The 72,089-nt window shown below is 47.0% G+C and overlaps 1 protein-coding gene across 1 annotated transcript; it reads left to right on the top strand.

Moving 5' to 3' along the window:
* The first annotated feature begins 22,160 nt into the window (after positions 1-22,160).
* On the top strand, positions 22,161-49,171 carry LOC8043396 (2-acylglycerol O-acyltransferase 2-A-like). Its single transcript, XM_029973088.3, has 4 exons — positions 22,161-22,717; positions 38,304-38,478; positions 48,120-48,298; positions 49,002-49,171. Exons 1-4 carry the CDS (start codon positions 22,201-22,203, stop codon positions 49,151-49,153), a joined length of 1,023 nt encoding a protein of 340 aa, XP_029828948.3. The 5' UTR covers positions 22,161-22,200; the 3' UTR covers positions 49,154-49,171.
* Positions 49,172-72,089: the final 22,918 nt, after the last annotated feature.

Here is a 72,089-nt window from a genome sequence, read left to right as displayed (position 1 = left end):
GTTGTGTCATAGTACTATAACCGCGTCGAAAACCATGTTGGAAATCGCATAAAATATTGTTAGTATCGAGAAACTCTATTACATGCCTGTAGACTATATGTTCCAATAATTTGCATGAATGTGACGTTATAGAAATTGGTCTATAGTTTGACAGTGATTGTGAGTTGCCAGATTTGTATACGGGAATAATTTTTGCGAGTTTCCATGATGAAGGAACTGTGGCCGTTGACAGTGATTTCTGAAAAATAACCGTGAGATACCGACTGCACCATTGGGAGTACCTGACAATAAATGAATTAGGAATGTCATCAGGACCAGGACTTTTTTTAGTGTCTAACTTCAAAATCAGGTTTAGTACGCCCCGAACGTTCACATCTATGTCGTCAACCGCAGACTGCGAAACATGAGTAAAAGGAGGAACTTCGAAATTATCAACTGTAAATACTGACTGAAAGTACGTATTAAACGCTGTAGCGATTGTCAGCGCGTCCATAGTAGTTACGTCGTTAATTATAAACGAGTTTGAAATTGTGCTGCCTGGTAAAATGTTCGCGCGTTGCGATCACCTAAATAGACCCTTTTCAAAAGTCAGAGTCCTCTTGTGGCAGTCCGAAAAGCTCCACTATTGCCGCTCTAATGGCGGTGATAGGAGATCATGCGCGGCTAAGTCAAGCACCCTCGATTTCGTGCATCGAAGGTGACGTGAAACGACCAACATCTTTTCCTTCTTCTGCTCTATGCTTTCGAAGACGTTCGATTTTTCTGGTGTGGAGAAACAGTGTAGTTCCGCCATTAGAGCGTCGGGTCTGGCTCTGCACAAGGTGGGTAGACTGACTTTCGGAAAGGGTCTATTGTGTCACACAAGTAGAAATACGTAATTATGCGACTTAAACTTAGCACCGGTGATTTTATTTAAATTGTACGGAATTCGAGATTTGGGAACCTAAAAATGTTCTTTTCTTATGACGCTCCTATGTGGCGTTTCGCATTTCCCTCTATGGGACATTTTTGGGAACAAAATCCGACGAAGCTTAAACTCTATCGCCACTTTTCGTCGACGTCATCAAAGCGCCTTGATGGAGTTCTCTGCCAGTTGAGTTTGCCGGCTACTGAAATTGGGCTCCTCCCACCGGTGACGTCACGGCGTAGTTTATCGATTTTTCCCGTATAGACAGTCTGCACAGTATTCTTCCACCCAAGACATTCCAACCTCGGGGGAAAATAATTTATATAATGGTATATTTCTAGAAAACGATTGCCAATGTTTGCGAAACATAAATGGGGTAGATTATTCTTCCACTACGCGGGTAATTTGTTTGGTGTCGGTGTCAGGTTGTTGTCAATTTTCGCGCAGGCGGATAATAGTCGAACTTCAGTCAATCTATTATCGAACTCTGAACCGGACCAAACTTGAACCTTTACTGAATCACGGCCTTCTAACTTCAAGGGCTAACAGAATAGTGTCATGCGTGGAATGGTCCAGTGGCGATGATTCCCTTGAGGAAAACCATGGGAGGGGTTGATAAAATCAGGTGCGGAACAGAAATGCCAATATCAACCGCCCCCCCCCCCTTCCCTCCCGCGTGCCCCCCTGTCTATAAATAAATTGCTTATTTCGCAAGGAAAGCACAGAGAGAAAAAACTGAAGCATTAGAGAGAAAGGTGCAATGACTGATCCTCTGAAAGAACCTACCTCATAATTTATGTGCTGTCATTGCGGGTCAGCATCGCGAACAGAAATAAACATAGGGACACACGCCAGAAACAGCGAACATAGAAAAAAGGTTGTACGGATTTCAGCGTCACTTTTTATTTTCCTCCCATGAACCGCGGGGACGATCTATTTGAGGCGCCCCTCCTCAGTTGCCAGACAACAAAAAGGCGCGCAAAAATAGATAACAACAAACAAACAAACAACGTGCCGTGTGCGTGTGCAGCCGTTTGGTGAACGGAAGCTCGTCGTACGCCTTGCCTTTTTCCACGAAGGTGTAAATCAATTCGGGGCTTCCGCGCTGGATAACCGGAAAGAAAGTGGACCCCCCTTTCATCACCCCCAGGTGAGTCAAGCCCAATCCCATGCTTGATGGCACGTTATTTGCCGAGTCGATTCCACGGGTCGCTAGGCTATGACTGCGTTTACATAGATGCGACCGTAACGGATCGAATCGAGGTTTGACTATTTCGATTGGTAGTAGATGGGTTGAAAAGGGAGAAGCAGAGAGACATCGTGCGTGTGATTGGTCCCCGCTCGATTCGATGTGCTACGATCGTATCCATGTAAAGCCAAGCAATGATTCGACCTTGGCACTACATGCCGGTGACGTTTGCGCAACCTTAGTCGGTGAGATCTGGGTACTTTATTCGTGCTGCTCCACCTAGAGACTTCAATGGCTCCGGCAGAGCGTTAAGGAGGATTCACCCGCGATTTATTTGTAGCCTTTTCCTCATAGACGGCTGACAATCTTTCCGGAACAAACAAGTTACACTCTTCGGAATGAAAAATAGCGCGGAAAGACGAGGACCAGACAAAGAAGTGACACGGACGTAGCGCTGTTTCAGCGCTACGTCCGTGTCACTTCTTTGTCTGGTCCTCGTCTTTTCGCGCTGTTTTTAATTCCGAAGTATGTACGAACTCGCCCAAGCCTCAACTTAAGTTACACTCTGCTGCGCATGAAGGTCGGGCGCTGGAGGTTGGCTCGGGCCACTGGCATTTCGCCGCAGAGCACTTGCGAGTGACCACCGCAGGAGGTGTCCGCCATTAAATTACAAACGCTCCCCATGGTTCCTTCCTTCATTCGTCTCTTTTTTTTTTTTTTTTTTTTTATAGCCTCCGAACGTTGGCATTGCCGTCTCAAGACGCACGCGGGCGTTAGAAGAAGTGGAATTAATAAACACTACGGCCTTGGGGTGCGCTTCCGACAGGCATAGAGTTTCTGTATACACCAACTCAACTCTCCTACGTCACGCCGCGGTGGTGGCGCGCCGGACGCACTTCCGGTCTGGGGCGGTGGGCAGAAGTCGCCGTGCCAGACATGCATTCCTGTGTTCCTTTGGAAGAAACGAGACAAAAAATCTGCCTTCTCGTCAAAATGCTGCGATGGGGGCTTTACAAAGAGAGTCTGGGAAGGTTTGAAGATCAGTTTTCATGTGTTTTTGCACCCTCCGTTCGTCCGAGAACGTCGATAGCAGCCGTGAAAAGGGCAAACCTGACGCTGTCGAACTACGATTGCGTGTGCGGGCCACAATTTGTAGTCGCCAGATGTATTTGCTTTGTTCCAACATGACCGAGAGAAAACCCCCAAGTTGTCCGGACCACCCACGGATTCAGTGCGTCTTCAAATTCACACGGCCGCCTGATCGTTCGAACTTTCGTCTGCTCTTTCAAAGTTGTCTGCTTTTTGTCGTCTGCTCGTTCAAACAAAAGCGGCCCGTAGACCAAACTTTGACCCGGTGATTGCAATAAGAAGTAATTGCAGGCCTCAAAAGACTTAAGTAGGCTCGGTGTAAGCAGTAGATACAAGGTGTTGATCATTGGTACCGATGGCCATCACCTACTTGTTACGCTTTGTCTGTTCCCGCTTCCGATTTTCAGTATCGACGTCGATCATCGCCGCTACCTTCTACACTTTTGCAGCACGAGGGTCGTCGCGACCGAAAATAGCTAGAAGAGTCTCATCATGGTTTTGTACGTCCATTCTGCGGCGGTCATGCAAATACATCGCCGCACGTCAAATTATTTATGCAAAGTTTAGCAGCGTAACGAGCCTTGATGATTTCGCTCAGGCGATTAAACTGGTAAGACATTGCGATGAGGACGTAGAATCGACAACTCCAACGCGAAAAAGAGCATGCAGACTCACACAGACGCCGACAACGTGACATTCGAATGGTTTGTTGACGCGGGACGTGGTGTTTCTTGCCCGTACTCCATTGCGCGTGCGTTCCAACTGTCGTCTGCTCTTTCAAACTTGGCTGCTTTTTGTCGTCAGTTCGTTCAAACGACAGCGGCTCGTAAACCAAACATTGACCCGGTAATTGCGATAAGAACTAAGTGCAGGCCTCAAAACACTTTTGAAGGTTGGTTGGGGTAAGTCGGCTAAGTGTAAACAGATACAAGAAGTTGATCATTGTTACCAGTGGCCATCACCGACTTGTAATGCCCGATTCTACTTGAGGTTTTCAGTATCGATGTCCACCATCTCAGCTACGGTCCACGCTTTTGCAGTCCGAGCGACGTCGCGACTGAAGATAGCGAGCAGAATCTCGACGTGGGAGTCAGGCTTTAGCGCCCATTCTGCGGCGTCCACGTGAAATGAATCGCCGCAAGTCACATTATTCACGCAAAGTTTTGCCTCGATAGTTTTGCTGAAGCCGCTCAAGTAGTCAGACATTGTTAGGAGGACGTAGAATCAACAATTCCAACGCGAAAAAGAGCATGGGGACTCCCACCGACGCCGACAACAACGCAGTTCAATGGTTTGTTTATGGGCGACGGCGGGCTTCTTGCCCACCATCCACGGCGCATGCGCGGCACCGGTGACGTCCGCTAGGGGCGCTCCGGTTTGTTTGTAAACATGAGTTGGTGTATAGGCTCCCTACGGGAGCCAGAGTTGCGCGTTCATCTCCGTATATATACCGCCGGCTTTCCTGCACGGCATGTTGATCCCGCTCGTCACGTGACTGAATTTGGCGAATAGCGGCGCCGCGCTCAAAAGCAGGGGAACGTACGCCGGGGCGCGTGCAACGTCTACTTTCCTGCACGGCACTTGATCCGGCTCTGCACGTGATCGGATCTCAGTGAATAGCGGCGCGGCGGCACGTGGTAAACAGACGCGCCACTCTGGCTCCCGTAGAGAGCATATACTGGCACTCTAGCGTATACAGTGTACTAGAATACGGGGTAGTGTTGTGACCGCGGCGGCTCGAGTGAGGCGTGTGGTGTAGTTCGCAATAAATGTCGACACCGGCGCATAGGCGGTAGGGCTAGTTAAAGCCCCTCGATGTGTTTACGTGTCTTGCAAGTAGCGTCAAATGCGCGAGTGCACGAGGCCTATGTCTCGAGCGGCCCTTGGAAGCAAATGGCGGCGGAGCACGCGCTCCCGGCACGTGTCTCGCGCGTTTCCACAACAATGGTTGGCGGTACTTGTAAAAAAGGCCTTCATCAAGGGGCTTTAGGGCTAGTATGATGGTGGTTGTGCGCGTGCACCGCGTTCACGCGCACGTGTGGCGGCACGTGCGGTCTGCAGCGGCTGTCTGCTGCCCTGTCGACTGCAGCGCCGCTATTGTTGTCTACACGCGCAGCCTCACAAGCTCCCAGTGCCGAGCCGCGTCGGTCCAAACACTACCCCATATTCTAGTACACTGTAACAGCACCAACAGTGCTCCTGTATTTTTTTTTAAATTTTCCTTCTGTTCAAATATGCAACAGGGTGTATCAAAGCACGGTTCTGGATGGTCAATGCGCTTTAAGCGTTCTTGGAAAGCTCACCATCCAGAACCGCGCTTTGATACAGCCTGTTGTATCCGTATCGTTCGCTTCCAATGATACGGATACTTAACAGTGTAATGAGCTGTACCGGAACTTCTATAATGCTGTCATGTGGGATATATATCTCGAAATGTTTTCGGGTAGATCCATATAAATTCGGCGAACAGCTACTAAAGAAATATAAAAATGTTATGATATTTAAATGGGGGCCTGGACACCAAATGTTTACCTAAAGAAATTCCGCACATACCCTGGTTCGATACCAGGACCAGGCGGATTTTTTCGGTCGCGCACAGCTTGGCGGACCGCTCGCGTTCACCTAGCTGTGCTTGGGAATTTTTGTTTGTCCTTTGTCCCCCTTGTTCCCCTTCTGCAGGAATTATTTTCGGCATACCCCGTCGCCGTTCTATTGCAATTTGCCGTATTTTATAGAGACTATTTTAATATCTCGGCGATAAAGTGACCATTAAGCGGGCCTTCTAGACATTTTTTTAACACAAGAGGCTTCAGTTATACCGAGTAGGCAAGGGAGAACATGGGATATGTAAAGGCTCCTAATTAAAAGACGTGATGATAATTTTCTACCAGCGAGGGTGTACTGTACTAGGATACGGGGTAGTGTTGGGACCTGAGCGTCTCGCATGAGGCGCGTGGTGTAGATCGCAACAGGTGTCGTCGACACCGGCGCATCGTATTCGTTAGCAAGGTGCAACGTTACTTAAACACTCAGTTGGTAAACGCACCCTTCAACCCCGGACCGCTCGCGTCCACCGACACCAAATTGGATACGATAACAGCGCCGCCCTTTAGCGACGAGCCAAAACATGAAAGTTGCTTTATATAGGTACTGCAAAATGGCACTGCAGTGTGGCGCCGCTGGCCCTTGCGCGATAAATCTCCTCAATACAATAAAGGTGTTGTTTTACAAGTACCGCCAACCTTATTGTTAGGGAAACGCGCAGGATACATGCCACTAGCGGCTCCTTCGCGGCCATTCGCTTCCTCTTTTTGAAAAACATAAAATCATTGATATATATAATATGTATTCTTCCAAATTGATTTTAAATTACCAACAATGTGTAAGAAAAAATATTAACATCATCTTAGACCTTGCTAAACTAGAAAAAAAACGAGTCCATTTACGCATCGCGTCATAGGCCCCGTGGCGTCTTCCTGTATCTAGAACAAATTTCGGCACTCAGAGATACCGCTACCAATTACCGCTATTGTTAAACCTTCTTTTTTCTCATGGAATTGATATATACTCTGTAAACAGTCGTACAATACAAGACATTTTGTAATATAAAATCACTATTTACGTTTCAGATACCTCTAAATATATGTACTTAGGTAGATGTTTGTTTGCTGTTTTTCTTTTTGTGATTGTTATATACTGTGTTCTTTTTTTGTATTCGTGTCAGTTCCGCTGCTGCTTTGTATTGGGGCGCTGGGACTCGTCAAGCTGCTACGTGCAGCTTTTTTTCCAGCGCCCTTGTCACGAATGTATTTTTGTGGCAGAAAATAAACTGATTTGATTTGAAAGGCTGCTGATCTCAGTGCTGCGTCGCCATTTGCCTCCAAGGGCCGCTCGAGAAACGGGCCTCGTGCACTCGCGTATTCAGCGGTACTTGCAAGCAAGCGCAGCACATCGAGGGCTTTATTGCTCGACTCGACCTGATCTAGCGTCACTAAAACACTCAGTTGGGAAACTCACACCTGAAACCCGAACCGCTCGCGTCCACCGAGGCCCAACTGGATACGATAACAGCGCCGCCCTTTAGCAACGAGTAAAAACAAGAAAGTTGCCTTTAATAGCTACTGCGAAATAGCATTAAAAGATGGCGCCACAGGCCCTTGAGCAATAAATCCCCTTGATAAAGGCGTTTTTCACAAGACCCGCCAACCATTGTTTTGGTAACGCGCAAGACACGTGCCACGAGCGGCTCCTCCGTCGCCATTCGCTTCCAAGGACCGCTAATCTATGTGCTGTGCCGCCATTTGCTTCGAAAGGCCGCTCGAGAAACGGACCTCGTGCACTGGCGTATTCAACGGTACTTGCAAGACGAAGAAACCGCTGTGGCGGTTTCTTTGTAGCGGAGGGCTAGCGATGGGGGAAACACGGTGTACTAAAACTCCCTATTACACGTCCCATTACGCGAAAAGGCGGCGCCTGTGTCTGCTCGAAAGATGGCAGTGAAAATACGTCATTAAGCACGCGCCCCTCAAGGTCAAAGTGGACGCGGCCTCATAAATAAAATAAAAAAGAAAACCACAACAACGCAGATGCCTCGTCATGGAACCCGTGGAGCCGGTGGGGGCGTCGCGCCTGCGCAGTGGGGAGCGGGATGTCACCGCCGGATCGCCTTGTGAAAAAGAAAGACGGGGCGCGCTGCATGTAGGAATGCTTTTACATTCCTACACGTAAGCAGTCGTAAATGTCGTTTGGCGTTTTTTTTTTTAAATCAGGCTGCTGGGGCACTTTCCCAATTGAGTTGTTCTAGTAACGTTACAGGGTGATTGGGTTGTGCACGTGCGCTGCGTTATGCGCGTTACGAACGGTTGCGAACACCGGATGCAATATTCGCCAAACTTGGGGGCGCCAGCGACTTTTTACAATCGTGATGACTAAAGCGCCGCGTGATTGCGGAGCCGTGCCGGTCCCAACACTATCCGCATTCCAGTTTATCTGTTCCCCTCTTTCGTTTAAAGCAACATTTTTTATTATAGCATAAAATAAAAAAAAATAAAAAATAAACACGAGGATACTGAGTTTGTTTTCTTCTACATGCTTTATTTTTGCGGTCGAATGGCTAATGTGTTTAAACATTTTTGCATTTATATAAAAGGCACAATAACGTCTGCAACAGTTAATAGCACCGGGCATATTCCTCGATAAAAAAGGAGCACCCTGCTAGCAGGCCTTATTTATTCATTTACAGTATTTAACAAAAAGTACAAATGACCTTTTACCATTCAAGCAGATAGTTATACCCCTTTCCGACTGGCTAGATAAGTGTCACTTTAAGCGAGTGCACTAGTATCCCAGTGACATTCGTGGCCTGCCACACGGTTACTTTAGTGTCACTTACCGAAGAACGCACTCGACATCGACTGAGTTCCCTGTACGCACTACACTCTATACGGGAAAGCGAGTGTGTAGCCTCGACGACGGTATTTCAGAAGTCGTGAGAAAATACAGTAGAAAACAATACACCTGCATATAATGAATGCATTTTTATAGAAGTACTAGAAGATTAACACTTGTTTTATGTCAATACAAAGAAATGTATCCCGGAAAAACGAATGGTTAATCTAGCTCCTGGCCATTTCATTCGGCTCGGATGGCTCGGCTGGTTGACTCGGCGTTCATTTTCGTTCGAGCCGAAGAGCTACCGCGCGTGCGCGAAACCGCGAACTTGGGATGAAGTCGGCCGTAGCACCGCAAGCCCCAAATTGCCCATGGTCTGAGCAGGAGACGTTTGCTGTCATAAGACTGTGGGAGGGCCACCCGGAAGACCTCCGTCGCGCGATGCGAAATGCCTAAAACCACGCCGCGATTAGTGAAAAGCTGCGCGCAGCACGATTCATTCGGACGACAAAAGAAATAAAAAAAAAATGAAGGTCGAGAATTTTGGCGATAGGTACATGTGAGCACTGCTCTTCGAGCTATAGCGATTACACGTTTCACGTGCTCATTTGATACTGTTTAACGCCTGTAATATTATTATTTAGCTCCCGTCAACTGCGTTTTTTTCGATTTTGTGCCACAGTAGAAGAAATATACATCTCGACTACCTTTCAATTCCAGAAAGAACGAAAAAAAAAAAAAAAAACGGCGCTTGCGTTTAACAACTGCTAATTGGCGCATACGTAGTGAATACTAATTTCGTTGACTAGAAATCTAAAGAGACCTCTCTCTAATTGTTTTAACCTTTGCCGTACCTAACCTGCAACTGGCTACCGAATCAAAGTGGAACGTCGTGACTCTTGTTTACTTTCCATAGGGCCGGTTGCACCAACGTCGCTTACCTTAACCCAAAGCGGCTATTTCTTAAGTCGGCTTAGCGTGCTAAACCGAGCTCGGATAAGCACGGGTTTAAATTCCGGTTGCACCAACGTTAACCCGGCTTTACAGACGCGCCCCTAGCTAAACGCTGGATTTGCCTAGGGAATGTAGGGACAAACAGAGCGAACTAGGGAACGCTCAGCGGGACGAATACGATTGGCGGTGAGGAATCTCGTGATGTAAACAAAAAACCTGCTGTAGTCGGCGTCTAGTTTTCGCTGTATTTCTTCGGTGAGTAAGGAAATAAAGGTCTCCCAATTCAATCATCTTTTCGCTTAACTTTCAAAAACAGCGGTCAACGCTTTAGATAAACACAAATCCTCTTCACATCTGTGATTGTGTGTTTAATATCGGTCAATAACAGAATATTTTAACAGTGACAGTAGTTTTCGTGCTCACATTTTGAAATAAAGGAGCCATCGGGGGCCTCAAATCTCACCGAACGCGAGAAGGACGCTCTACTGGTTACATCGCTGAAGACAAAACATCATCAAGAATAAGTAGGCAGGCAAGGTGACTACAAAGATCAAGTCATGCCTGAGACCGATGAAGTTCAAAAGAGGGACGAACTTGCCACGGCAGCTGCGAAAATGCCCGGAAATCGTCGAATAGAAGTCGTCGAGTTGTCGTCGCCACGAATAGAAGTTGTTGTCGCCACGAATGAGAGCTATAAAGCAAAATATTCCTAAAAAACGCGATCACCAGAAAAGCTACGGTTATAGAACGATACAGTATTTTGAAGCCAAGAAATTCACCGAAGATTGTCCCGATACTCAGAAAACGAAAGAAATTAACTTTTCGCTGTTTTATAATTTAAGAGCGCCGCAGTCTGATGCAAACGGCAGAAGTGTCGACAATCAGCTGATTGCCGAGATCATGTACCGCCACTATTCAAAGCGCTGATCGGATTAAAGGATATGCGTTGCAAGTAGAAATAAACAAGGTGGTAAATGACAATACGTTACAGTTATGCGAAAATCAGTAGTGTAAGTACATACGAATAAGCTCGTTCACAGAATAACCAACGGGAAGACAGACGTGAGCCCCACAGCTCCGTACGTATCTCGGTTAGGGCTAACGCGCACTGAAAGTGGAGAGCCAACTTGAAAACAGGAGTCGATAAACACTTCACGCGACAATATTTTGCACCTTGTCACAATCGAAGGTCATTCTGTCGAGACTGTCACGCTGTTGTAGCCTAAAACACTTTGTACAACCAATTTCGTCCACCGCGCCGACCGCAACAAACCAGCCGCCATGTTTTAAATCCAGGAATAAGAAACAACCAAAAGCAAAGCGCCCAATGCTGAGCTCTTACGATAAGCGTAGTTTAGTGCTAGATTTAGCAATAAGCGATTTTGGTGCAACCGAACGAAACCGAAACTTAGCTTAGGTTCCCGGCTGAGCTCCGCTTTGCGCTAAGCGGCGTTGGTGCAACCGGCCCTTAGAGGTCGCTGAGCCGCCAGGAAACGACGGGCGCAGGTGGCATTAACTGGCAATTTCATTGAAATTCGCACCTGTTTCTGCGCTCCCTGCCAGAAATGACAAGAGCCCCATAGAGGGGTCGGGCTACTGCAGATATGCCTCTGCTTAGCGGGTCAGTATGTATACGTTCCTGGGCCCAGCAATTTATACTTATTCCCCTTATTTCCTTCTGCATTTAGCCCGACACCACCCGTATTTTTTTTACACGGATTATACAAACCTGACGTAACACTTTTTTTCCTTCTTCCTTTCCAAGAATGTACAACGTCTGGGTAAACCCTTGCCTGTGGCTACCAATTTTCACAGGGACCGACGACAAGATCAATTTATTATGGAGGAATTTATTATGTAAATTGACGTCTGGAAGCGGCGTGCAAAACTTGCAAAGATAGGTAATTCCTAGAGTTTTGCATTTTCGCGTAAAACCAGTAAGGCCTCGAACATTTGCTATACTTCGTTTCAGCTTCCGTCCGAGCGCAGCTACGTGTGGCCGGAGCCAAGCACACGCCGGCAATAGGTCACGCGATCTCGCCTACACTTTTGTATCACTCCGCTGCGCCGCTGGTCGTCCCATAGAGGGTCGTCCGCGCCGCCCGCGCTTACCGAGTATTTCGTCTGCTACGGGTGTATCAACGGTATCGTCTGCTACTGGTTTAAAAAGTTCCCTTTCACGATCTGAAATTTAGTCACTGGGGATGTCAGTACGTAGGCTGGCCGCTTTCGTCTGTGTCCGACCTTTCCATCTGTTCGGCATTTCGGCATAGTTTCGAGATGTAAGTACACATTGCAAGGTTCCCGATGACCCGGCCGTTGATGTATTGTCTGGATGTACCAGGGCTCGAGACGCAGTCCTTTCCACCAGCTTCTCGGCGTTCAATGTGAACGGCAGGTACAGGGGTGCCCTAATGTCGCCGCGAATCAGTGAATTGTAGTGGCTCAGACGCTTTGCTTGTTTACATGGATTTTGCGGTACGACGCGGCCGAAGTCTTCTGCCGAATTTTCAAGTATACGTTTATCACCTTCCGCGCCTAACGCCCAAACCTGCTTTTGCGAAAGAACGTTTTGAAGGGACTCGGTGAGGAAAGCAGCAAAGCACATGATTCGGCCACTACGGGAACGAAATCACACAGAAAAGCCGAACACTGCCGCCATGTTGCCAGCGGATGTACTTGTTTTCACCAAAACAGATGCACATGCAATAAAAACAAACTTCAGATCATTCATTCCTTTAGTTGCAGATCATTCTCAGTAGTACATATCTGGAATATTGTGCAATGTGTACGCACAAACCAGTTATTTGAAAAAAAAAACTTTTTTGGTCTACTTTGTGGTGCGTAGGAATGCTCTTCTCAAAGTTGCGAACCGTCCCTCAGCCTTTGGCTGCGCTCGGACGGAAGCTGAAACGAAGTATAGTAGAATTTCATACAATTCCGTCATAGAGCAGACGATTTATCTATACATATTCAAGCAAGTGGCAGAACTCCGGCAGCTTTCCTAGGGTTGTAGTCATGGTTGGCGTCTTGAGTTTATCCCATCCTCGTCGCCATTTGTTGTAATTAAGAAGCTCCGTTTGAGTCAACCATTTACTCACTCAGACATCCAACCAGAAGACTGTACATACAAGGCCAAAAGCACCACGTTCCAACCGTCACACACACATCGTCCTCGTCGTTGTTCACGCCAGTCCCAGCGCGCGCAACAAGACAACAGTACAAAGGTGCGGCTTTTAGTGGCAGCACCAAATACAATCAGATGCACGTCACGCACGATCAATACGGGAAAGCAAAAGCGCGTGGCGATACGACACCGCGAATATAAGTCGTGCTCCGATACAACAGAAACGAGAGAACAGGCTCTTGTCAACTGCTCGACTTCTTTTTATGCACAACATGTATGTTCTTTCACCTTTTACTTGAAATGGTGGCAGCACAGCACAAGAAACCTGCACCTCAGGATGAGTCTGCCAGCGACCCCGAACCCTATTCATCTGTGCCACAAGCGCCGGTCGACGTGGGTCAACGCTCCGCATCTTCCAAACCAAGAAAGAAAGCAGCGCAGGGGTACCAGCCACCCAATCCAAAGAAGCGGCAGGCATTGCACTCCGCTCTTTTGACCCAGCTGCTCAAGGAGTAGAAGCACATGCGTTACTCGATGGAAAAATCAAGAAGTAGTTCAGGCTGCGTGAACGGCAGCTGAGGCTACAAGAGCAGGCTGGAGAGAGGAAGGACAGCCTCATCGACGTGCTGAGTAGCTTTATGAAAAAAAAAATAAAGCAGAAATTTCACACATCTCCACAACATTGTAAAACTGTTTGTTTATTCTTTTGATCAGATATGGTTTTAATGGAGTAATACATACTATTTACAAAAGAAGGCTCATCTAAGGCTGCGTTCGTGACCGAAGTACGCGGAGCTCGCTTGCAAAAGTACTTGGCCAGCGCCACTCTCACCTCTTGGCCTTTGCCAACACACACGTCGGTATTATGCGACGGCTGCTCGTAGAGCTCGTCGAGCTTCTTCGCTTCACGGTCCCAATGCTGCGAGGCATTATCTCGGAAATCTTGATAGACACTGCTTAAGACGCACGCAGCCCTAATTGCTAGTTTAGCGTCTCCCAAGGTGCATTTCATTCGCTTCATTACAAAGCGAAACCAAGCTTTAAGCTATATCGAAGGCATTTTCACAACAGTCCTCGTTTGTGACAAATTTAAGTTAAACACAGCTTCCTTTGTGTTGTTCAAGACATTTGGAAAGGACTTCATAAGGTTTGTAGACAAGGAAAATATTTGGTCACCCAAAATTAGGGGCACTATTGCACTATAATAATAATAATAAGAATAATAATTTTATTGCAAATGAACAAAACGTATGTTAAGTCTGACCTGCCTAAGCCACATTGGGCTTGACTGGCAGCGTCTTAAAATCAATGAAACCATGCCGTTTGCAAAAGGAAACGTGTAAAATAAAATCCACACAAAGAAATCAGAATAACAAAAGCAAACTAGTGAGCGCTTTCCGATCTAAAATTTCTCAGGGCTTTCTTGAGCTTCGATTTTGTTCTTAAATTTAGAATAATAGAAGGTAGTTTGTTCATAAATGCTGGTACATATAGTCGGTTGCAAGCTAAGAAAAAACCGAAAATGTCTCTTAGAAGAAAATGTAATCCTACGCCGAGAAACGCCAGCCAATCGTTTTCATGACGTCACGATTCTGTGGACCAATCGCGATCCTTTAAAAAAAAAAAGCTCAACATGGCTGCTGGCCTTAGCAACGCAACGCTAGTTTCTCGTGACAATTATTCTGCTTTTTTGCACCGTGTTTTACGTGCCCCGAGGTTACGCCACGAAATCTTAATGGTATCGGCTTGCGTTTGCAGCAGTTCTTGCGCGACAACGTGAGAATCCAGCGACGCTATCGCCAACGAAAATTTCGAAGCGGGCGCGAGGCTTAGCACTGCTGAGAGGTGAGAAGCTACGCGACCTCGCTTGTGCTTCTTGAAGAACCGCTTTGGTGTCGCCGGTGAGGATGCACCAGGCTGTTTCGTCCAAGAAGAATCAGGGGAATTGCTTTCCGATGTCACCTCAGTGGGATCCATGACGGAAGACAAAGAGAGCGGGGCGCGGTGGTGGTGTCGATGACTTCGGAGGGTGCCGATTTGTCAAAACCCGAAAAGTATAATTATTCTTGTTTTCTATTCATCCAACAAAATAAAGGCACACATTTCGAGCGCAAAGCCCACAAAACTAAGTAAATCACTAAATATTTATTATTTGCAGGAACTATAAGTGCTTCGCTTTCCCTCAATCGAAGGCGCTGGAAGACGGTATTTGGACAGAAAATGAATTGGGAAGACGGTGCATTGGACATGACTTTCTTTCTTTACTAAACAGCTATTTCGTTGACAAAAACGTATTCTAACTTACTTCAATGTCCTGAATGAATTAAATAAATATTGTAATAGTTTAAGACATGTTTCCTGGAGGAAGAAAAAGCAACGTTGCTAGCGAACTACATTCTCGACGGCGGAGGCACATCAGATGGGCGCAATGCGCTTGTGGGTGGAGCTAAAAGATTGTTCTCAGGTTGCATCCGACTATAGTAACTCCGAGCTCTTTTCCAAATGTTGTCGAACATCCAGGTATCTGGTAACGCTCTTTGGGTCTACGAATACGAGAACGTACATATGGAACTTTAAATTGACTATCCCAAAAATGCCTATGAGCAACAGTTTCCATCAATAGCGAGTTAAAATCATGCAGTGCTTTAAACACGTCAATGTCCTTACCAAGGCATGAATCATAGGAAATGTGCTTTAACAAAAAACGCAGAATCGAAATAATTCGCCAACGCAGAGCACAATGACCATACACGGTAACACCGTAACCGAGCACACTGTAAACAAGAGCATGTGCAACAATTTTTCGAACGGATAATGACATAAAATATCTCGTGTTCTATAGCAAACAAGGCACTGCACGAATTGTCTTACACACATGAGCAAGATGAGTGTTCCAGGTTAGGTCACTGTCAAAGAATAGGCCAATATATTTTATAGAAGATTTATGCTCTATACGCTCATGTGCACGTGATAGACATCTAGACGTATGGAATCGTAAAGAGGAGGTCATATTAACTTTTTTCTAAGGGTTGTGGAAACATATTAGCTGCGTTTTGGATGCATTAACTTTAATTAAATTAGCTTCAAACCAGTCCATAGTTTTAATTGCCGCAGTTTGTAAAAACGAAAAGGCATCTGAATAATTGGACGCTCTAGATAAAATAACGGTGTCGTCAGCATGTTGAAATAGTGAAATTGGTACCAACATGAAGAGGCCATTAAAATAAAGAATATATGACAGTGGACTTAAAACAGAGCCCTGGGGGACACCCGCTTTGATTGAAAAGAATTCGCTTTGATACCCTCCAAATGAAACACATTGACGCCTATCTTGTAGAAAGTTTTCCAGTAAATTTAGAAAAGAACCTTGAAAGCCTAACTTTGAAAGCTTTGTTAACAAAATGTGATGGTTAACACTGTCAAACGCCTTGCGGACATCAAGGAACAGTGCGCAGGCAACTTGATTCCGTTCAAAAGATAAATTGAGCATCTCAGAAAAGTCATCCAGGAGCATTTGAGTACCTCGGCCTTGTGTGACTCCGTTCTGATAAGGAAATAATAAACTGTGTTTATCTAAAAAGCTATTCATAGTTATCCACATATGTTTTTCCGGGATTTTAGCAAAGCAAGACAAAATGGAAATAGGTCGATAATGTTCTACGTTATTTCGCGCGCCTCCCTTGAATAATGGAATCACCAAAGCTGTTTTCATTGCTAATGGAATGATACCATTAGAAATAATGTGATTAGAAATCAAAAGTAGAACAGCCCTAATATTTCAACGTTTCTGCGCAAGTCATTAACTGAAATACTGTCGATACCTGGAGATTTATTGGGCTTTAGGCTAAAAAGGATTGACCTAAGCTCTTCTTCAGAGAGAAGAGGAAGATAAGCCGAGTCTAAGACACTTTTGTTTAAGGTACATGAAGCTGGGTGTTTCCTTGCAATACCTGATACTTGAGAAAAAAATTGTTAAATTCATTAGCAATACTCTGTCCATCAGTAGAGACTTGCGAAAGAAGGTAGCTATCATTGCTTTTCGTGCACTTCTTCGTACCATGGAGATTGTTGATGAGCGACCAAGTTTTTTTATATCAGAACGAGCGTCCTTAAATTTATTTCTAAAGTGCATGCGTTTGGCCTGACGAATCATGGCATTAACCTTATTTCTGTATTGCTTAAATTTCAATCGTGGCATGATGTTACCGGGGGAGCGTTTTGACTGCGCCCGTGGGAGATCTTTTTCTTTGATGGCTGCCAATATTTCTGAAGACATCCATTTCTGGTCTATGTTACGATGTTTAATTTTTACAGTGAGTGTAGCCGCCTTTTTAAAAAGGTTAAACTGAGCTACAAACTGTTCATAACCGTCAGCTGGAGATGTAGTTAGAAGAAAAGTATTCCAATCTCGTTGCTCCACATGGTTATCGAAGTGCCTGGGATCAACTATTGACAACTCCCTCACAGCGCCAACATTAGTCAACGGCTTAGATATCTGTGTCAATGAACAACAGACAAAATAATGATCAGCAAGTTTAGTTTCAATAATTGCAGGCTGGATTACTACGTTCTGAGCTCGTACGTTTATATGATCAATGTTAGATACCACCAATTGGCCAGATAAATTCCTCCCGTGTTGCCTTCCGAATTGTTGCTTTTAGGCCCCATTTAGACAAAACATCAAGATAGACTACGACTATGATCACTGTGGGACGAAGTACGTCAATATTAATATCGCCGTTTACACATACAAGCTCTTCAGATGAAAGAGAGGACAAAGCTAAATCAAATTCGGCCAGAAATAACCGTGCATTACAGCACGGGAGACGATAGATTGAGAAAAGGACCAGGGATAACAAAGGAGTGCTTAAGTGCAGCGTAACTACTTCTGTCTGTTGGAATGAAAATTTTAACTCGGTCACCGACCAACTATTTTTTATAAACACAGCCACACCCCCTCCTCTTCTTATTGGACGAGTATAAGAGAACACCTGATAGCCTGGTATTTTATACTTAGTGAAACTCTCCGAAGAAATGTTAAACTTGGTCAGTACAAAAGCATCAAAACAAGAGCAAAAAGGGGAGATTAATGCGAGAAAATGGTCCCAGTATTTCCGGATGCTTCGGATATTAACACGGGTAATACGAAAAGTATTACCTTCGAAACTTGTAAAAAGTTCTGTACTTCTGAAAAGGAAACAAAAGTATGAAAGTCATCACAGCCCATTATCAGACGGTCCTCTCTGGATCCAATATCCTTTTAGTTTATCAGTTCAATATCGTGTTCACAGTTGATGCGCACTGGGGTTGCCTGATCTTGCCGCTTGGCAAATATCTTGCCATTTCGAACCCAAACATACTTGAATCTTTTCTCCTTTCCCCGTGTTCAAGCTTTCCAGAACAGGTTTCGGTTGATTTAGGTGAGATTCTCGATAAAATAAAGCTGGGGTAGAGTTCTCGCTTGTGCGAGTTCGCGCAGACCGCCACGTGCCTTCATCCATATCTCTCGTGCAGCTGATGACGAAAATCGAACCGAACTCGGGGGGATCTTATCTTTTTTGTTTGGGAGCCTGTGGACAGCCACCATGACAGAAGGTTGAAAAGATGTGATTGACAGTTTGTCTGCGAGGTCGAAGACGGATTTTTTGAGGTCTTCATTGGTGGACACCGGCATGCCATGGATTTCTAAATTAGGCAGGCGGTTGTACTGTTGCCACAAGCCCTGCCCGCAATGGCGCTCAGAAGAGTTACGTAGTCGTTTGTATGACGTCACCACTCTCTCGGCAGTGCGTCCTTGTTGGATGCGCCAACGAACTTCAATATATCTTAGTTCTATCAAAATACATTTAATTGCAACAGGGAAGGAACATCACTGTTATCGTGTTGCATCGGTGAAGAGCTATCCCGTCTGAATTGTTTTCACATTTGGACATACGACATATGAAGCCGACGCGCAGCAGGCATTCCCAAACTTGGAAAGCAGACGATGAAGACCTGCACTCGTCGGCAAGGAATTACATGCGCAGTAGAGTGAAATTAAGACGCCAGTGTCATTACGAAAGGTAAAGAGGATACGGATGAGTGGATGCCGGGATAACGTCCACTTCAACTGAATAAAGAGTCGATGACGAAAATAATCCCTGGAGAGGGGGAACAAGAGGGACAAAGGACAAACACAAATCTCCAAACACTGCTAGGTGACTGGTGCGCGACCCAAAAAATCCGCCTGGTGCGGGTATCGACCAGGCGGATTTTTTCGGTTGCGCACCAGTCACCTAGCTGTGTTTGGAGATTTGTGTTTGTCCTTTGTCCCTCTTGTTTCCCCTCTCCAGGGATTATTTTCGTCATCGTTGTCCACCCTTTGCATTTAATTGCATTCTAATAATAGTGAATAAAGAGTGTTTTTAGGAGGGGGTTGAACACCAAGTGGCATCCCCTCACATCGTTGACGCCTCGTTGGCGAACGCCGGCGTGCGTCGCCTACGAAGTGGGCGCCTGGAGGCATGGTCGGAGAGGCTCATGTTTAAGCAATAATTTCTCAGCTAAAACAAAAAGAATTTTTTAAATGTTTTGATGCGTCAAAGATGTAAGGTGGATTGAACGTTTGGGTATTTCGAAAGTGACGGGCACCGATGCCCACATTGCTTTTTCTGGCTCTCAATAATGCCGTTTCAGCATAAACTGAAGAATTTGTAATTTATTAAAAAGGCAACAATACCAGGCTTTAAAAATTTAACACGTGCAGTTCAATCATTAGTTCTGTGAGAACAACCAGAACAGTATTGTAGCTAACACCCAGATACTGGTTGACTAAAAAAAGACATCACGAAACGTTCCTTCCTTTTGGAGCTCCTGTTTGGACTCAAACTGGCGTCTTTCAAAGTGTGTATGTTACTGCAAGATAGGGTATGTTATTAAGGAATTAGGCGTACACCTAAATCTATGTGATACCAAACTCTTTTTTTTTACTACGTTTTTTTTAACTACAAGGGTTTTCTGCAAATTCCAGAAATTTAGAGCATGATATCAGCAAGAATAAAATTTATTCTTTACAAAAAAAAAATCTTTTGTTGGTTTTAAGAGGCTTTTTTATGCAAATTATTATTTCGTACATATCCCTTACATAAAAAAATTGCCGCGTCTCCTTTGGCATGAAATGACTCAGCAGCGTTTTGCTGGGAGTTGCGTTTACACAAATATGGCACGAGTACCAGCTAAACGCTGCCGCACTCTTCGTTCAATGTCTTCCGTCACTGAAGTGCGAAACCGGAAATGATTAGATGCCAGCAATATCCTACATTATTTGTTAAAAATGACAGCATCTAGAGCTGCAGCACCCAGGAGGCAGAGTCCGTATCCTACAGAGCGTAAAGTGAGCCAAGAAAGACAAGGTGTGATCCAACATAGCTCCGAAATTGTGCAATATCAGGACTTATAACGACAGGACATTCCGTTTGAAACCGGCAGCATCTGTGCGGAGGACAAATGAAGACAATCGCGATTTGGGGTCGGAAGACGATGGGACACTGGAAACACCTCGAACGGAATTCTGCAGATGAAGAGGCAGGCAGCTATTAAACGCAGCAAGCTAAAACGCAACAGGAGCACACATTACGCTCATATCAGGCAGAATTAGATGGCTTCTATGGATATCAAGCTACGATTAATCATTCAGCAGAGATCGTAGCTTTATGTTTTGTTTCAATTTCAGCCTGTTTTGTGCAGTTTACCTTTCTGCCTATTTCACTATTAATTTTGACGAACAAAAAAGAGGGAAAGGGAGGTATGAAGAGTAGCCCCTTGCCTCACTAATAAAGAAAATAAGAAAACAGTCATTCTGTTTTTTTGTTAGTGTGTGGTCAAACATTAACTGCCATTCTTAATAGAATGATACAATAAGTTAAGTGGACGAAGCATAAAGATAAACCTACCCCCCTTGTAGTTCTGTAGTCAGATGCGTGGTCTTTTGGCGACGAAACAGGCATGCGGCAGCCTTCCAGGGCGTCGGCAGCGTGCGGGAAGCCGGAAAATGCGTTGAATGCGCACCTACCGACATCTGTTCCGGACGCAACATTCGAAGCCACTCCCCTTTCAGTTTCTCAATCCCAGCGTTGCAGAACTTTTTGTAGATGATGTTGACGGTTAAGCGCCCCATTTCAAGCAGGTGCGCGATGGTGCGGTCTTCGGCGCTCGAGCACAAGCGGTATAAGCCAATGGCAATTCGCTTCTCAAGCGAAATAGGGTTTCTCACGCTGGTGCTCTCGCGTTGCCGGCACCTCAATGATTCCAGAGGTACCTGGGCTAATGGTAGAGACGCAAAAAGTCTGATTAAAGTCAAACTTGGACAAATGGGGTGAAGGCGTCTTCGAACCACCGCTCATTTCGCTAGAAGGCCCACCGTTCATGTCTGATTGCCGGCAGGCTGCCAGCCATGAGAGCGGCTATCACGAACACGTTGTCTTGCATCCACTGCTTGTGGTCACTGGGGATTGCTTGAACATGGTTAAAATTGCTCGATGTGCGCGGAGGTGAGGCTTCTGTTGCCTATCATTGGAGAGGCGCTGAAATCGCACACACAACACTGCTCCCACTACGGATTTTCATTCTTCGAAATCTTTTGTCAACTCCACACGTTCCTCGGTAACGCTGCGTTGGATGCGAAGAGTAGCGCCGGTAGCATGCTTGGCCGCTCACTCCGTTTCATGGCTCCGTCGCTCCGCGTGGTTCCGTGGCCTTCCTCCTGTGGCTGTGGCTTTTGTCGTTCGGATTTTAAATCCGATTCGTACTTTATGCTTGTCTCGGCTAGTCATGGCTCAATATATTTATCAAATGGGCGTAACAATTTCTGATGAACGCAACAATGTCTGGTAACGTGTTTTCAATAAGGAAACAAAAAGATTACTGGGAAATCTGGGCGAATATTTTAAAAATTTGCGTTCTTTCTACTTTACCCATCGAAAATGACATCATTTCGAAGTGACACTAAAATTTTATCGTGTAGCACGAAAGCACTTGCTGTGACATTCGATGCGCTGAAGTGTACTCGCTCAAGTGATACTGAATGAGTCCGTCTGACCGGGATATTTTACCATTTTCTAACAAAACTGAAGAATACTATAGGAGCATGTGCTATCGCGGGCAATATCAGCTGAAACTGTCCTTCATGATTCTTTACTTTACCTGAAGGTTTTTAAGAGGGCTATGATCCGAACTAGAAATGGATCGCCAACTTCGGGTCTAAGACTTCTGATTATTTCCTGAATTGAGAGGTAATGAAGCTTGTAGGGACCGCGGACCCAGCAAAAAAACCGAATCTGGAGTTTCAGCTGATATTGTGCACGGTGGTACACCTTCAGTTTATGTTTACCGATTTTTTGCAAAGGGCTATATCTGCATCAGAACTCTGATTTTCTGACTACACCTTTGAGCCACTTGAATTTGAAGCAGCGGAAAGGAATAAGATTGGGTTCATCTTCCGATCCGAAACCCTTGTTCCAGGTTCTGGTCCAAGCGAGGTGCATCACCGTCGCGGACCTACAGACGATGAAGGCGAGGCACACTTCTCAGGATGCCCCAGGATCAGCTGACGACTTCAAGAAAGAGTCGCTCTTGCAGCGACGACTGCAGACTGCCGCGGCGCTTTACATGACTGTCAGCTTCCTCTTCGGAGGCCTGGCGGGTGTCCTGTTGGCCGGCTACCTCCTGCTGTGCACCCAGCACTCCTGGCTGGCTGCCCTGTACCTGACCTGGCTCTACTGGGTCGACCTGGATGCGTGTGACCGTGGGGGCCGGCGCGTCCACTGGGTCCGTCAGTGGCGGCTCTGGCGCTACCTGGCCGGCTACTTTCCGGCACGGCTCGTCAAGACGGCCGAGCTGGACCCGCGCTGCAACTACATCCTGGGTTCGCACCCCCACGGCGTGCTTTGCGCGGGTGCCTTCATCAACTTTGCCACGGAAGGGACCGGGTTCAGCGACCTCTTTCCGGGCATCGTGCCGCATTTTCTGACGCTGCGTTTCAACTTTTGGCTGCCCTTTTTTAGGGACCTCATCATGTCCTACGGTAAGTTTGCTCTAGGAAGAAAGCGCCACATGGAGTGAAGAAGTTAACAGAAAAGCTACATCAGGCAACATTGGCGGCAGTTATTTCTTGGGCACGAAGCGTGTGATTATACATAGTCAGTGAAAGGTTAAGAGTTCAAGGCAAGTTTCTCCCACACTTTTGCAGAACTAGCGCTGGAAAGGAGGTCGCCTCCTTTCCAGCGTTCTCTCTGCTATACTGGAAATGAGCGCGAGAATCTTGTCCTGAGCTTTCAATCTGTCACCACTAAGAGATCTTAGTCCTCGCCGAACGTTGACGTGTCCTTCCTGTCCAATACATGCTCGGCACACGTGCCCAGAAAATGGCAGGCTTCGATAACTTGCGCTGCAGCTACGAGATTGCGCGCAATTTTGAAAAGGGCTGATTGCTCCGCAAAAACCTGGCACCATTTTAATGTAAACCCAAATGCGTTTACATTGAGATGAATCCCCAGCATCGTCATCCCGCTGCTTAGACTACCTGCCTATTTACGTGTAAGAGTAAAATCAACTAAAAAACACAATTTTGTGGTCAGGATTGATGAGAGAACTCATGAGATTTGTACACCTAATAGTGCAATGCCATGGCAACCGCGTTACCGTGGCATTGCCATGGCAACGCGGTTATATGCCCCATATTTACATAGCAGTGGCCCCTGAATCGGTTTCGAACAGGTGAGATTTTGAGCCCAACACTTGCCTGTCCTGTATGAAGTCGCGGCATGTGGCGGGCGCTCTCGACACCGCTCCGGGAGCGTCTACAGCGAGTCACAGCGCGCGCGGCTTTGGAAAGCGAGCGTGTCATGCGCATACTTCGGTGAAAACTCACTCATGAGTGCACTCAGTCACATCACTCAGCCTCACCGACCAGGCATGAGGCCAGTGAGTTCGATGAGTTCATAAATTCGGTTAGTTCATGAATACGGGGAGGTCATGAGTTCGGTTAGGGGAGTGGGTTCTGTGAGGAGCGTGAGTTCGTGAATTTTGTGAGTTCATGAGTTCGGTAAGCGCGTGAGTTTATGAGGTGGGCGAGTGCTTGAGTTCGATGAGGGACGTGGGTTGCTGAGTTCGCTGAGTGGCCTGAGTTTATGAGCTCGGTGAATGCCTGAGTTCGGTGAGGGACGTGAATTTGTGAGTTCGATGAGTTCATGAGTTCGAGGAGCGGCCTGAGTTTACGAGGTGGGTGAGTGCTTGAGTTTGATAAGGGGCGTGAGTTTTTGAGTTCGGTGAGTTCATGAGTTTAGTGAGGGGCGTGAGTTCATGATTTCGGTGACTGCCTTAGTTCGGTGAGGGACGTGAGCTTGGGAGTTTGGTGACTTCATGAGTTCGGTGAGGGACGTGAATTTGTGAGTTCGGTGAGTGGCCTGAGTTCATGAGTTCCGTGAGTGCCTGAGTTCGGTGAGGACATGAGTTTGTGAGTTTGGTGAGTTCATGAGTTCGGTGAGGGGCGTGAGGTTATGAGGTGGGTGAGTGTTTGAGTTCCGTGGGGGACGTGAGTTTGTGAGTTTGGAGAGTTGATGAGTTTGGTGAGGGGCGTGAATTTATGAGGTGGGCAATTGACTAAGTTTGGTGAGGGACGTGAGTTTGTGAGTTTGGTGAGTTCATGAGTTTGTGAGTTTGGTGAGTTCATGAGTTTGTTGAGGGGAGTAACTTTACGGAGGTGGGTGAGTGCTTTACTTCGGTTAGGGACGTGAGTTTGACAGAAGTTTAAGCTCATGAGTTCGGTGAGTGGCTTGAGTTTATGAGGTGAGTGAGTGCTACAGTTCGCTGACGGACGTGAGTTGGTGAGTTCGTGAGTGCGGTGAGGGACGTGAGTTTTTGAGGCGGGTGATTGCCTCGTTTCAGGGAGGGACATGAATTTGTGAGTTTTGTGAGGGACATGAGTTTATGAGGTGGGTGAGTGCTTGAGTTCGGTGAGGGATGTGAGTTTGTCAGTTCGGTGAGTTTATGAGTTCGGTGAGTGGACTAAGTTGATAAGTTCGGTGACTGCCTTAGTTCGGCGACGGACATGAGTTTGTGAGTTCGGTGAGGAGGTGAGTTTATCAGGTGGGTGAGCGCTTGAGTTCGGTGAGGGACGTGAGTTTCTGATTGAGTTTTTGAGCTCATGAGTTTGATGAGTGGCCTGAGTTCATAAGTTTGGTGAGGGACATACGTTTGTGAGTTCGATGAGTTCATGAGTTTGGTGAGGGGCGCGAGTTTCTAATGTCGGTGAGTGCTTGAGTTCGATGAGGGGCATGAGCTTATGAGGTGGGTGAGTGCTTGAGTGCGGTGATGGATTGAGTTTGTGAGTTCGGTAAGTTTATGAGTTCGGTAAGTAACGGGAGTTCATGAGTTCGGCGAGTGCCTGAGTTCGGTGAGCAACGTGAGTTCGGTAAGGGAAGTGAGTTTATGGAGTGGGTGAGTGCCTGAGTTCGGTGAGGGACGTGAGTTTTTGAGTTCGTTAATTCCCGAGCTCGGTGAGGAGCGTGAGTTTATGAGGCGGGTGAGAGATTGAGTTCTGTGAGGGACGTGAGTTTTTGACTTTGGTGAGTTCGTGAGTTCGGTGAGGGGTGGGAGGTTATGGCATGGGTGACTGCTTCAGTTCGGTGAGGGACGTGAGTTTGTGAGTTCGGTGAGTTGATGAGTTCGGAGAGGGGCGTGAGTTTATGAGGTAGGTAAGTGCCTGAGTTTGGTGGGGGATGTGGGTTTGTGAGTTTAGTGAGTTCTTAAGTTTGGGGAGGGGAGTGAGTTTAGGAGGTGGGTGAGTGCTTGACTTCTGTGAGGGACGTGAGTTTGTGAGTTCATTAAGTTCATGACTTCGGTGAGTGGCGTAAGTTTATGAGGTGAGTGAGAGCTTCAGTTCTCTGAGGGACGTGAGTTCGTGAGTTTCGTTGAGTTTATGAGGTGGGTGAGTGCTTGAGTTCGGTGAGAGACGTGGGTTTGTGAGTTGGGTGAGGGTCAATAGTGACAGATGGGCCTGTTGGTACATGATCTCTTTTGAAAAAAATGTGCGGCAAGACAGGGAAAAAGTAAGGAAGACAACACGAAGCGCTACTTTGAACTAAATGTTTATTGAAACAACACACACTACTTATACACCCAATCGGGATTCTCAAGCAAGATTTCAAATGCCTTGTCTGTTAGATGGACTGACTTGGCACTTATGCATCTGTAATCCTTCTGCAATCTAATATGGAAGGACTCGTACAGCTCTCTCGAAATTTTACTTCCTAGCTTTTCCAGAATTTTTTTTTCCAATTCCGGGGTGCAAGGGCATCTGTCGCAGTTAATAGCTAGATTGTCCGAGGGGGAATTCCTTACTAATAGCGCGCTCTCTCTTGCCCTTTCATTAACGCATCTGCCCTTTCCAATGACATGCAAACAGAGGGACGTGGGACTCTTAGGGCAATGTAGCTATTCACTGCGACAGATGCACTTGCGCCCCGGAATTAGAAAAAAAAAATTCTGGGAAAGCTAAAAAGCAAAATCTCGAGTGAGCTGTACATGTCATCCAAAATTAGATTGCAGGGGGATGACAGATGCATAAGTGCCCCGTCAGTCCATTTAGCAGACAAGGAATTTGAATTCTTTAGAAACCCGATTGAGTGTATAAATAGTGTGTGTTGTTTTAATAAACATTTAGTTGAAATAGCGCTTCATGTTGTCTTTCTTTTTCTGCCCTTGTCCTGCGGCGTATTTTGTCAAGAGTTCCGTGAGAGGCGCGAGTTTATGAGGTGGGTGAGTGCCCGAGTTCGGTGAGGGACGTGAGTTTATGAGTTGGGTGATTTCATGAGTTTAGTAAGGGGCGTGAGTTAATGAAGTGGATGAGTGCTTGAGTTCGGTAAGGGACATGAGTTTGTGAGTTCGGTGAGGGATATGAGTTTGTGAATTCGGTGAGTTCATGAGTTCCGTGAGGGGCGTGAGTTCATATGTTCGGCGAGGCATGAGGTCCCCAAAGGGGCCATGGGTTTCATGAGGGTTTGCGGGGTCACGTCGAGGAAGGCGAGTCATGTGACTTCTCCGTACATTTTCGGGGAAGTTGAGTCGACGCTCGCTTAGCTATTGCGCTGTTAGCTCGTACGGCTGGTTCTCTACGAGTGATGGGAAAGGAGAAAAGTGCCTATTAATTTATCTGCGCTCTTCGGCTCCGGTTCGCTTCGTGACGGCGTGATGTGGTATTTCAGCGCTGGTCGTTGATTCGTGATGGTGTGACAAGACAGGGGGCAGGGCTCTCCCGCTCGCCTCGGCCGCTCTAGTCTAGACTGCGAGGCACCGATACACGCGCGGTGTTTTGTTGTCTCGTGAAGGAGGGAAACAGGCGCCTGAAGGCCGACGTTAATATTTCCAGTACGCTCGTTTTCTGCATGATTGCTAATCCTGAAGCCACTATTAAAATAAAAGCAGGCTGGCAACTGCCACGATTCGACTGTATACTTGTTTGTTTAAGTTGTAGCATGGAGTTCTGTAAGAAAAAAGTGCGGGCACACGTCCCAGAGCTCGATTACGCCCGAAACGGCGCGCTTGTTTGCAATTGGGTTTAAAGGCTGTTACATTTATTTGGTAGCATATAAAAGTTAATTCAATTGTGGATTGTCACAGAACAACTGAAGACGCTACGTTTTTAAATTGCATGCAGAGATATGAAACGATCATTTCAATTTCACTTCATATAGGTGATGACAAATCGACGCTCCTAACCTGCTCTCAAACACCACATTAATCGCTCCAGAGGGAACCATTGAGCATAATTAGACACAAGACGCACCAGAAAACGTCTCGTGTACCGGAGAAGGGGTTTCCCTACTAGCTACAAGAGTATTTAGATATTAATTATGATTCCTATATGTTATTATTTATCAACCGGTACAGCTCGCACTAGTGCACGTCTCATTTTTTTACGAGAAGTGCTAGTTGTATTTTTAGCAATATGATTTATATCTATACGAGTATAAATAGGAGGGCGAAGGTGGTAAGATCTAAACCGAAGTAATTAAAAAAAATATTTGATATGCGTGGATGTGCGTGCGTGTACGAAAGCAACCTTCTCCGCCTGAACAAAAATTAAACGCGCCATTTTTTTGTATCTAACGAAACAAACCTTGAAGGATTGTAAACCGTTTAATTAAATTGCATGAACGCACCGTCCCATCTCATACATAGCGTGAATATTCGAATTACGCAATCATGGTTGCGAGTAAAGTCATCTAAATGTCGATTGTAAAATAACTTGCGCTTACACTAGTAGGCCTTTTATTTATTCAAATTAGTAAAGACAAGTTAAAAATTACTATCTGTCAAAATGTAATGCGTGATTTTATTAAAAAACGCAACTTTCTATTTGTAGTTTGTAAATATTGCCGCGCGCGCAGCTAGCCAAGCAGGCAGCGCGCGCGTGGCCTAACGGTTATCGCGCTTGCTTCCCACGCTGAATGCCAGGGTTCGATTTCTGGCCGCGGAGACTGATTTTTGTTGACACTGTAATGTAAGGTTCTGGTGAATTCGAGAACCGTCTTGCTGATTCGAGGTTGGAATGTTCCACTCGCCGAACCTTCTACGCCGAACGATCCAGAAACCCACGAGGGTACATAAGGGATTCCGCAAGGCGAGCGGAGTCAGTTTCGCCCCAGCGTTCGACTGTGCTGCTCCGCCGACTTCGACGCCCGCGACGCTCTGTTATTATCGTTGTACCCCTTTTATTTTTTTGGCACAAGTTCGCCACATTAAACGTTTATTTCTTCCTGTTTATTTCCTATTTTTTTGGTCACCACCCATGACAATATTTGCACTGAACATATTGACAAGTTTGAATACACGTACACATTGTTTGAGCGACAAGAATACCGAGGGCATTCGATACCGGTGAGAATTCTATGTCAGGATCCATAAAGTTTAGCATTTTACGAGGAAACAATTCTGTAGATTAGAACGTTCTAGTTTTAATTGATATGTGCGGTGCAACAGAAAACAAGAGACGCGATAAAAAAAATTAATATTCAATAATATGATAGGCAAAACGTTCTTCAGTTCTTCCTTCTTCAAGAAAAAATATCCACCAGGCAGCTATTTTAGGTAAATAATATTGCCGCGCCCAGGGCTGAGAAAGCAACGCTCGGTCACGGACCTCCAGAAAGTTCTCGTTTATTCATGTACCGCATGTAACTTCTATCATTTATTCCTGCTTTTGTTTTCTAGAAAGTGCGTGTTCATTCTCGCCCCGATCACGCGACGCTCGAGCCGCTTTCGCCGAATCTTCGAGATAGCGACGCACTCTAGATAAGAGGCCGCCCGCGACCTTGTCGAGTCTGTCTCGCCCCAGCGCTCGATTCTGCTGACACGCCGACTTCGACGCCCGCGACGCTCTGCTTTCTTCTGTTTCCTTCTTTATTTTTGGCACAAGTTCGCCACATTAAACGTTTATTTATTTCTGTTTATTTCTTGTTTATTGGTCACGACTCACCACCCGTGACATTCTATAGAAGTTACATGCGGTACATGAATCAACGAGAACTTTCTGGAGGTCCGTGACCGAGCGTTGCTTTCTCAGCCCTGGGCGCGGCAATATCTGTGAATGACGATAAATATAAAGACAGACCGTTCTGTAATAGCTCTACTTGACGACGAATTGCCGAGCAAACCGTCCCACCATCAACGTGAACTTCGCAATACGATTATCAGAAACAAAATACACACCCACGGCGGTGCATGTTGGACTAATACTAATTCACACCTGAATAAACAGGGTCCAGACGCTCACTTCATACTTGCATCAAGTTTTCGCGAATGCTTGGAACAGACAGTGCACACCGTGAAGAAAACTTAATGAATCTCGCGATGATGCATCCTTGCATCCCAACAAAGCGCGCCTTTCTCGAGCGCTCGGCTTGCGCGCGGCCGTCGCGCGGAAGGAGTCGAAGCGAAATAAACAAAAAGACAAAGCATTTCTTTACTTGGCGACGTGACGGCTGGCACCGGAGCGGCGGAAGGTGGCAGCGGCCGTGGCGGAGTTGTAACCGTGCGCAACACGAGCCCCAGCGCCGCGACCACGATGAGGGTGAGATATATACTTCTGAGTGAGTGAGTGAGGTTAATGGGGGAGTTCGATCAGGGGCGTAGTTTCGTGAGTTTGGTGAGCTCGGTGAGATCGGTGAGGGGCGTGAGTTCGTGAGTTCAGTGAGTTCATGATTTCGGTAAGTTCATGATTTTAGTGAGTTTGGTGAGTTCATGAGTTCGGTGAGGGGCGTGAGTTTGGTGAGTTCATGAGTTCAGTGAGTTCATGAGTTAATAAGATCTTAGTTAGTGAGAGAGGACTTGAAGGTGAATGCGGCCGTGAGGGTGAGGTTGAGTGAGTCTTAACTTTTTATTTTGAGCTAGCTACGAGAGAGTGAATTTCACCAAGAATGTCGACGTCTTATCAGGCGTCGTATACGCACGAACGCTGAGAATGGGATGGGTTGAGAAAGACCGTACAAGTCCTGCTTCCAGTAGGTGCTCATTTACTTCCGCCGTGATGAGAATTTGCGCGTTCGCATTGAAACTTTTTTTGTTGCGCCGATCGTAACGAAAGTTAGCCGCGACAGCGGGCAGACGAAGCAGACCACAGACAGGAAGCAGACGTACTCTAAGCCTAACTTAGCGGACCGAGCGGTGAGCAGACGGTGGGAGCTTGGTGGGATCGCGTCGGTGCGCAAGGCAGTCTGGGATTGAGTTCTTTTTCCGGCATCGCTGGGCATGATGTAATGCCGAATACTGCCCTATTTAAAGGTCCTTGCTTTTATCAAACGTTCTTCCTCGGGGAAGCTCCAGCCCATTTCAGGTTGTCGTCGTGTGCTTTTGGTTCAGAACATTCACTCTTTCCGCCGCCGATGCAAGACGCGCGGTACCTTTTTCTTGAAGTTTGTAAGCACAACTTCGCCTCATTCACTGCTGATTTTAGTTCGAAATTTATCTACAATTTTCCATCCGTGAAAATATGATCAAACGCCAGTAGCCATGTGGTCGTCGATGTGCTTCATTTGGAATTGCTCCACTGAATAGGCTTAGGCGCTTTCGCGGCGTTTCATCTAATACAGTTTGCTTCTGTTTTGGCGAATTCAGGGGTTCAATCGCCGGCGAGCTCTTGCCGGTGGCACCTGTAACTGGAAACGCACCACCGGAGCCCCACACACCCCTCTCCGCCCGCACACAAAGTGCAAGCAACTGGCGTTTTCGTTTGCCTCGATGACGCGTGTTCTCTGTTAACTTCTTTGATTATTTTATGGTACAGTAAGGACGCAACATAAATTCGGACTTTAAGATGTGTGTAGTAAACACAAGTGGCTTTACAATATTTTTTGTGGAAATATTGACATTACCACAGTCCGCACAGCTTACAGGGTCTTATATATAAACTTAATAGAAGGGCACATTAATAAATTTGTGTGGTGCAGCCCGCACACGAGTCAAATTTTAGAATTTTTTTGTTTGGATTTCTGTAGAACTGTTGTCATCAGTACAAGATTCACAAGAAGGCTTACTTAGCGTCGCTGTTCGTATTCTATTTTCTTGTTATTACACTTTTTTCTGGAGCCCTGTCTTTTCATTGCTCCCACGTATTTGAAATTGTAATGCGCGTCCAAGTGTCGAACTGCAGCACTATCCATACATTTTTATTTACGGCGGGCTCCCAGAGCAAACTGACCTAGGGCAAGTTAAACGAATTTTTCCAACATTTCTGACTTTCTTTCAAAACCTTTGATCTTTCTCTTCGTTGTTTTTGCTATCTATTTTTTTTTTAATTACAATGGGGCGTCTCTCTCAATGGCTTCGTTTTCAACTCGAACCCCGATCGGCGAGCGTGGCGAATGCTTTGGCTTTATTTCCGGCTCAAACCAGCCTCGAATTCGCCGTCGGTTCTCTTTCGCGATTCGAATATGACGATACCGAATACAGTGTGGCGGACAAACTGGCCGACCTTTCGGAGCTCGAGCAAAAATTGTGTCGGCATATTGCCGGCTCGCTCCTAAAAAGCGTCGCCCGAACGGCTTGCACTCGCAAGCCTTGGACCACGCGAACACCTTGCTGAAGATATGGCAAAATATTTGCTGGAAAAGGACCACCTGAATTCGCCATTAGTTCGTTGCATGCTAGCGGTGTGATTTTAAAAGTCGATATTTCTATATGGGACGCCGGCCCGCACCTTGACTGCTCGTGTATGTGTTCGTGGTACCGTAGCAACGCCATGGGAGAGGGCTCTAGCAACGGAGTGCAACTGTTGGTTTGACGTCACAGCACGCATGACCAATGGCGTTGCTCTGCGCAGGGAGGGGAAGGGTCGTAAACAGTGGGCTGGCACTTTCCACTCCGCCTCCCTCCGCTTCGTAGGAAACGCGCATTGTTACAATAATCAGTGGGTGTGGAGGCATTCTACGGTAAAGCGCGAAACACATGTACGACGAAACCGTCCGATCCGACGTCCGACCGCGCAATACGACGGTCGGAGGCGAGGGTTTTCAACGCTCTCCGATGCTACGAAAACCCTCTCCCCCAAGGTCATTCCGGCAGTCCGCACGTCGGATCGGAAGGTTTCGTCGTACATGTGTTTCGCGCTTAAGATTGTATGTGCTGCGGCATTTCAGAAAAAATGATGCCAAAAAAAAAAAGGTGCACCGATGAAGGAGTTCTTTATACACTCACAATTATTTCGCCACTTTCACATTGCATATCGTTTTCTACCGCTTCCTATATATACCATCAAGTGCTATCGAACCATTAGTGGCGATTTGTTTTTTGAAATAAAAGCTTTACTGTCCACCTGCTTCAGAAAACTTCGTCTGATAATTATAGTTTAATTAATAATCGTAGGATTCCTGCAGACACGACGCATTCAAAGCAATATTTGCACGTCTGTGAAATGTGGTGCCCAAGCCTCTCGCTCTCTCTCTCTCTCCCCCCCTCCCCCCCCTCCGAACCGTATATGCTCAAGGAACAGATTGTTAATTTGGGCTAGTTGGTTGCTGATGACTGGAAGGAAGCGCCGAAAGACGGGGACAAAAGAAGTAGATAACGACGACACGTGACGCACTCGCAACTGAAGCTTTATTGGAAAATACAAAGACTTAAATACTATGACAAACCACTCCATGTTTTGCCACCCCACTCTCTCTCTAAAAATAGAATCTCCTTATCTAACAATGCCACAGACGGCTCGCTGACGCACTTATCAACGCCCCTTGTTTTCATAATGAATGCTTCGTGTACTTCCCTTGTGGTTTTATCGCTGCGTCGTCCCAGGATGGCTGTGTTAGTAATCAATTGTGTGCACGGGCATCTAGCGCAATGTACTGCCAGATGCCCAGACGGCGTCTGTTTGACACCTGAAGGATGTTCTCTTGCACGTTCATTGACGCAGCGGCCAGTTTGTCTTACGCAGGAACGTCCACATGATAATGGATGTCGTAAACGACACCCAGGATGAACATTCCAAAAACTTATTTCTCTGTTTTTTGTGAATTCTTCCCTCTCTCTGTGTGGGCAATTAATTCGCTTGCGCAAAGATGAAAGATTGCTAGGGGCCGTGAGAACAACCGGAACGTTGATGCGCCCCGCAACTTTTTTCAGTTTGCAATCATACCCTACCTTCATGCCGTCTCCCACAAGCTGAAAAAATTTGCGGGGCGCTTCAACGTTCCGGTTGTTCTCACGGCCCCTAGCAAACGTTCGTCGTTGTGCAAGCGAATTAATTACCTACACAGGGGCAGGGAAGAATGCACAAAAAACACAGAAATAAGTTTTTGGAATTTTCATCCTGGGTGTCGTTTACGACAATCCATTATCATGTGGGCGTTCCTGCGTAGGACAAACTGGCCGCTGCGTCAATGAACGTGCAAGAGAACATGCGTCAGCTGTCAAACAGACGCCGTCTGGGCATCTGGCAGTACATTGCGCTAGATGCCCGTGCACACCATTGGTTACTAACACAGCCATCCTGGGACGACACAGCGATGAAACCACAAGGGAAGTACACGCAGCAATCATTATGAAAACAAGGGGTGCTGATAAGTGCGTCAGCGAGCCGTCTGTGGCATTGTTAGATAAGGATATTCTATTTTTAGAGAGAGAGAGTGGGGTGGCGAAACATGAAGTGGTTTGTCATAGTATCCCTTCCCTGTTTTATAACTTGTTCGTTGTTCTGCTGCCGTCTGTCTTGCCACTGTAGGGGGCCGGAGACTCATCAAGCTGTTCCTTTGCAGCTTTTTTCTCCAGCCTCCCCTTCATCATTGATGAGAAATAAAAAAACGGTTATTATTTAAGTCTTTGTATTTTCCAATAAACCTTCAGTTGCGAGTGCGCCACGATGTTGTCCTTACCTACATCTTTTGTCCCCGTCTTTCGGCGCTTCCTTCCAGTCAAGTATGCTGAAAGAGTTTGGCCAGTGGGCGGAGCTTTGTTGCCTGCTAGAAACAGCAAATTTCGCGATAACACAAAATGGCGTTACTTCTTTGTCTTCTTTGTTCCTGAGAAATCGCATAGAGTTCCTATGAGTCAGAGCCCCGAAATCTCGGACGAAAGTAGTCGTCCCCCGGTGACAGACTACGCTGCCGCGGTTGACAGGCTGTCAAAATCTCCTTAGGAAGGCCAAGCCCTTTCAGTACAAACGACTCTGTACATTCCATTTCCCCAGAGGAAATTTCAAAATTGTACATGAAATTTTCTAAAAAAAATGAGGACTGCTTTGATAATGCGATTGAACATCTCTACGGGTAAAACTGAAAGAGAGGAGGAGACGAGAGCATGGGGGGACGTCAGCACTCAAGCTCTGGCTAAAATGCTCACTTGGTAGACGCCAAGCGTGCCTTTGTTTTTACTCACACTTCGAACGCGTTCGGCGTCCGTCGTCCGGCGTTCAGCGTTCGCTTTCAAACGCGTTCGGACAGGGAGTAGGTACAAAGGCAGCTAGCTTGGCGTCTACCCTCTAATCATTGCAGTCAGAGCTCGGTGCTCTGGCATTCCCGCGCGCTCTCATTTCCTTTTCTCTCTCAGTTTCTAGGGAGGCAGAGTACCCGCACATGTGTTATTTCAGAAATAGACCCTTATAAAATAGGTTTTGCTTCTGGTTTCACCCAAGATGCAAATCTTCCATCTACAATCGGACATTCAACATGGTTAGTCACTGCCCTGATAAGGGGGATCGGTGGCCGAGTGGTCTAGCGCACACCAGCTCGGAGCACGTTAAGCGAAAGCTCGCGCTGCAGAACCCAGGGATCCTGGGTTCGAGCCCCACCCCTGCCCGTTTCGATCGGTTGAGCATCGTACCGGCGTGCGGTCGTGTATAACTACTGCGTGATGCACGTTAAAGACCCTAGGCTAGCGGTTGTACCGCACTGGCTAAATTTCTCATCTACAGCTGGGAGACTCGTCGCCCCTGTGAGGCAGACCAAGTTCTAGGCTGTATAAACACACACACAACCCAATTTTTTTTTTCACTGCCCTGATAGACAGCTGCATTTCTTAGGGCCTTTGCTTTCGGTTTAGAAGCAGTGGAAGTTTTTCTATCGCGTGGGAGCGCGACAATGCCACCCCTACTAAAGCCCCTCTATCTGGGAAAAGTGGCGCCATTTATTGTTATGGAAATGCTAGACACAAGTGCCGCGCGCCACATCTGGAAAGAACATGGCGTCTGAAATCTAGCTCAGTGCAACGCTGTGCCGCCATGATTTTCCCAAGGGCTGCACGTTGCACGTGCCTCGTGCATCGACGCATCTTGCGCTACTTTTGAAACTTTGAAACTGGTTAAAGCCTACGAAGCAGTCTTAACCACTCCGAGTATACTGCAGCCTGAACCACCCTGAACAACTGTTCCGACTAGGATGCCTTGGTGTGCGCTCTGCTTAGGGTGGTGGCATCTCGCCAGTTTGTCCCACGCGTTTATTATTTTGTGTTCTTCAGAAGCGCGTGAAAGAGCGTGTCCCTGCACGTGTTTGTGGCGTTGACTGTGCTATGGCGACATTTCGTTTTCTTCCATTTCCTTGTATCTCCCCCGTGAGCGAGTGCTGTCGGCATCGGGTACTACACAGGGTGGCATCACCCTAAACAGAAGGACATTGAGGCACCCTAGTTCCAACCACTGTGACTCAAACTGTGTGCAGTGTACTCGTATAAAACAACTGTTGTGCGCTGATCAAAAATACTTCTAGCTTACGATACGAAAACGCTTGTTTATTATTATTTTATTTTTTTTTTTTTGCGAAGAGGTAGAAGTATTTTTCGTAAGTCCCCGTGGGCACGCGGCCTCAGGGCCTGTAGTTCTAACTAGTGTAAACATTCCTCCAATTGAACCCTTGAGTTAAGGGGCCGCCAACATGATGATATTAGAGTGTTTTTCTAGAAAGTGTTAAAACCACTGGTTTCTACTCTAAGGGGCTGGATGGCGCATAGCTGCCTCCGAGCCTGGTGGAAGTGAAGGCAGCGGAAGTTCGATGCTTGTCCCGGAAATCGGCCGTCTGCTTGGCTTCCTATAGACCTTTTCCACAAAGGCGTCGCCATCTTGAATTGTCGTCACTTCCAGTATGGGCGAAAACATTACTTTGCCGTCACCACACCAATAGAAGACATTTAGGATCTAAGCCTAACCGTCACACATTGTCGTTTTGGCTCCCCTCTATTTTTTTACTATTTACAGGTTGAAACGTTTTACTATTTTGTCGTCGCCCATACTGGAAGTGACGACAATGGACCTTTTCCATATACCGACGGCACCAGGCGGTGGCTGCGCGAACTAAAAAATCGAGGAAGTGACCTGCGCTACCAATCAATAATGGGAGCTACGTTACCAGTTGCTTCGCTCTCTGAGCAGCGTCGCGTGCCCAATGCAACGAGGTAGGCCTAGCGCGACTTTAAAGAAGGAAATCCGTAGCGTCCACCCAAACGTCGTGTTTTTCTTTCCGTCCACTTTCTTTTTTTGTGTAACACAATTATATATATGCTGCAATTACGTGTTCTACTCGTCGATTTACAGCCTCAGTCCGAATTTCCTCGATTTTTTCGTGCCGACTTCCACCGCTTGGCATCGGGCGCTCGCGCGTGCGCAGAACGCTTCTCGGAAAAGGTCCATTCAAGATGGCGGCGCTCCTGTGGAAAATGTCTATAGTGCATTCAGTCGGTGCTTTGGTCCATGCTTTTTTGTGTCTTCGAGTGGGTTTTAATATCCAGTTTTGAATTAAATTGAGAAAATAGGGCGTTTGAACGTTGGACAAATGCGCACTTCATCAGCTAGAATCTAAACATTTTCACATCAGATGGCTTCCGAGGAGAGTTTTCGGGTCTGCGTGCGTTTTTTCTGTGCAACAACCAGCTCTCTTGTGATGACAATAAAACATCCAGCCCCCTGAACGTTGTTTGAACGTGCAATCAGAAGAGTTGAACACCTGTCAAGCACTCACTTCCGCGGCAAGACAATTACTTCCGGTGGTTTCAATGCGCCTTTCAGCTCACTAGTGGATGTCAGTGGTTAAAGTGCTGTAGGAGGAGTTAGGAGGGGTTAAAGCCGCTTCATGTTTTAAAAGTAGCACAAGGGGCGTCCATGCGACAACAATGAATGGCGCCACTTTTCCCAGAATAGAGGGGCTTTAGTAGGGGTTAAAGCCCCTCTATCCTGGGAAAAGTCCATTCATTGTTGTGGAAATGCTCGAGACACGTGCCGCACGCTACTTCAGGGAAGAACATGGGGTCTGAAATCTAGCTCAGTGCGGCTCTGTGCCGCCATGATCTTCCCAAGGGCTGCACGTTGCACGTGCCTCGTGCGTCGACGCATTTTGCGCTACTTTTGAAACATGAAGGGGCTTAAGGAGGGGTAAGATTGCAACGACCCCACTAAGCCGCGGTGTCAGAGTGAAACTACCCCCTTTTTAAGAGCTGTAAGAAAGCGCGCCTTTTTATTCTAGCCTGGCCGTTGTTTAATAAACTCAAAATGAAATTATAAACAACAATGCTTACTTACAAGTGTACAGTGCAAATATGGGCAGGACAAAAACTTAGAAGCAATTATATTATGTTACATTAAGTACGAAAAAAAAAGCGCTTATGCATCCGACTCTTCATGAAAGATTCAGCACACGCTCTTTGAAGTGTCACGTTTCTGTGCGTATTCAGCAACTCCAGCTATTTAGCGCTTCTGACTTTGAATGTCGCTGACCTGCCAATCTTCGAGTAGAACCAGGTTTTAGATCTTCAATATTTAACGCAAAATTGAAAAAAAAAAGTTCGACTAGAAATACACTATTATGCGCATGTAAGGATATTAAAAACGAGCTAACGCCGCCTGGGGGAGGGATAGTGCAAAATTGATCGGGTGCTTACTATTGCCGTTAGACGTTTACTAAATCCTTATGAGTGTATATGCTGACTTTTATACTTAGCAAGAATTGGTCATTCTTTCTTACAGTTGTGAACAACGTACTGGATAAATAATTTCCCCAAATTTTAATATTTTTGTATGGAAGTAGGATAACACTTACCAAGAATTCAAACCTGGCCGAAATTTGTCAAAACGTCCAGGGTTCCCCGAACCACTCGAACCTCAAATTGAAAAATAGTTCTCCATACTTCTTACCCAGGGGCGTGCGCCGTGTCCCGGGAGAATCTATTGTGGATCCTGACGCAGCAGGGTACGGGCAACGCGGCCGTGGTCATCATCGGAGGCGCCCAGGAGGCCCTGGATGCCCGACCGGGGACCTGCCTGCTCACGCTCGAAAGGCGCAAGGGCTTCGTCAGGTTGGCCCTGCAGTGCGGGTACGCGCTCACAGAGTGACTAAATGGCCGAGCCAGCATGTCGCATTCCTTTTCCTTACGCCGCCGACCCCTCATTGGCGCAGAGGGGTCACATGCTTCCAATATACAAAAAACGCTTACAAGGAAACGGCCTTGGGGATCGCCGGGCTTTGGGGCGGGACATAATTTTTTTTTTTTCACTTCATGTTAGCGAAATGTAGATCTCGCGCTGAAGTCTGACGAGAGGGAAAGTTCTTGAACATTCCCACATTGTGTGTGCAGCTTAGATACGTTAAAAAACATCATTGCAGTGAATTTAGGGTACTATGATATACAGTATTTAAAGAGCCGTTTCTGAGAGTCAACAACCAATCGTTTAAATCGCCAGAATTAGACATTGCGTCAAACGCAAGGAAGGTTTCAATAGCTCTTGATGAGGCTGATGGGATGGGACTGGCTCGTGTTGGTTGCACCGTAAGAGGGCACCCAAGGAGGAGGAGGAGGGGCGGAGAGAGGGGGAGGGAGGGAAGGAAGGGGGGGGATGAGGAGAGAGGTGGAAGGACATGGGGAAGGAGGGAGGGCAGAAGCAACGAGGTAGAGGGGCTTAGAGTGATAAACCGGAAGTTCGGAAGTGGCACCCCCCCGGTTGCCGCCATATTTTACGCAAATGTGACCACTCGTCACGTGACCTCCCAAGAGCCGTGACGTCACAGGTAAGATGGCAGCGCCCAGAGCTGGCGGATGCGAGTTTGTTCGGTGCGCGGTAGCCGTGATGTGCAGCTGCTTTCCGACGACTTCGGGCTTCTTCGTGCTCGCTGACGCAGGTATAATGTGAAAATATGAAGGAATGAGACTTTATACCGTTTTTGCGCAAGATCGCTCTGGATCATCTGGATATTAACGTTTGTGAGACAGCATCAGCTGTGGATTGCCGTACCGGTGCTTGGATTCCGGGATGTGTCCGAAGATCGATAGAACTTTGAGTGCTTCTAACATGAAATTTTTGCATTCTCTTAGCTTTGTTTGAACGTTGAAATATCTGAGAATCTACGAAAAATGTATACGTCGCGTTAGGGCCTAAGGGAAGTTGTTTCAGCCCTCCGTCACCGTACAACCATAGCAACTTTTAGCGAGGAAGCTCCTGCGATTTTAACCTTTTGTGCTAATCCACGATTCTACATTCGATCGCTTTTCTTCCTTTTTTTTTGTGTGTGTGTGTGAGTGCGAAGTGCACCCTTATTTTCAGCTACGAGGTTGGCGTTGTATTGAGTATGGGGAAGAATAAATCGTTGCAGGCACCTGCTTCAAAGCTATTCGACTTGCTATAAGAACAACTGTTTTGGTGCATGCATAGATTAACTGCGCATTTTTTCTGTTTTGTAGGATTTATTGCAGCTATACTCTTTTCCATCAAGAGTGCATTGTATTAGTCGGTCAATTATTTAATTGTTCTAATTACCTGGATAACATGCTTCATATTTGTGTTCATCCCTTGCCTGGAGAGGAGTCTTGTTGAAAAATGTTGACTACCATTCCTTTCGGTCTCTTCAATAGACTCTTTTTAAAAGTGTGGGCTGTCTATACTTCGCATCACCATAACTTGGAAAAGGCCAACCGCCACAGCCCCCTCGAGCCAATCAGAGAGACGGAGCGAAGGTGTGAGACAAATCTGTGCAGACGAGCACTCTGGTGATATGCTGTCATGTGCCTCTCTCCAATGTGTGTATTGACTCACCGAGACCGTAGCCTTTGCCATCTGCCAAATTCTGATGAAACAAATTACAGTAGCTACTACTGTAATTACCCCAGGCTTTCATACTTTGGGTATTTGTTCGACAAGAATGTTATGTCTGCCATCCCTGTGAATTCGGCTCAGCACCTATTGGACTCGAATGCTGCATTGGCGTTCGACGTGAACTGGGGCCCATTCGTGTGCCTTGCACCGAAAAAAATGGTGACGGTTACATATAGGAAGTGTCATGCTATATAACATACATATAGGAAGTGTCATGCTATATAACAATGCATCAACACATACTATTAAACTATATGCTCAGAGGTGTGTTTGTTTTTCCAATTAACAAGTTACAGCAGTGTGCTTTAATGCTATTATCATGTGTGTAGTTTTAAGTATCCTCTCTGCAATGCTTACGAAGGCCCCTGGAAGGAATAAATTAATAAATAACATTTTCACATCACTGGAGTTGGTTTTCGGATGCACCACATGTTCAGGAAAGGTTGAACGAGTGCATCCCCTTGCAAGAAGTCTGCCAGTCTGGTATGACCCCTTAATTAATATTGAAGGGTCAGAGAAGCGAGTGTCCTCGTAAGGTCCAGAGCGTGCAATGGACACAATTCTCGGTGTGTAGACTCTCAAGGCATGAAGGCAAGCGGAAACATGTTTATCTGGTTAGTGTATCAAATATGTTTATTTCCACTTGATTACATAATTATTGATTCTTAGTAAATGGTTCCATAACGAGTTCTTTCTGCGACAGTCTCGTGTCAGGCGTTCAGTCGTAGTACCTGTGGACCTTGTTGTCGGATGACGCTCCTGGCACGTCGGTGTTCAGTTTGGTCGAGTGGCAACTTTGACCGACTGATGCTGTCTTGTAATCATACGTCATGTGCACTGAAGCTGCAGGGCTGGCTTCTAATCCGAAAATTTTCCTGGTAGTTTTCGGCATCAATGTAGCAAGCTCGGGCATGTATTGCTTACGTGGCTGTGCCTTTTGCTGTACCGTTGACTTGAAAGCTGGCAACAATTTTTGTTTGCTATCCAAGTCTGGTGATGCTTGCAGTTAACTTTTGAGAGCAACCAACCATTCTATTCCTTCAAGTCACTCAGGGGCATTCTCCCTCAAAGTTGGAAATTGTGTGCTTCGTGGAGTGGACACAGAAAATTGGTGTCAGCAAAATTTTAGGTATTGTCCTTGGACGACAACTGACACCAAATCCACTGTCACTGCATCGCCGCTCACCTGCTTTGTCGTGCTTACCTCTTGTTGAGGTGATGGACATGAGGAGCTTTGGGGTAATCAGGGATTCAGAATCTTCGATTCAGCACCTTCGGCATCAGGGACAAAGGTCGCCGAAGGTAATCCTTAATCTCCCGTGGTCGCTCCTTGAGACGTAATCGAGGGTCGTTTGGCACGAACCCTCGCCGACCAATTCATTGGTACGGGCTGCTTTGGTAGACATGGTCGGCTTCATACAGTGGTAGCAAAGTGGTTTTCGGTCGCACATTCGCATCACCTACGTTTTCCTCGGTGTACTTTGTTGAGCACAGTCCTACACACGATGTCGGGAATGCTTCGGCGTTAGAGTGTCTCATTGAATTGGCATTGAATACTAAGGGGCAGCCGGTGGCGGTCGTCGTGCCATTGTGGCGTAAGTTGCCCTTGGTTTGTCAGATGCCGCTTCGCTCGCAGAAGTCTCGGTTGAAATACCTGTCAAACTTGTTCCGAAACAATGTCGCCAATCAAAATAAAAGCCGGGCAACTGATGGCAGGAAGTAGCTTCCTGATCTCCTCCCAGACAACGTCGTGGGTGATGTCGTGGATGCCTGGGAGGCTGGCGTCGAAGTAGTAGCTGGACAACTCGAGTGTCGAAACGCCGGGAAGTTGTTCATAGTGGCAGGCTCGGGCATGCAGTGCACATTCCATGTTGGAAGCCTCAGTGATATGAACACTTCGACTGTTGTTGGGGGGTTGCGGACAAGGCTGCCGAAGGTGTTGTCCCTCACGTGAGGCGCATGGGATTCTTAGGTTCTTGTCTTCTGTAGCATCAAGGTCGGCGTGGGCGTGGGCGCTCGATCAAGCACAAAACATCCTCCACGAGTGCGGTGGCGCTCTCATTGGGGCAGTGTCCTGGACAGAATCAAGAATGCGGCTCTCTTTCGTTGATGTTGGCTGACGGATGCGCGCTTCAGCTTGATCTTGCAAACTTCCCATGACGTTAAGGAGGATCCATGGTTCTCAGACCAGCGCCGGCAGTTGCTTCCACGAGAAGTATAGGTTCTGCAGGAGCTGGTTGTCTGTCCACCCAATGTGGCGGGCGACACTGTCATATTGTTCAATACAGTCCTTGACGTCTTCATACAGCTTGCTTGAAAAAGCGTCGGAGTGTGATTTGCGACGGGCATGCAAACAATGGTGGGAGTGGACACGGTTTGCTGCTACAGGTTTGTCATTGTTGGCTTAGTCAGCTTCGGATTTTCTGACAGGAGACCAAATTCCGGTGGTTTTCCTGGTAGCAGCAACTGGCTCGGATTTCAGGTGCTTCGTTGTGTATTTCCGAGGTTACTCCTTGTGGTACTCGGTCGTCTAGCGGTTGTTCTGCCAGGCTCGGGTCAGGACTTTGCCTACGGCTCGACAGGGGTATCAGACGCAGAATAGTCCGCCAGCCGTGTCCCATTATCGGGTAACTCGGCTGAAGAGCCGGCGGGTTCACACAGAGTGAAGGGCTACGGGTAAAGTGCCCAGCACCTCCACCTGAACATACGATTACAGCTGAGCATTGCAGTGTCCCAGAATAGTGAATATTGATAGAAGATAGGACTGGAACAAAGATCCGTGACAGTATAACAAAACTAGCAGAAGAGAATCTATCCTGACCACTGAAGAAGCTGCATTGCTTTAGTGGCATTCTGTCCGAATAAATCCTCTCCTTCGGGGTTTGGCGACTGCCGTGGACGAACGGAACTGAAATGGATGTGGGACCACTTTTCTGGTAATGAGCCACTGCAGACCGTTGCCACAAAGCGGCGTGAGCTGGGTACGTAACACGCTCGGTGAAATGTCCGAACAGCTTGCAATTCGCGTAACGAGTATGGATGAAACGTTTGTGTTGACGAAACGTGCGACAGACCAGCTGGATCAATACCAACTGCAACACCTGTGCTCCGTGAAAGTGCTCGTCTACGCCGGAACAATTTCGGAAGCAGCACAGCATCACCTAAAGCATGGCACAGGAACTACCAGCTTGAAGGCAGCTCTTCGGTGCGCCGCACACCTGAGCTCCGTGAAAGTGCACTTCTACGCCGGAACAATTTGTAAGCAGCACGCATCATTCAGCACGGCACGGGAACTACCAGCTTCAAGGCAGCCTTCCGGTGCGCCGCACAACCGAAGTGAGCCCTCGGTCATTTGATCGAAGCTGCACCGCGATTGTACACCGCCAAGCACGACTCACGCAATTTCCGTCGCTAAACTGTGTGTCCAAATACATTGCACACGCTTCACTGCAAACCTCGAAGATTCCGATGGTCAACGAGAGCACAGAAACGTCGCCTTAAATTTTATCCTAGCGGTATCCGAATCAATCCGAGGTCCGAGCAACGTAGGTCAGATTGTCTCTTCCGTGGCAATATCCCGGTCGGTCACCAGCGAAATGCACACCGTTTCTCCGTATTTTCACGTTATACCTACGTCAAACACCACGCTGAACTCTGAACTCGCTTTCGACCGGCCTCATATGACGGCTTCCGCGTCTGAAATTAACTCGCCAAGACGAACGACAACCAACAAAGCATCCGACAAGCTCCGGCCCAGCTGGGGCCAGCCGCTACATGGGCGCTGCCATCTTTCCTGTGACGTCACGTATTTGGTTTGGTCATGTGACGTGTGGTCAAATTTGCGTACAATGGCAGCCTCCTTATGGGGGTCACTTTCGAGTGCAGACCGGAACCCCGGTTTATCGCTCTAAGCCCCTCTACCTCGTTGGGCAGAAGGAGGAGGGAGTGAGCGCGAAGGAAAGGAGGGGGAGGGAGCGAAGAGAAAGTAGGTTCAAAGAGGGGGGGAGGGGGATGGGGAGAGAGGGAAGGGAAGTAAACGAGGAGGGAGAATACAGATATGAGGAAGGTCTGGAGGCAGGTGGGTAAGAAGAAAGGAGGGGAGAGGGAAGGGACGGAAAGAGGGAGAAAGAGAAGAAGGTGGGGATGGAGAGAAGAGTAAGCAGTGTATCGTGATGTGAAGTGTGTAGCTTACCTGACGTCAATTTCGCCACTAAATTTAGCGGGAAAACTGAATTGATGTGTAGGTCACGGGATGTCAAGTTCTTCGCTAAATTGAGCGGGGAAACTGAATAGGTGTGCGTAAAACATAGACCTCGTGATATCAATATTCTGCTAAATTTAGCGGGGAAACCAAATTAGTCTCCAGGCCTCGAGGCGTTAGGTCACGTGATATCAATTTTCCTGACAAATTTAGCGGGGAGGTTAAATCGGTGTTTTAATCAAATGACATCGATTTCCCCGCTAAATCTAGCGCGGATTGTACGGACGGACGGACAGACAAAATGGCATTGGGGGTTCTGTGAAAAAGCATTTCAAGCTTTAATAGAGTTATTTTTATGATGCAAGCAGACGACACAACGAGAACGACGACGACGACAAGAACAAGCAGACGACAACGACGACGTAGCACGCGCGCGCGCGCTTCCGTGGGACCTAAAAGGTGCACATCCACGCATGCGAGGTGAATCGCCGTCTCTCGTGGCGTTCGTCGTGTCTCCTGCAAGAGCGACAGTCGCGTGCCGTAATATATAGATGCTTTACACACGCGCCAAATTACAGCCGCCATTGCTGACCTTCTCTTGTCTTACCGAGATGCCGAGCAACTGAAACGGTAGTTGACGATCCTCTACAAAGGCCGATGCTTTAGAAAAAGGACACAGTTGAATCTAATATGGCAATAACCTGGCCTGCTATGGTAATAATGAAGTGAAGTAAACGGAATAAGAGGAAGCAAAAACTGAAGGTCAGTTATGGCGGCGTCCATGCACAGGTGCTGCAAAGCGTCTATAGAAGCCAAAGTTTGGGACCGTTGCGATGCTCTGCTCCGCAAACGACTCTTGTTTTGCACCCGACGTGTGCGCGTGCTAGCTCGCTTTAGGTATTCTCTATGATACATAACGTCTCATTAGTAAGGAGGTCGGATGTTTTTCTGTTAACAAAATCTCAGGAACGTCGGAAGGCAAGGTTTTTAGGTGCGAGCCATACAATGAATCGCTGCCGGGTGGGCCGTGGTATATACCAGGTACTCACATCGCAACTACTGTGCCTGGAAGGTGTCTACGATTGGCGCGTTTAGAATCCCTTCCAGCCCATGCACCAAATGTAGTCATGATGTGACCAATAAATGGCCTCAAAGGAGCAAGCGTGGCACGCTGCCGTATGTCGCGATCCTGGAGGTTGGTTGCAGAAGTTTTTGGAAAAAATGTTCGAGCGAACGGAAGTGTCGCCGTCGTCATGGCGTAGCAGCTAGCTCCTGGCCGCTTCCGTCGACTGCCAAGTTGGAAAGCGACACGCGGCGGAAGAAGTGTGTGTGTCGTACCCAAGTCCGCTGCCGCAACGCCCCCAGGACTGCGGAGACTCGTTCTATAGCCCCACACCGAAACAAAAGCCCGAACCGAAAATTGCTGAACAGCGATATATTTATGCGGACAGACCAGCCGGAGCAAATCCCCTTTTGAGGTTCCACGATAGACCAAAATCTGAACGGATATTGAAAACAATTAGCCGGTCGAATCAATATATCGTAGCGGTTACACTGGCGCCTGGAACGCCTCTTGAATTGTGTGGTTACCGCGTCCTAAAAGGTGGTCCCCCGGTTTCCACCTAATTACGTCATAAATATGACCTCCGGCTGCCGTCCTGGTGGAGGTCACAGGAGCAGTAATGGATGGGTCAAACGCCTTTTCTGCTCAAGGTCATTCTCCAGCTTGTCTGATTTTTGTCGCTGCCACCCGCCTCGGAGAACGGCACAACGCGCTGGTTCAACAACACGTAGTCATGTATTGACGGTCCTCGCCTCGCACCACCACCCAAAAGGCTCTTGAGAACGCGGCGTGCGACTCTCAGAGGACTTGTCTCGCGTGCACAAAGACCACAGTTCCCACGATGCATGGCGGCAGCGGTAGCGTAATGAAACTCGCTCTGGAGATCGGTCTGCTTTATTGGAACGCGGCAGCACCGAGTCATGGAGTTATTAACAAAAAGCGCTAGAGTTTCAGGAGGCGCTAGTGTGCTGTTACATTCTGAAGCAGACGGCAAGCAGTCCAAATTTGACTTCCGGTAATACATTCCTATGAAAAAACGCAAATGCATTTTCTCTTCACGCTCGATTATAGGTGTAAATATTGCTTAGTAATTTGACAGATTAAAAAGTTTGGAACGTTTTAAAATCGGATGTAAAAAGTATGTGTCAGAGCGTTTTTCTTCAGAATTCATGGTGTCGAACACTGCGCTAAAATAGCCCAATACGCATGTATAATCCGTGTTGACGTTGTAGAGTGCTATTATTGGGCACGTAATTGCGCATATGGCCAAAGCTATGAAGCACGCAGAGTGAATCAGCTTGAGCGAATACTAAAAGGATGTTAATATATGCCAAGTCAAACATTCTAAACAGAAAACAGGAACGAAGCATGGAGTTTTGGAACGAAGAACGTGCACAGCATTTGTAACAAGCTGTGCACGAATAATCATTGAAAGCTTGTATTGACATATCATGCTCTACAACATAGACCTCGACCTCAGTTTTCGCTAACTTAAACATCGCTCAGTAATAAAAAAAAAAATACATTACCTAAATAAATTACGCTTTTATAACATGAAAAAAGCTACATAGTACCCGTTACGAGTAAAAAAACTTCGCTGATTTCTATTATTCCCCGGTGAACAAAAAAATATCACGTGCATTTTCCCATAAGAATACACAGGGAGTCTGGGAAAGTAGAGTGCTTGCTGTGTGGTTCAATTTGCAACCGGAAGTCCCGTAGACACTAGAGAGTTTGAGTAGATCGTGTTTTCAGGCCACGCTATTTGTAGCGGGAGCTCGAGCTGCCACTTCGATGTATGCTCTGGAGCGCGCGCCCGTAGCGGTAGCGGGCCTTTGAAAACGGTCTACTAAAACTCCCAAATAGCGGCAGCTGAGCCCCTAGCGTTTAATAACTTTATGTACCGAGCAGAGCGCTGGCACTAGCTCGCGGACCAGAAGAACCAAACACTCGTAACTACCTCAACCCATTGCGGCAAAGAAGTGTGCTTCTTTTTTTTTTCCCCTGTTTTTCTGTCGCTTTCTCTCGCGCTTTTTCTCTCGGGGAACCGGGAGTGAGCTCATTTAATAAAGCAGAGCGCCGCTGTCTGTCTGAAGTGGAACTCTAAAGAGGTTCGGCTGGCACTGGTGTCTAATCAGTAAGGAAACGAGCGCTACGTCAGCAGTCAACTGCAGCCAGCCTGTCGCCTTTCTTTGCTGAACCTACCGGATATGGTTAGATGCAAGCAGTATAACACCTTTCTGTGTTTGAAATCTGATAGCAATATAATAATATTTAGATAACCTGAAAATGATGGAAGGGCTTGACCGATCGACTACTCGACGTTAAATTGTACGTTCTTTGTCTTTTGTTTCATAGCAGTTAGTGACGGTCGTCATTAGATAGTATTAATAAATCGTTCCAATACCTCCGTGACGATACCCGATGGCCATCTAATGAATGTGCAAAGGCATCGGCGTAGTACCGGGTATCTTTATCGGAGCCATCGAAACGATCGAATAAAACTTCGTATTGCTGCTAAGAACGTCGCTTTGGCGAGCCGTCAGATGGTGAGAGACCTCTCACGTCCCATTGCCACGATATTTCTTCGCACTTCTTTACAGTGCGCACCTGGTCCCGGTGTTTTCCTTTGGCGAGAACGACATCTTTGACCAGGTACACAACCCGCCGGGCTCCAGGCTCCGGAGGATCCAGGAGTTGGTGAAGCGCTGGATCGGCGTTGCCCCGGTCCTCTTCCACGGCCATGGACTGCTACCCTTCCGGGCCCAGATCGTCACCGTTGGTGAGCTGCACCAATCGGTTGTTTTCTACATAAGACGGGAGATGATATGACCTAGGTAAGGGCTTGCCGTAATATCCCGGAAAAACGCCCATCCCCAGAGGCTACCCACTTGCCATTTTCCTCTATCATGTCTCCAACGTAGATGGGCAATTATTCGGGATTTCGCGGTATCCACAAAAAAGCTTTGAAGAATCGGAGGAGAGGAATTATTGGAGAGGAATAAAGAGCCTAGATGGTAAATAGCGTTAATCTCAAACCATGGAGAGCGTTTGAAATGGAACGGCGGACGCCTCTGGCGAGGCTTGGTCGCAAATTCACATGCGCTGTTTTCACGTGGCAATGAGGAAGGCAGGTGGAAAGGCGGATACGCTCGCAGACGACCAACGCCTTCGTCACCTCCTCGCACTTCGTGCTGCAAACGTGGCCCATAAACCACGTGATCCCCATCGAGCATTTGGACACTCTCTGTAATACAGGCCCTGCAGAAAGGAGATCAAACGATCGTGCCTCTAGCGGCTAAGTTGACAACTAAGCCTATGGGGAAAAACATTAAATATTCGTCGTTCTTGCGGCTCAGCTCTCGGTTCGTGTAGCCGAATGGTTATCAAACATATTTCTCGATTTCGAAGTCAGTTGACTTTGATTCGGAACCTCGTAGTTTTAAACATTATAAGACTCTTTTTAATGTTCTTTTTTTTTTCAGTTGGCAAGCCAATTCACGTGGAACGGATGGAGGAACCAACTCTTAAGCAAATTGACGAGTTGCACAGCAAATATAAAGAGGCTCTCGCTAAACTTTTTCACGAAAACAAACATAAATACGGTGCGGAAAATCTACAACTTCAAATAAACTGAAGGAAATATTTGCCTAAAGTTGTTGCCATTTGTTATAGACGCTCTACACACGTGCCAAATTACAGCCGCCATTGCCGACCTCCTCCTGTCTTACCGAGATACCAAGCCACTGAAGAGGGCTTTGGCGGCCCTCCACAAAGGCAAACACTGGGGAGAAGTACACAGTCGAATCTGAAATGGCACTAACCTGCCCTGCTGTGGTAGGGATGGAGGCAAGTGATAAAATAAGAGGAAACAAAAACTGAAGGTCGGTTATGGCGGCGCCCATGTACTGCTGCTGTAGAGCATCTATAGATGCCGCAGATCTGCAAGTTAGTGAAGTGGATCGAAGGTGGTTTGACGGGACAGCATAAACCTGTTTCTGAACGCATCCGAAGAACGTGCATTAAGGGCATAACAATGACCCCACAACGTGCATAAGGGTATAACAATTTCACTGAACAAGCTTACCCGAATATAGCGAACTAATCAAAGGCGTCTGATTGACGCAACAGCAGAGAGATGTCGGCTGTGCTCTCCGCGTCGACAAATGGGGGTCGGCAGGAAAGCCACCAAGTACCGCATTTTTCAGCCTCATCTTCGGTGATGACACCATTGTTGCCGGTGGCTTCTTTGGAGGTATCCCTCACCGAGCGTAGAATAGACCGATTTCACTAAGCGCTCGGTTACCCCCCATTCACAATGGAAGCGGATCCGCGTTCGCGAAGCGATTGCGAACGCGGTTGTATGAAGATCCAGTGCAATTGCACGCGCATTTGATGTCATCCAATGCGCGTGCAATCGTACTGAATCCTTCTACAACGCGTTCGCAACCGCTTTGCGAACGCAGATCCGCTTCCAGCGTGAATGAGCCCTTAAGCGTGTTTCACATGCAGCGATTTTGACCCTAAAGCGGCGCGATTTCTGCCGTCGCGGCGCTCGTGCCGCAGAATTGCTGGTGCTGGCCAGAGCGCCGCGACGGCAGAAATCGCGCCGCTCTAGGGCCAAAACCGCTGCATGTGAACTAGGCTTTAGGGTGCCTACATGTCTGTCTGTCTCAGGATGAAGACATCCATTGTTGCCCTGAATGTGCCAGCGCGTGACGCTCTCGCGCACTCGGTGCGTGACTTGGGCGGTAAGACGGAATCTATGCATTAGCCAAAGCTATGCGCTCGAGCTGAGTGTCACCAGATTGTGCGCGCTTCAAAATGCATAAAAAAAAAACGATTGGGCGGACAAATGGCTGAGATGTCACCACTCAAGCAAAAGCACGCGTGTGTATGAAAGCACTCTACGTTCGGTGCATGCGCGACGCCGCCATAAATTTGGTTCACGGGAGGCAGATGGCCGTGCATGCGGCTAGAGCTCGTGCCGTCTCGTGCTCCACAAGCGCAGAGGTCCAACAAGGTTGTTGCACGTGCAGAAAGGCTGAAGTTCCCTTGATGCATTGCAGTAGCGGTGGTGGAGTCAAACTGGCTGGTGCGATTGGTCTATAGGAAGTATTCACTGGCGGCCATAGCTGTGTGCGCGACTGCTGAGGACGTGCTCATGGCGAGCTTTCCCGGTTCTTTTGCAACGTTGATTCCACACCATCAAGATTGCCGGTCTTAGCAGCCTATAAATATGGGCTCGTTCAGAGCATGCGCTTTAGACATCACCCACAAATATGGCGCGCAGTGAATACTCCTTATTGTAACCGAAACTCCGCCCGCAAAACGTCGGCAGACCTATTTGGCCCGTGTCACTCCCCGTACCAGAAAACAACATTGATTCGCTCGTTGTCGTGCTATGTATACTCCATTAGCCTTTAAATTGAGTCTCCGGTGGAAGCTAAGTCCTCGTTTTACAAGTCATACGCCTCTCTTTCTCAACGTGATCACGCCCTCACCCATACCCACGGGCAGGGTGTTGGGTCGGGGTGACAAAGGGAGGACGGCTGATTGGTCCGGCGGGCACGTAGCTCCTCCCACCGCATCTCAGCTTAGGGCTGAACGGACTATAAATACGGCGCCCGGAGCGCGTCTCCAACTGCAGTTCGGTGCATGGGCGGAATAGGACGCTGAACACCCCATGGGGTGTTCAGCGTCCTATTCCGCCCATGCACCGAACGTGGGTTGAAGTAAAAACACATGGCGTCACAGGAGCCGGAGTGTCATCCTGTCGGATGTCCCGATTCTGGCGGTTGGTCCGGGAAAGGCTGGTGAAAAGCACGAGTGAACGTGAGTGTCGCTATTATCGCGGCGTCCCAACTCCTGGCTGCCAAAGCTTACCTGGACCTTCAAGCTGTAGAGCGACCCGCAGCAGGACAGGCGTCTGTCGCAGCCAACATAGCTGCTTTGACACCGCCAGGGTCGCGGCCGTCGACAGCGGGACACTTCTATGACATAATCAAGCAGAAATCGAAGAACGACGCTTTTTTTTTTTTTTGGGGGGGGGGGGGGGGGGGCTTGGTGAACACACCAGTCGGAGACCCGTTCCAGCCACCGCTTGAAAGTTCAGTTAAGTACCGTTTTGTTTGCCTCGCCTTTCTTGTTCCGTTCTTCGACACTTCTATTTTTGCAGAAGGAACGCACCAACAGGCCCACTTTTCCAAACGGGTATTCGCAACTTTCAGTGATGGTGGCACCGCGGTGTGAAAATCTCGCGCCCTATCTGTTTGATGATCGGCTTCCGAATTACGGTGCTTACTTGCCCCTTCCTGGCTTAGAAAGTATCAGGAACAATTCTTATATCGCTCGTACTTCACAAAATAAAATTACTAAGGCGTCGCAGACCCAACCTCGAGCTGCTGTTCTACAACGATCATCCAGGTGACCGCCACTTTGATAGGAAGAAGCTCGCCTCTACAAACACCCGAAAAATAGCAATGATGAAAGTTGCAGACAAGAAAAGGAACGCAATAACAACTAGACAGTGCCAATCAGACGACGACATGTAGGCGAAAATAACTGTAAAAAATAACGGGAAACTACATATGATTTGTTGTTCTCGTGTGATCTTTATTTTTATGTTTTACTGGTAGAATAAAATAACGAAGCAATAATAATTTGTACAAAAACAAAAAAAAAAGAAATGGTCGGCGCATAGTCGGCGGCAAAAGTTTGCGGGGCGCGGGAGTGTCAGCCGAAATGACTGGCTGCGCCTGCTGACGGCGCGCGGCCGCTCTCAATATTCACGCTTCGAGAATGTGCTTTCTTTCGTGCTCGAAGTCATGTCTTTTTTTGCTCGCTTCCCCCCAACGGGCACGAGATAACCGGGACCGGAGCAAGGTGCCGCTATGACAGCCGTCATGCCGCGCGTTTGCCCCAGCCACCGAAATGGGTGACGGAGCTCGCGCATGCTACAGATAACATTTCGCGGCACCTTACGCCAGTCCCTGTTATCTCGTGGGTGTGGAACGGAAGCACTGAACGGAAGCGGGCGAAAAAGGCATGACCGCGAACAAGAAAGGAAGCGCATGCGCAAAGCGTGAGTCTTAAGAGCGGCAACGCGCCGTGAGAAGGCGCAGCCAGTCTTTTCGGCTGGCGCTCCCGTGCCACGCAAGCTTTCGCTCTCGACTCTACAATACTGCGAAAATTTCCGTAGAGTTACGTGTGCGTGGCACAAGAAATGAGAGAGGGGAGGGGGAATTAACGTTCGTCGAATGGCGCTTGAGAGTCGCGTGAACTGCTCGTGCCGCAGAGGACACGAGCTCGGCCGCTCGGCCTCTGTCCAGAGCGAAGAGCGAAGATTATGGAACCACGGCTGCCGGAGCGGCGTCTATTGCCGTTTCGATCAGAGAGGAACGGGTCGCGTTGAAGCGAGCAAACGAGCAAGCCAGCAGGTGAGAAAAAATACTGCAGAAACAGCTGTTGTTGGTTGTCTACGTATTGCGAAAGCCTTTGTCTAGGACAACCTGAAGGACGACGTCTAAAATGACGTCGAGGACGACATCCTAGAGGACGACATCATCTACGACGACCTCTATAGAGGTCGTCCTAGATGATGAGGTGATCTCAAGGGTGACCTGAAGGACGACGGCTTGATGACGTCTAGACAACGTCTAGAACGACATCTAGGGTGATCTTAAGGACAACCTCTAGGGCCACCTCAAGGACGGCATCAAGGATGACGTCCTAAGAAACGATGTCAAAGATGACGTCTAGAACTACCTCTAAGATTTCCTCAAGGATGACGTCGAGGACGACAACCTATAGGGCAGCGTGAAAGAGGATGTCTAGGAGGACCTTTAGGACGACCTCAAGGACGACGTCCTAGAGGACGGCGTCAAGGACGACGTCTAGGACGACCTCTAGAACGATCTCAAGGGCGACATTTTAGGACGACGTGAAGGTCGTCAGGTCCTTCGAGGAGGGTGCGAATGTGAAGAAGTGTGAGCTGAAATGGTCTACTGCGCACACCTAGTGCGGATTAGGAGGTCCCAAATTTAGGAAATCCGAGGGGTGGTTATACCTAAAGGCGGCTATCACATTAAAAGGACGCGCGTGCGGACTGCGCGGTTCTCGGGAGCAGGCACCGCACGCCGTCAGGGAACGCGGCGATGCAAATCGGTTGGCACTCCGGAGTTACCTGTTTGACGTCACTTCCGTGACCACCTTTTCGTGACATCGATATCCAAACTTTGCACCCCCTTCAAGGCGAAAAAAAAGGCGTAGTGCTGCGTAAAAAAAAAAAAAAAAAAAAAAAAAGCGCATCGTCTTTTATTCAGAAATTTTGTCTCCTATTGCTGAGGTCGATGGAAGCGCCCGTCTCGTCTGCCTGCGATCTTACGTGTCGTCTGTTGAGCCAATCAGACGCCTTGTATTAGGAGACGGACGCAGTAGGTTGGGATTTATAGTTTATGATTTCTAACTGTTTACTTAGGTAACTTAGTTAAGAAAATTGTTCATACTTTTACTGCGCGTTATTCAGCCACCTCTGTACAAAATCATTGCTCAATATGTTCATAAACCGATTTATGCGGTCTCTTCAAGCAGCCATCAATCCCTAATTTGCTTTTTGCTGCATTGCTTTAATTGTTACGGCAGTAACGTAAAAGATTTATTTCTTTGTAAGAAAACTAGTATCCATATATTTTGGGGTATCATTATCGGAGTTATTAAAGCGGTGAACTACAACTTTCACTTTTTGAAAGGTAATTTAATTGTTTCTTTTGCGGTCATCCAATTGAACTGCTCGATTTCTGCATGGTCGCAGAGCAAACTGACGTTAAAATTTCGCTGACGCAATTAGTGTAATGGCACACCAGACGATAATGCGTTCTCGGAAGACCTGAAACTTTTCCGGATTTTCGTCCGCAGCTGTGTGCAGTACACAGGTGCAATTCTTGATAAAAAACTAAGGTTTTTTTCTTCCGTAGTTCACACCTGGTGCGTAGTCTGCATGTAAACAATTGTCCTGGAAAGCACACCTTCAGGATTTCTGCAGAAGCAAAGATGATAATTTATATTGCCCGAGTGTGCCCGAATCCCTGAGCATGCATCTGGTGGCAAACGGCGACGTGAAGGTTTAGCAGTTCAAATTCGAAGAGTATAGTGAACAGGTTGTTGTTAAGACACAGTCTTGCTGAATGAAGGTACAAAGTAACATCCAACAGAAGATTATGAGGTGGCTGGCATGAAGCTGAAAAAGAACCGTGCTCAAGTGTCCTAGCTTGTAAAAAAAATGGTTGTTCACAAATTGGCCACAAACCGAAAGAGGGTGCACTTGTCAACAAGCTGATGATTGCGGAAACCCTCAACATAAAGCAAGGGGCACACGGCCATTGGCGCCAGTCGCAGTTTCAGTGGGCCCGCCAGTGGTGACAGTCCAGGCGGCGAAGCGGACATTGATGATCATGTTGCCGTAGACTCCCGAAGTGACCTTGAAGGAACCAATAATCATTGGGGAAGGCATTACAAATGAGAAAGCCAGGACTGTTGCCAAGAACCTCCTCTTCAAGGGTCTTCTGCCTCATCAGGCTCTGAAAACAGACTACCGCACAAAGTGTGCTGCGATTGACAGTGGCAGCTGCTGCGTTGTTCAAAGGTACGCTTTAGGGGAGTGCTTCGCTCTCCTACCTTGCGACCTATCAAAACAATAAAATATTACATCGTGACCCCCTCTCCCGCCCCCGGCTCTTCGTAGCGCCGCAAGCGTTTCGATTTCACTGCATGAACAATAATACACAAAACGTACGCTGCAATTTTATTTAACAGTAACTATTCGCAACTCCAACGCCCTTCAGATGGCTGCGTAGTAGTCGCAAGATGGCGGAAAAGACGGGAATAAGTTCTCGAGGCTTTCCCGTGCGCCTACTCGCTGACGCTGGCTAGTGTGCTAAAATTAATTTGTTAGGCTACAAATGCGAGCAGTCATGGTACGAACATACAACAGGTGATGGGGATGTGTACGTGCGTTAAGAAAATGAATATGTTAGTTTTAAAAATATGCGGAGCCAAAAAAAAAATTTATATTTTAACGCACTCGCTTTTTATCGTTACAACTGCATGATGCACGAACTCGCGTACAGGAGCCATGCACCAACGTCCAAGACCAACCATCCCTGAACCAAGGCCGACAACAGCAACGCCGGCAGTCGCTGCCAGCGTCTCCGTCGCCATCCCCTCTCCTCTGGTCCTTGGTTCGGCCACGAGAGGGCAAGCAACGGGCTGGAGTTGCAATTCTTAGCTGGGCTAGAAATTAGGGCAGAGAATAAATATCAGGATATTTTAAATCGTGATTTGCATCAAGCTGGTTTTACTGTGATTATATAAATTAATCCCTTACCAAAAACAAAAAAGACAAAAAAAAAAGCTTTGTATTTGCTGCTTGTCTATCACTTGATGCTTTCAATGTGCATTTGTGTTATGTTTAAATCAAAGAATCATCAAGTAAAAAACGGTTAAAACAGTTTTCACACGAACAACTCTTTTGAGCCCATCAGTGTTTAGCCTTTTTTACGTTCAACTTCGTTTGTCAGCTGCGTAATGCGCGAATGCAGGAAAAAATGATCCCGGACAAAATGGTCCCGAACAAAATGGCCCCGAACAAAGTGGTTGCGGTCAAAAAAGTCCGGAACAAGATTGTCCCAAGTGATTTGTTGACACTTTGGGCTATCTTTGACATTTTAGTGATCTGCTGCTCTGAAGCTTTATTCAACGCACGTGTAATGTTCATTTTATTGAACTTTAGTTTTTGTTATATATTTGAGGAAACAACAAAAGAAGTCCATAAGTTCATTTAAGTTGTATTATCGCATAGTTGGCTACATGCCTCCTATTCGCAAAAGTCAGAGCGTTGCAGAAAGCGGGAGCTTCAGATTCACTACACAAATTCACACGCACACATTAAACGCGCAAGCCATGAGGTCGCGATGCACTCGGCGAAGGATTGGACTAGCCGGTAATAACATGGCACAAGCTTAGTCCATAAAAGCCATTAGAACGTTTTCTTTTCAGCAGTGTTTGATTCGTCCTATCAGCTCGGAGTCTCTACTTTTACCGTGACTTTATTTATAGGCGCGGGAAGAAATGTTAAAAAAATCCAACAGTATTTCTATAAATCTGAATTATCGCAATAGTACAGCAACAATATATATGCACATAATGATTCAGACATTATCATGCACGTACAGTATTGAACGAATTACTGACAAAAGTAACCGAATACAATTACAGTTACTTTATTGGAGAAATGTAATTGAATGCAGTAAACAATTACAGCAGCAGAAATGTAATTTAAAAATTTACTCAAAAGTAATTAATTACTTTTCACATTACTTTAACTTTTTATTACAAAATAAAAAAAAAAAAACTGCATACATATATTAATAGTGGTTACAGTTTTGTTCTCCTTTTGTCATTCACACATTGTAAAGCTTCAACAGCAGTTGTCGTTCGAAGTTCTCGTCAATAATCGTGCCATGCTTCCTGGTGAAAATGTGTGCCGAAAGAGAGAGAAGCGACTCGAGCGTTAAAAAATTATAATAAAATCTATTTGATTACAAGTAATCAATTACTTGCAACTCGTTACGCACACGTCTCTGCACATACTACGTATTCTTGATGAGGTGTGTGCAGTCGTGTATCGCTACTGCGTGATGCAGGTTAAAGACCCCAGGCTAGCAGTAGTACAGCACTGGCAAAATTTCTCATCTACAGTGTAAACCAGTGTCGCCGCTCCTCAAAGGCACACTGTGTAAACGCGAACGTTGAATATATGCTTTTACGATGGTGTGTTATGGAACGTTTTTCTTCTCTTGTTGATTCTATCAAATGTAAGAGACACAATATTGGATATATATACTCGTATATTATTTTATTGTACACTTACCTTCAACTTGGTTCAGCTGCTGGCATGTAGCATGTTTCGATTGAACATGTAAACTTTAAATGAGTATCGTTTCATATCTTAAGTTATCAACAAATCAGTATTTTCTCTCTCATAGTTCCAGCAAGTAAAAACAATCGACTCATCCCCGAAGAACAAGTCAAATATGTCTCAAAATTTGGTTTGGACCATTTTGCTCGGGTTTGCGCTTGGGTCCACTTTGTTCGGGTTTGCGCTTGGGTTTATTTTGTCCGGGGCCATTTCGTCGTGGACCATTTTGTCCGGGACCATTCTGTCCGGGACCATTTTGTCCGGATTGCACTGCCAGCAAACCAAAACGCGGAAGAAAGAAACCCCCAAAAGTAATTTAGTATTTCTAGAAACTCGGAACGCGAAAAAAAGCAAATACACCTTTTTTAATAGCTAAAATAGACTGTTTAAGGTTTAGTTTGGAGGGTTGAAATTACTAAAATCAGGTTGAATTAACGCGAGACTGGGTTAGAGGAGAAGTATGAAAACATAGAAGAGACGTAAATTAGACATGACGACTTCTCAAACTCAGCTAACTCATTTATTTAGTCCACCTCCTGATATTCGCGACTCCAGCAAAACGGACGCCGCCAAGCGGGAAAACCGGGAACCAGCCGGTCCAGGTCGCTCCGCGCCCCTCCGCGTCTCTGGTGGCTTTCGCGGACACGTGTTGTCGGCGCGGTAGCGAACAATGTAATTTGACGAAGGTCCAAATATTTCTTAAGTTTGCCTGAGTGATAATTAGTGTGGTGAAGCCTCAGTAGATTGTTTTCTTCTATTACGTGTTTGAAAGCCCGTTTACTCCACAGCACACGGTCGCGTGCTTTCGATTTCTTGGATGGTGAGGAATCACGGAAAAACTTTTTGATTTCTTGTCTGTCTCGAATATCATTCAAAGTGACGACTGCTTAGTAACTGATACTGGAGGGAACATCAATGTTGCAGTCAAGTGAATGGGAAGGTTCGGTAGCTGCTTTTCTTGAGTTTGGTTGTGTTCGGTTAGCTTCAAGTTTGAGCCACCCACGCCGGTCGGTGCGTTGGCTATTCATCTTGGCTGCTTTTCGCCGAAAAAGCCTCTGGACCACACTAAAGTAGTTGGGCTGATTTCGCAATTACTTGATTCAGGAAAACTTGCTCGCTGCAAATGATGAATGAGGGAAATTATCTGTTTTCAAAAGGTGGGAGACAAGTCTCGGAACGTTAGATGCTGTCATGGCATTTTGACCTATCCCGCCTCCAATATTTATATTACGAGGACCTCGAAGCCAGCAGCAATATACGCCTACATTGGTCGAAGCAAAGTTCAATGCAGAGAGGTTCTGCGTGGATCTTCAATGAAGACTCTCTTCAGTTTGTCTCCGTGCTGCCGGCTATAGAACCATTTGGCTAAGTTTAAGTAGTACGTCTCCGTCTGTGAAATATACTTTTATTCAGCAGCTCACCTAATAGCTAGTCAACTAAGCTCATATTTCAACCCGAAGGATATACTAATATCGCTTTAGTGGGACCATGTACGTAATATAAAACATAACCCGCTCGTCAAAATGACTTCTCGATTGCTACTAAAACCTGAATTGAAAAACGAGTATCAGCTGCTTAGTGGGGCACCGGCGAGTTAACATGGTCCTTGGCTCAAGAAGCGGTTGCTTAATTTTCGTAATTTTCCTGCAGCCTGTGTTGTTGGCCGAGCAGACGACTGGAGCTGTTTCGTCAACGCGGATACGCACAAAAGCTCGATTTCGCGGACAGATAAGTCGCATGGTCGAGGCATGCGAGTTAGCTGAAAAGTTACTCTCCGTGGAACAATTCTATAGTCATCGCCGCTTTCCTTAGATGATCAAAACTGATTAGTATATTACCGTCTCTCCGGAGCCCATAGTTTCGGTTTTGAACGAAATCTCCGAAACGAAAGTTTGACACGAAAAGAACAAAAAGACACCGGCAAAACAAAACTATGCTTTGCAAGTTTATCTTCACCGGCTACACTTAACCGTCTCAGTTCAAATACCTATAAAATTGGGCATTAAACAAAAGAAAATCTGTTAAATTGAACGCACCACCTGTTCAGGCGGCCCGGCCGAGCCGCCGCGACCTGGACTCAGCCGCCATGTTTGTTTTGTGGTGGCGCCCCCTATAGGTCGCTGGAGTCGCGAATAGTCTCAATCTCAAGGTCATCACGTCCAACACAAAAAGACGGAGTCTATACAGTTCATGCGCCACAGTCTCCATCGCACAATGTAAGAATATAGACAACCTTAAAGGTCGACACGACAAGGCAACAGCTATCCTCCTTCATATATGAAGGAAAGGATCTCTCTCCCCTTTTATTCTAAACACATTTCCCACTTCTGCTTCAAAAGGCGCCGTCTCCACCTGCTACCCACTAAAAAACACCGGAACGGCCTTCGGGACAATACACGTCAAAAACCCCAAGAGAGCAAAAAAGAAAACAAAAAGCAAGTGCGCTTTACAGTCATCTTGGACAATCATAGTCTCCAATTCCCAGCTCACACCTCAAAAAAAAGTTTTTTTTTGGTTACATTTTTGTAATGTTTTTTGAATAACTTCCGCCTGACTTATACAATTGCTCAAAGATTTTATCCGCGAAGTCTCTCTTAACACCCTTCCTCTCTTTGTGTATAATTTCAGTCTCCTACCACAGCGCCATAGAGTTGCTACTTTCATGTATATACTTCTTGATTTACGAGTTTTTTGAGTTTTGTGCATTGTTCTTCATATTTCTTTTTTGTTCGTTTAGTCTGTCATTTATGCAGCGTGACGTCTCCCTTAGGTACTTAAACCCACACTCCAATGGTATTTCATACACAACACCATTCTCGCAGCCTACTGATTTTTCCCTATGGGCCATTTTGCACTTCCTCACACCTGTTCAAAAGGGCGTCAATATACTTAACCTAAAATTTGATCTAAAGACCGTGTCCACTCCAAACTGCCTCGCCCATGCGTGTGAGACATCTCATGGAAATATGGGGTTACAGCAAAGTGATTCCTTGATTTTTCTTCCGTTTCTCTCCCGCCTTTTATAAACAATTATAATATCCGCTTAATAAACTGTCATCATAGTAGGTATATGTAGCAGAGGCGCGTTGAATAGACTACGATTCACACAGAAAAATAAAAACACTGAAAATAGACGAGGGACGGACACTTATCTCTCAAAACTGACGATGAACATACTCACTACTATTTCACACAAAAACAATAAAAACACTGGTTGAAAGAACTGTGAGTGTCTGTCCCTCGTCTATTTTAGTGTTTTTATTATTTCTGCGTGAACCGTCATCATATCCGGCACTAATCATCCTTAAAGGGGCACTGACACATCAAAATCATATTTTTTTTTTATTATCCGAAACGATTGAAAACGATGCCGGGACATTACCCTCAAAATTTGAAATTTGGGAATTCAGTATTTGCGAAGTAAAAAAACAATTTCCAAATGTTGAATTCGAAGTTCCCGCACGATCGGCGCCGGTGCCTTGACGTCAAAAATTGCGGAGACCTGAGAGTCGACTTTCTTTCATCACTCCCTGCTGTTGCCATGGCGACCCAAAGCGAGGAGGAAAGGAGTGAGCGGTGGCGTTGCGGCGGACCGGTTTTGAGCGGTGTCGCCTGTTTTCCCTTGGAGGATACAAATCCAGGAGACGGCACCACAACGAACTCCCGATTTTTGGTATATTCAAAAAGCAGGGCCGTAGTGCGTTCGCAATTGCGTTAAAAAACATGTTTTACGATTGCCGTAATTAAATGTTATAGAGATGTCGCCTACAAAGCTTCTAAATTTCCTGATTTTTGACGTCACCGTTCAAAAGAAGCGAGGAGGCGAGAGGCGGGAAAATCAAACGCCAAAAATAAAAAGGCGCGCGCGCGCGCGGGAAAATTTCTTTTCGCGATGCGTTTTTTTTTTGCGTGTCTATGACTGCAACTTGCATCGTTTTAGACAATACAAATAAATACGACCTTTGGGGTGTCGGTGCCCCTTTAACCACGGCTTTTCTACCCTTAAGTGATATGATGGACACACGAACCTTCTAAGGCGTACCTGACCAATGACTTTACAACTCCAGTCTTTATGGTCATCGAATGACAACTCATTCTTGGCAAAACCGGTTTCGAATTTCCTTTTCCGTATTCCCAACATAACCCTTGATTCACGTAAATCTACAAACTGCAGAACATCTTCCTCCGGTTTTTCCACCGTAAACTTCAATTCTGGAGCCGTTGACCTTATCACACTTTCTATGTTTTCTGATAGACCTTCCGTAAACATACATACCAGGATGTCATCTACCTATCGTCTCACTATTGCCATACCCGGAGACAACTCCTGTAGATTATCATGCACTGCACGATTCAAACAGTTTCGGTAAACTTAGGCTAAGACTGGTACAACTGATCACCCTATACCTTATTTTTGTATATACTTCCTTCCTTCGTACTCCAGTACCGTTGACTTCAGATAAAACTCCGGGATTGTAAGAAAATTTCTGCCGATATAACTGAGCTCGATTGGAACGTAACGAGATTCAGCTCCAATGCCTCCCTCACTCTCTGCGTTAAAGGAGTATTTTCTGGGGAATAATACAAGTCTTAATGGCCATCGATAACACCAAACAGCGCTTCCCATGGTCAGTCGCCAAAATATCAATCAATTAATTTGAATTTCTAAGGGAGAGCCACTTTTCTCAGCATGCAGAACTCAACCCTAGTAGTAGAAACTTTGAGACCACTTTCTGCCATGTCCCACTCTGACGACCACACAAGGGGGCATTTGAGGCTTATAATGTCTGAAAAAAACAAACAAAAAAACTTGAAGCTTAATGTTAAATTCGTCGCGCTTGTGAGACATTTCGCTATGTCCAATTCATCCTCATTTAGTGCTGCACAAATATTTAATTTAAACATTCCAATGTTCCCTACCCATTCCGAAAACAAGGATTCCATTGCCGTTTCTGTTTTTTTCCCCCTTAAATATTGCTATTGGTGGAACTGTTATTTCAACATGGTTAATATTCGCCAGCTAGCCTGCACTCTTACCATATTTTCTCTGATCACTAAAACGCTGTTAAATAAATTGCACAAAAACGTTTAAATGTACGATAATCCTTTCGTCTGTATTGTTTTCAGCGATCGAACGAATTGATAAATCAATCTGTCATGTAAAAATACATATGGTGATAACGAATGACTTTTTTCCTAGCTACAGTCATAAAAAATAAAATTAATTCGACCAGGAGAAAATAATCTGGTTTTAAATTAAATAAATCGGATTTATTAGATTGTTTTCATAAAAAATCAAGCATTTTGTTTTATTCTGCTAAAAGCCATCGAAAAAAAGAAAAGAAAACGTATGCCACCAGGAATTCTTCAAGACTAAAGATTGCTTGTTTGTTAGAGCACAGTTTCACAACATGAGGGCGGGGTTTTAACACCGCCCCTCTAAGTTCTGACATGATGTTGAGCTACAACTTGCACTCAGTTTTAATTGATCATCAAAAGAAAGACAAGTTCCCATTTTTTTTCATGTTCCCGAGCTGCTTCATGATCCCCCGCTGAGTAGGCCGCTACTTCCCTCAGGGTCCCGATCCACAGTACGGGAAGCACTGCATTAGAACAATTGCTGTTAGACGATTCGCTTTAGGATATTTTCTTTATGAGTTTAGTTTAGGGAAATAGTTGTAGCAGGTGTGATTGAGGAGATTCGTCCTCTGGAATGCTTTTCTGAGATGCACTTTCAAAGAGAAACTAAACACTGAGGCGTGCTTTATGGTTGAAATGTGGTTTCGGAGCTGCTGTTGTGTAGGCGGCGTGAGTGGGGGCGGGGCGCAGAGAGAGGGAGCGATGGCGCTACGACGATGGGGAAGGAGCTATAGATTTTTTTTATTTTGCTTTTAATTTACGTAGATGGGGCGGTGCGCACCCGCGATCACGCGGTTTTTTGCGTACGGACACTGCCAGATTTCACCGGACAGATGCACTAACAGCTGTCACTGTAAAATGAAGCACCTTTATCACCTCTATCAAGCTGAATGTCACACAGGAGATACCTAATCTCCTTAAAGAAACTCCTGATGGCTGTGTAGTGCGCTTCGATTGAAGATGAACTTCGACGACAATGCAGCCTCTAGGCGGCAGGACATTTTGCCCAAAAGGATCGGTCCACGAACGATCCGAGAGAAGAGAATCCATGGAACCGCATCAGTTACATTTGCATCGAAGGGAATAATGCAAACTAAGATATAAAAAGACACTGACATTTAAAAAGAGATTTATTTCTAAGGGCGTAGATAAGAAACGTATTTTAATAAAAAGAACATTTCAAAGAGAGAGGGAGAGAGAAAAAAGTGAAAGCCGTTTACAACTCCCTGTAAGGCCGAATTAGAGCGCAGCTCTTGAGGAGGAGGAGGGACGGTTACTGGGGGGGGGTCAAGTGACCTTGGGTGGGGGTCACGTGACCTAGGGGGGTCACGTGACGATGACGATGCCGATGACGTCATCAGTAACGATGCCGATGCGGATACCGATGACGTCATCAGGGACGTCACTGATGACGTCATCAGTGATGATGACAATGACGATGCCGGTGACGTCATCAGTGATGATGACGATGACGACGCGGATGCCGTTGACGTCATCAGTGACGTCACTGATGACGTCATCAGCGATGATGACGATGCGGATGGTGATGATGACGATGACGATGCGGATGCCGGTGACATCATCAGTGACGTCACTGATGACGCCATCAGTGATGATGACAATGACTATGCGGATGCCGGTGACGTCATCAGTGATGATGACAATGACGATGCGGATGCCGGTGACGTCATCAGTGATGATGACGCTGACGATGCGGATGCCGGTGACGTCATCAGTGATGATGACGCTGACGATGCGGATGCCGGTGACGTCATCAGTGACGTCACTAATGACGTCGTCAGCGATGATGACGATGACGATGCGGATGGTGATGATGACGATGACGATGCGGATGCCGGTAACGTCATCAGTGACGTCACTGATGACGTCATCAGTGATGATGAAAATGACGATGCGGATGCCGGTGACGTCATCAGTGATGATGACGATGACGATGCGGATGCCGGTGACGTCATCAGTGACGTCACTGATGACGTCATCATTGATGATGGCGCTGACGATGCAGATGCTGCAGATGCCGGTGACGTCATCAGTGACGTCACTGATGACGTCATCGGAGGTCACGTGACCCCGGGGTCACGTGACTTGGGAGCCACGTGACTTTGGGCGTCACGTGACCTTGGGGGTCACGTGACCCTGGGGAGGGGTCACGTGACCTTGGGGTGACCTTGGGGAGTCACGTGACCTTGGGTGTCACGTGACCTTGGGGTCACGTGACCTTGGGATGACCTTGGGGGCCAAGTGACCTTGGGATGACCTTGGTTACACCGACGGCGACGGTGACGCCGCTCAAGCCGGGAACGGGCCCCTAAGAGCTTCGCTCTAAAAAGTGAAAGCCGTCTACAGCTCCCTGTAACACCGAATTAGAGCGCAGCTTTTGAGCAGGAGGAGGGAAGGGTACTGGGGGAGGGGGGTGAAGTGACCTGGGGTGGGTCACTTGACCTTGGGGGGTCACGTGACCTTGGGGTCACGTGACGACGCCGATGACGTCATCAGTGACGATGACGACGCGGACTCCGATGACGTCATGAACGATGATGACGATACGGATGTCGGTGACGTCATCGGTGACGTCACTGCTGACGTCATCTGTGATGATGACGATGACGATGCGGATGCCGGTGATGTCATCAGTGACGTCACTGATGACGTCATCAGTGAAGATGACGATGACGATGCGGATGCCGGTGAGGCCATCAGTGACGGCACTGATGACGTCATCAGTGATGATGACGATGACGATGCGGATGCCGGTGATGACATCACTGATGACGTCATCAGTGATGATGACGATGACGCGTCGGATGCCGGTGACGTCATCAGTGACGATGACGTCATCGGGGAGGTCACGTGACCTCGGGGGGAGGGGGGTCACGTGACTTTGGGGGGAGGGGGGCCACGTGACCTCGGGGGAGGGGGTCACGTGACCTCGGGGGGAGGGGTTCACGTGACCTCGGAGTGGTCACGTAACCTTGGGGCGGTCACGTGACTTTGGGTGTCACGTGACCTTGTGGGCCACGTGACCCTAGGTGAGGTGTCACGTGACCTTGTGGTGATCTTGGGGGTCACGTGACCTTGGGATGGCCTTGGGGGTCACGTGACCTTGGGGTGCCCTTGGTTACGCCGACGCCGACGGCGACAGCGACGCCGACGGCGACAGCGACGCCGCTCAAGCCGGGAACGGGCCCCTAAGAGCTGCACTCTAAAAAGTGAAAGCCGTTTACAACTCCCTGCAACACCGAATTAGAGCGCAGCTCTTGAGGAGGCGGGAAGGGTACTGGGGGGGGGGGGAAGTGACCTGGGGGGGTCACGTGACCTTGGGGGTCACGTGACGATGCCGATGATGTCATCAGTGACGTCACTGATGACGTCATCAGTGACGATGACGATGCGGACTTTGATGACGTCATCAGCGATGATGACGATGACGATGCGGATGTCGGTGACGTCATCAGTGACGTCACTGATGACGTCATCAGTGATGATGACGATGACGATGCGGATGCCGGTGACGTCATCGGGGAGGTCACGTGACCTCGGCGGGGGGGCACGTGATCCTGGGGGTGGTCACGCGACCTTGGGGGGGGGTCACGTCCTTCGGGGGGGGGTCACGTGACTTTGGGTGTCACGTGACCTTGGGGGTCACGTGACACTGGGGGAGGGGTCACGTGACCTCTGGGGTCACGTGACCTTGGGATGACCTTGGGGGGTCGCGTGACCTTGGGGTGACCTTGGTTACGCCGACGCCGACGGCGACACCGACGCCGCTCAAGCCGGGAACGGGCCCCTAACCGCTCATTCACACTGGAAGCGGATCCGCGTTCGCAAAGCGGTTGCGAACGCGGTTGTATAAAAATTCAGTACAATTGCGCGCGCACTCGATGACATCAAATGCGTGTGCAATTGTACTGAATCTTTATACAACCGCGTTGGCAACCGCTTTGTGAACGCGGATCCGCTCCCAGTGGGAATGAGCGGTAAGAGCTGCGCTCTAAAAAAGCGCAATATCTGCTTCGCCTGACGCAATTTAGATTGAGGTAGCCCTGCTCTAGACCCCACTGATTAGTGAAAGGAGTTTTAGCTAGCTGCGCTTTGTTTCTCTGCTCTCATGGGTTGGAGAGTTGATTGACGCGGGTGGGGTGTCCACTACAGTATTGTTTTTCCGCGCCGTGGTAGTCTCTTACTCGGCATATTTTGATGTTTGAGGAAAAATACATTGATTGATGCGTTATTCTTTTCAAATATGCCACGAGATAGAAAATATATCCCGGACGTATAGACATACAAGTAGCAGATATATCAACCTTTGCTGAGTCACTCTCAAGAATCCAGATATTTCAGGAGCTTATATTCGAGGTTGTCTTGGCTGTGGGAGGGGAGCTGGTACGTTGTCGCGATGTAGGTCTCCGTCGAGGGCACGGTCTTTGCTGCTGTAGCGTTGTGGGCCGGCCTTTCGCAGTTTTGTGGCGGTGGCCGCTGCTTTTTTTTTCGCACCTCGCAGGCTTGCAGCATCCGCGCTAGTTGTCCCTCCATCGGCGACCTTTTTTTGTTTGGCCCCGGGGCATGGTGAAAGATATAGTGAGGAAAGACAGCACGGCGAACGCTGCCACGCAATTGCCCAGATAACGTCCTCTTGGCGAGTGCCCAGTGTGCCCCAGTACCCTTAGCCGACAAAATTTCTGCCGTACAGATGGCACGACTGAGAGCAAAAGAAACCAGCAAAAAAAATCATGAACCATTCCTCTCTGTGAAGGTGGACGACCAGCAATGCTGTTTAGCACACGACGTGATATAGAGTTTTGAACAAAGATCCGAACATATTTATTGTCTTGATCGGTGGTCATCGTGCGAAAGGTACGCCCGCACATTTATTGCTTTCTTGGTAGGTGGGCATTATTTCTCGTGGACTACTATCGCCGTCCCGAGGAGCCGGTGGAAACTAGACGTGCGCGACGGGACCGCAACCCGGCAGAAAGTAGACACTCGCGACGGGACCGCCACCCCGGGAGAGCGGAAGGAAAAGAAACTAGCTACGCAATCGGGGCTTATAACGACGCCAAAGAGAGGGCGGTGCGAGCGTGGGCCTAGCGGACGCGGGTCGCACAGCGGCAAATCTTTCAGAAACCTTTATTATACTGAATACCTGAGAGTCTACTGATCTTAAAAATGGTGCATATTGATAACTAATCTACTTAATAGACCTATTGCTAAATTACCCAACCGTCAAGAAGAATGCAGGAAATGGTGCTCCATGCGCCGCACGTGCCGGCGTCTGCAGCAGTAACTGTTCTAAATGAAAAGCCTAAAACAAATCGCATGTCGCACGAGCGTCCGTCAACGCTTTATTCTGTCATTTACTTCGAATGTTTTATACGTGGAAGGCGAGCTCGTGCGGCACGTGCGGCGGTGCGAGCGTGGAGGTTTTGTTGACGCACATGAGAAATCCACGGAACTCTAGCCATAAACAGCGTCGCTGTAAGAAAGTGTCTCATTCCTGGCGCGCGCTCTATTCGCTCGGTGCGTCTGCTCTTATCACTCTCACCTTGAGGGACGTTTGCTTGAAGATCGTGCCAGACGTCTCTCCGCATCACCGTGTTCATAAAACTGTTATTACCGCTTTTGAGGCACGAAGTTAAGCAACTTGCGTGGCAACTGCCAAGTTCTTCATAACGTGGCCCACCGAGAAAACAATTTTTGAAAACAAGAATGTCTCCCATAGAGAAGCATGGGAAACCTGGCTCGCGACAAGCTGCCCTTAGCCGCATATCGAGAAGTCATCAGGCGGCGCCGCTTGCAACCAAGGTGAGGAGAAGACTGTATCTGGCAGCTGCGCCGCACACGGTGTCCAGAGCTGTATATAGGGTGACCCAAGTCACCAGGCTCGATCTAAAATGGACCGTATAAATCGACGCCTGCACGTAGCATTCTTAACTTTTCGCCAAACGTGTATTTAACCAGTCTGTTTCTTCTTGTAAAATTACAAAGCATAGCTCTTTTTTTATAAAAAAATAGGGACAAGAAACTTGGCAGGGTTTACGGCCGGAGGCGACGAAGACGACCAAGTCGAGTAGCGGGGTGTGTTTGGTGTTCGTATTTATAGATGGCGCTACCTCCTTATCGCGACGACTCGTGACCACCGGGGTTTATTAAAAAAACATAACCTTTTTGAAATGTACTTATGGTTAAAAATAAATTCGGACTATAAAAGCATCTACATAACGACGGCACTTTTGCTGCCAACGGATTTTGTCCGCGTGTCGTCTGCTGTCTTTCGCCTGTCGGCTACACCTTCGGACGCGGCTCCCCGACGGCCTCTATCAATACAAACGAAAAACACACCGCTACTCGACTTGGTCGTCTGCGTCGCCGCCCGCCATAGACCCTAGCAAGTTGTTTGGCCCTATTTTTTTACAGAAGGAGAGCTACGCATTGTAGTTTTACAAGAAAAAAACCGACCTGCGAAAGACACCTTTGACGGAAAGTTTAGATTGCTACGTGCCGGCGTAGATTTTTACGGTCCATTTTAGATCGAGCCTGGTGACTTGGGTCATACTATATATATCTTACACCGTGACCCCCGCCCCCCGGGGCAGCGTCGCCGCGTTTCGCTTTTTCTGCAGCATCTTTTCCACGTGCTACCACCGCGAGTCCCCCCCGGCCTCCAACCGTGTCCCCATTCTTTTCCGTTCCCCGGGCCACGGCAAGCCCGCAAGCCACGGGCTCCGGCCCCTTTCTCTCTCTTCCCGTCTCCAGCGCTCTTGCTTCTGATCCCGGGATCCGGGACAAGCGCAGGTGGCCTGATCAAGGTCCAGCGAGCAGTGTCTTCTCTCCGCGGCACTCGTTTTGCGTATGCGTTTGCTCTCCTCCCGCTACACAAGAAGCCAACAAGAAACGGAACGCGGAGCGATCCTCGTATTTATATTGTTGAGTTTCTTGTTTTAAGTTCTTTCGGACATAGAGTTATGATAATGTACGCTAGAGGTGCAAATAGGCGCTGGTGGCTATGCGACTTCCGGGATGCACATTGAAGCAGACAGCAACCAGTCTACATTTGCGGCGCTCCTAGGCATTCATTTAAGAAAACACAGGTGCGTTTTGTCTCTTCACCGGAAAATAGCACATATCACTTTTGTTATTTCGGTCATACAAAATAGTATGTACGTCCACTATTATCACTGTAAAGGTGTAATTCCCTCAATCGCAATATTTTTGTTCCCCGGGGAACGCTGTGAAACTTCGCTTTATTTAAGACTCAAACATCTGTACCGTGGCCATTGTGTATAACCGAGGGACGATTCTAAGAAAAATAACAATCGAAAGGAATGTAGAATGTGTTCAAAGTTCGTCAGCATTCCGGTGGCGCTTGTATGTTGCTAATATGCCAGTCCTGTCGCTATGTAACAAGTACTCTTTCGTGCATCTTTACGACCCAGCGATTAAAAGAAAACGTGAAAAACGAAAGGAATAAAGTATGTGGCCTATAAAAAGTTATTTTTTTTTTTATTTCCTAAGCCGGGCAGTTTTAATCGGGCACTACTCTCGCGTCTCCCGTTTTTCAAGTATTTCGAGCGTGCGGACACTGTTTTGAGCGCCGAAAAAACATCGTCGCATATATTTATTAACAGAAAGAATAAAACAGTACTTAAGTATAGCAAATCGAACTATATTACATGGCCTTCAATTTATTTTCATCGCCTACATGTAAAGGGAGTTACTGATCCAGTGTTACTGCGTAGCTATTTCCGTCTGTCTTAGTTTTCAAGGCGAATCCTCGTGCTTCGTTCTATTGGCACGTGTATCCCCCATGCTGAAGAGCGCCGACGCCATGTTCGCGCCAACAGTGTCTGACAGTGCACATTAATGTATGTATGAAACTGTTTTACCACTATGTTCGTGCCATGAATTTAACAAAAAAAAAAAAAAGCCTTAACTGACAAATATTTTCGTCTGCGTGGCTGAGAAACGTTCCAATCTATCTAGTACGATCAAATTATTCATGATACTTCCTCTTATGATCAAGCGCAGAGAGAACATCCACTCATTTTTTTTTCCAGAGGAATGCATTACCGAAAGTCAACTTTCGACTGGATGCTTTCTGCTTCAATTTGCAACACCATACTAGCACCATTGAACCTCTCGCGTACATTATAATAACACTGCTTTCGGACGCTTTTTGGCGCACCTCGACCGACGCCGACAGACATTTGGAGGCGGAAAGCAAGTCATCTGCTTGTGAACAAAAGGTAAGGGCGCAAACGAGCTGGTGGTGGTTAAACATTTTGACAAAAACCCCGAGACTGGGACAAAAAGGAACGGACAAACAGAAAGTGTTTGTGTTTGTCCGTCCCTTTTTGTCCCAGTCTCGGGGTTTTTGTCATCTGGTTCTTGCGCAGGGGTTGCGGTGAAGACAGAACGACGCCGACTTCTGATTGGTTCTGATTGGATGAACAGTATGCAGACCTTAATGCTAGATGCCTTAAGGTCTGCACACTATCTTTTTATCAATCAGCTTATTGGAGCTTGGCGTTCTGACATCAGCGCAACCCTTGAGCAAGAAGCAGACGAACTTGCGTTCCGCTTTGGGCCGTTGGTCATGCACGACAGAAAGCGAGAGCACCGCTTTCATGGACCCTTTGCCGAATCACCCAAACATCAAAGGGAATGTCAGAAACATAGCTACACGCGCTGAGCTTGCTGGTGCCGGCAGCTGTAACTGTTCAAAAGCAAACATGTAAAACAAATGGTACTTCGCACACACGTTTCACAAGATATTTATTTTTGATATTTGCTTCGATTCTTTTGTATAGAAAAGGCGAGCTCGTGCGGCGCGTGTAGCTACTGTCCCAGAATTATCTTTGATGCTTGGGTAATTCAGCTAAAGGTCCATTGTTGCGTCTTGCAGGCGCTGCAGGCTGTAGTTGAGTGTCTTATAGCTAGGGCTTCGTGTTTTCGGATAAATCCGAAAAACTCCGAAAAACACCCGCCGGTAAAATTTTTGTCATTCCGGATATATCCGATAAACTCCAAAAATTTATGTGTCAATTCCACCCCCCCCCCCCCGCAAAAAAAAAAAAGTTTTTTATTTTTTTTTTATTTTTACAGTTTGATCAGCACAGAGCCAATGGTCCTGGTAAAATTCCACCATCATTATCTTTCAAATCTCGGACCGTTGTCAAAAGGGGTCTTGCCTCTTGTCTCTTCAAGGTTGATTCAGGGCAACAGGTCGTTCGTTGTACATTCGGGTCACGACAAAAGCCACCTTTTTGGTTTCTAGTTTGGGCCATATGTGATTTGTGATTTAGAGAAGGGAAAGTGTATCTTTTAGTAAAATTGACAGCTATGAACCATAGGGATTGTATAAAATTGAGAAGAGGGGAAGTTCAAACTCTCTAATACCTCCTTAATTACTCCACCGCGCGCGACCGCGGGCTAGATT

Source organism: Ixodes scapularis, unplaced genomic scaffold (assembly GCF_016920785.2).
Source record: "Ixodes scapularis isolate PalLabHiFi unplaced genomic scaffold, ASM1692078v2 PGA_scaffold5__190_contigs__length_132052651, whole genome shotgun sequence".
Classification (NCBI taxonomy): domain Eukaryota; kingdom Metazoa; phylum Arthropoda; class Arachnida; order Ixodida; family Ixodidae; genus Ixodes; species Ixodes scapularis.
This window is presented reverse-complemented; position numbering and strand designations above follow the sequence as displayed.

What these genes read in the sequence shown, in the direction of transcription:
- LOC8043396 (XM_029973088.3), top strand. Translation starts at nt 22,201, where the DNA reads ATGAAGGCGAGGCACACTTCTCAGGATGCCCCAGGATCAGCTGACGAC. An exon ending in GGACCTCATCATGTCCTACG is followed by an intron (nt 22,718 to 38,303) that starts GTAAGTTTGCTC and finishes CTTCTTACCCAG; the next exon opens with GGGCGTGCGCCGTGTCCCGG. An exon ending in GGCCCAGATCGTCACCGTTG is followed by an intron (nt 48,299 to 49,001) that starts GTGAGCTGCACC and finishes TTTTTTTTTCAG; the next exon opens with TTGGCAAGCCAATTCACGTG.